This window comes from Musa acuminata, chromosome BXJ3-4, assembly GCF_036884655.1.
Source record: "Musa acuminata AAA Group cultivar baxijiao chromosome BXJ3-4, Cavendish_Baxijiao_AAA, whole genome shotgun sequence".
Lineage (NCBI taxonomy): Eukaryota > Viridiplantae > Streptophyta > Magnoliopsida > Zingiberales > Musaceae > Musa > Musa acuminata.
Window position 1 is genome coordinate 10,144,689 of NC_088352.1, and position 65,312 is coordinate 10,210,000.

Below are 65,312 nucleotides of genomic sequence, written 5' to 3' on the forward strand. Positions count from 1 at the left end.
CAATTTCCATGAAAATAAAATTCTGTAAGACATCAGAAACTTTTGTTTGTGTCATTTGGACATTCATTTTAACAAGTTCTTCTAGATTTTAACTAAATCATCTGATTTGAGGATTGAACTGGTAAAGATTAAGAAAAAAGTTGACTAAAAATGAAGTGAGTGTCCAATATGTTCAATATTCCAGCAGGAAAATTACTTGTTTCTATGTTCCCCATTTTGACAAAGACTTTTGGCCTGTGTTACACACCTATCTATTTCCAGAATTTGGCTGTCAATTGAAGTTAATGGCTGAAATGGAAGGCAATTTCGACAACTATTTAAACCATAGATACAAATATTTAGATAAGCAATCATCAAATACTAAAGAATACTAACTAAATTAAGTTGATTAGCCATTAGCATGTGAAGATTATGACATTCTAAAGAAAATGACTGTTAAGTTTTCATTTCCTGCAGTCACATAAAATGCCCAGAAATGAGTAGAATTCAATCCAACACTGTGATTCTGCACACACATTAAATACATTTGTCAGATTGCCATATCTATCATTTTGCAGAGAACTCCGATGCTTATTAGATTCGAATCAGTGGAAAGATACCAGTAAAGCTCATTATTAATTGTCAAAAGATTCCCAACGAAATGTCTAATCTAACCGCCGAGAGCCAACAGATGTGTACTGAACTTTCTTCTATCGAACAAAGATATGTGTGTACTTAGCTTTTATCACACATCTCCTTTTGGATATATATGCTATTGGATAAAATCACTTTCTGATCAGCTGCCTGAAATCTTCTTCTGCACATTACATTTTGGTGGACTTTATTCCCCTTGTATCCCTGTATTGATCATATGCCTTTGTTGAAGTGCAGTGGACCAATTTCTCAACTAAAAGATTGTTGAATGCTCCAGAAGAGTTTGTGTGCCAAAAACAAGAAGAATCAATAGTAAGGCATACACATGCAAGCATGAAATGTAAAAGGGGTATACCAGATACAGAAGTTGGCATCACCCAATTCACATGATGAGGAATGCTAACCAAGAACCTTGTTTCAGAAGCTTTGATGTTATCATTTTCCAATCACTTGATACCATACCAAGTCATAATTATGCATAAAAAAGGTAATCTTCTGGAGATGCTAAACTGATCTTCTTACACAGGAAGACACCAAGTATCAAATCAAAAGGCTTGTGCAACAGCAGATTGAGAATCTCCCTCCCGGTTGAATAATGCATCACTCTGAACATGAAAACAAGTACACTAACAAGCTTTATGCGTATTCCGACAAAGATCAACACTTGAGATGATACAAATAGTTGAACAAGTGCAAGTGTACTGATAGGTGTAATAGTTTGATGATGTATAATACTGCAAATATTCAAGTTTTCTTCTTTTCGGGATACTATTGCCATGTTTATTCTGAATGACAAATACATGTACCACAATGAGCTTGTTAGTTTTCACTTCAAAGGAGAAGTTTCCCAGAAGATCCAATGTGTCTCCAATCCTCCCCAACAGAACCGCCATTTGCAAGAAACATAGCATACAAAAGACCAGAGAAAAATTAGTTTTTTTCTTTTTGTAAGCTTCACACATCAATTACAGGTCCCAGAGGAAAGCTGAAAGTCTACCACCTTTCAGATGTCACACATCGTGGTAAAGCATCAAGTTTTGGAGATGGACACCATAAACACAAAACATTCACTAGCTTGACATCATAACTTGATCACATGCCTGTAGCGCTTGGCCAGCAAAATACCTGACATCCACATCTGGGTCCTCACTGAGCTCAACCAGACAAGGTCTAATGGTCTTGTCCACCACCTGCCATACATCAGAAATTGGGCAAAATTCAGATCAATGAGAAGAATATGGGCATAGGATGAGTTCAACAAACTAGTACTCACAGATTGGTCAAGTACGGAAATAAGGGACTGCAGAACCTTTGCGACATTGAATTTGATATTGGGCACTCTGTATGAGTTAAGTGATCTCTTGATGAGATGGACAGTTGGCTGCCATAAAAAAATTAGCTACCCTAGACTTCCTTTTTATAAAATGAGGGTTCATATTTACCTGTCCTTGGATGAAGCAATCACTACAGGCAATAGCTTCTGGCATGTGATATCGGCACCCATGACAGGGGCAAGAAGAGAGATTGCACGTAGAACAGTCATACGATACAAATAATGTGGATTATTTATCTTCTCAAGCACCTAGAAAGAAAAGGATGACAATGTGATCAGAATTATAAATTTATTTTTGTAATTTCTAGCCACTATCAATATTTCTTCATCCAACTGATCTGATTGTGAATTCGAATAAACCAAATCAACTTGCCAAAATAATAAAGCCATTGCCAAGTATATCACAGAAGTTTAACTCCTAGGTCAAACAGGCAGATGATCTCACCAACCCAAAATACAGAATAATTGCAACTTACCAAATAACTCTTCTAATAAAACCTCTAGAACTATCTCCACATCTCCAAAGTCGCATCAAAATTACCTTCCATGTTAGCTCATATAAAGGAAAATAAACAAACTTTTATGTTTTGATATATGAATTATAAAATGACAGAATAGAATCTATATGAAAGAAAAGATATATACATTGCCATCCTATGATAGCTCTCCACTTCCAAAAAGACTTTAATGTAGAAATTAGCTAGAAGTCCCAAATGCAGCAAACATAGAAAGGGGTAAAACATAAAAAACTACTTAATTCAATGATTTATTCACATAATACACAAATATATGTTGCAACTTGGAAACTACCAAATCAGAGCTCAAATGTGTCAGCTTGGACATGCATGGACTATATATATCATCATGACACTCAAAACTCCAATAAAGTGAACCTTGCTCCTTTGCAAGTCTGCCACAGCTATAGTAGTAAACTACTATCATCTCATACTTCCCAGCCAAATCTACCATGGTACAGACTTAAAACGGATAGATCTAGTCTGATCACTTGGAATAGCTAAACATATGGTCAATTATTAACTAAAAGGCAAATGAAAAATAAAAATCAATTAAAAACCATCTTCTCTAAAGCCCGCCAATAGTATGACATAAATAATCCATCTAGCCTAAAGCCTTATAGAAAATCATCACTTTTATATTCAATTACTAAGGCATCACTTTTCAGGAAGATTATCACCTGTAAATGCTTCAACATAATCCTCCCGTGATTGATACCAGCAAGTAATTACAAAGAAACAAGAATCTGATTTCTTAGGGCCCCAAAGCAGAAGCAAGAAGGTTGTTGCAGACACAAGGTGGCTTAAAATTGAAAACCAAGCATAGAACATAGTAGATAGACAACTGCCTATAGTGGAAGCAAACCTCTGGAACTATGTGCTGCATTGCCCATTCTGGGCCAAATTCTTCTGCGAGACGTTTCAAGTTAGTAGCAGCTGCCTCTCTAATTGAAAAAACCTGCAGAATAATTGAACATATAGGTAAGTTTTTCTGAACTGCCTTTCTAACTGACTGAAATTAATTTACTTGTCAGAACGATACAAAACAATCAACAGTTATATGCGTCTTTGCAAATCTTATATGAGTGCATTACTAATAAATTTTAGGTATTTTAATACATAAACATAAAAAGTTAAAATGATGAACACAACAAAAACATATATCAGCAAGGTTCTTGTGTTGTACATCCAGAAGAATAATAATTAATGGAAAAAAAAACCATAACACTCTGTGCAAATATAAGTTTCTGCTAGTAGCCACACCATGCAAGACAGGAAGAATTGAATATGGATGCATGACATATCAATCTTTCCAACAATACAGATAACAGAAGGACCACTTTAATTGAATGGTCATGTAATAAACTGTTGTCATTAGAGTGGCTTCTATTGTATCATTGGAGAACACTTATCGGTTCAATCTGAATCTAAAACAAAAAAATACAGCAATCCCTGAAACAAGATGATGTTCAAGCAAAAGGTTAAAGGAGACAGCGGATTATGCATCGAACATTCCTTTCCAAGTACTATGCAGTAGACCTCACATACCTTATCTTCCAACCACTGCATGCACAGAGCACCAAGCTTATCATCGAAAAATCCAACACCTAACTGACTTGCCAACAAAGGAATGTACTCAATTATGGCAAGGCGGACTCGCCAATGTCTATCCTCTGCAAGCTCCACAATTGCCGGTAACAGAGATTGGGACAACAAGTCAATACCAATAACCTGCACAAGAACCCATATTTGACCATAAATTTTAATAGATTAATTCCAGAGAATGATTAATGCCATTAAATAATAAAGTAGTTATCTGATGTAATTATCACCAGGGAAAGTGGAATTGGACTATTAATTAGCGTAGACAACCCAAAAGACATCACATTCAGTGCCACCATTGCAAAAAAAATGCTTACCTGATTTACTTGATCAAGTTTGCTGATTATATTCAGTCGAACATCTGGAAACTCATCTTTTAGCAGGGAAAGGAAAATGGGAAGAAGTTGTTCAATGGTTGCATCCTATAGAATCCATCAAACCTAGGTGAGATTGCTGATACGCCACAATGAATGACAAGGATAATTTTAAATTGTGATATTCAACAAATAACAAGCAAAATATACCAAAGATGGCTCTCTGGTATTTCTACCAGAATGTTGACATAAACATGCAATTATATAGTGAACCTAACTTTCCTACAGAATAATAATGCTTCAGTACAAATAATGCCATAATTTACATTTGCTGGAAGCAGCTTGGTTTAGTTCAGGAGGAAAAAAGACAAACAGGAAGAAATAGAGGCAGATTCATATTCATGAACTAGCATATTCAACTGTTATCATAAGAGTAGTAACCAAGCAGTTGGCTCATGTTGAAAAAGTCCCAAAAATTGTCTCGAAAGGTGTCACTTAGTACTCCATGGTTGACATCAAGACAGATATCACCAAAACAGCAAAAGATCTAGATAGATATATTAGACATAACTCACAACATTAAAAATGACGCATAGGTTATAAATTAACAAATCAAGAATGAAGTCAAATTTTGTCTGTTAATGGCATCATGGAGCATGATGATTCTCTGTAAGCATATAAATAATAAAAAAATCCATAATAGTTCTAGTACCGCATGATCGGTAAAAGATATGTAGAAAATTGTAAGCATCTAGAAAACACAACAATAGCAATAATTTAGATCATGGTTCAAAAGTATCGGTGAGAATTATACAGAACAGAACTAATTAACTGAAAAATAAAATTAAAACATTACTACAAAGCAAACCCGGTCAAATGCAAGGTTAATCTCTTCATAATGTAGAAAAATAACCATTTTGGAGACAAGTATGGCACTAAGTTTGCACAGATGCACCACAATCGCAATGGTAAGGAAGTATCAGGAGAAATGGTAAAATGGTTCTCCAGAACAAGTGAAGCAACAGCACACCATATATGTCACTGTAATTCAACACAGAATACTATGAATTAAGAAGGAAAACTGTTGATATACTAACGAATTTATATAATAATACATGAATACCAGCCAATACTAACAACGAAGAAGAGCATAATGTGAATTTGATTTTATCTGGCCAAGTTAGAAGCAAAAATAAATTTAAAGTGAGAACTAAAATACTTGATAAACTTAAATTTGACATACAACTGAATCTTCCAAGAGAAAGGAACACAAATCACCTATTTTTACAATCCTGTACATAAATGTTACCTTGAGAAATGCACATCCTACGATGACCTTTATACATACCTTTCCCAAGATAGGTGCCATGCCCATGATCACGGAAGCTAAAGCTGAGCGAACATGCTGTGATGAATCTGTCGATAATTCCTGGATATCATCCCACCATTCACAATTAATTTAATAAAAAACAGAGCAATATAGAACAGATGACAAATCCAATATAACTCATCATACAACCACAAGTTGAACAAATCTTGTCAGCATATACCTTTACACATGGGAGAATATGCTGGATTGCAAGTTGTGGACTCAGAATCCGGCAAAATTTTGTCACCTTGCCAGCAGCGGCAATGCGTACTTCAGCTTCGTTGTCACGAAGAAGCCGAACGTATGCAGGCATCAAATCAGCCCTTAGTTAAAAGAAAAAAGAAGAAGATTCAGGTCAAAATGATTAAAAATATTTGAACAGAGAAAACAAATGTGACATCTTAGTACATTAATATGATTTTGTTTGGTACGTAAAACAAATGACAATAAACAATAAAATTATATCAAAATTGTGAAATTTGTATCAAACAATAAAAAACTTGCACAATAATAGTAGCAGTAGAAAACCTTGTAGCTTCAGGGCCAACAGCTTCACAAAGCTCATACAATTGATTTGCAACCATATAGCGGACACGCCAAGATTTATCCTATTCAAAAAATTTAAGCACATGAACCATCAAATTCATACTGAAGGTCATGTACCTTTTAACTGATTCTGGTACATGTGGAATTTTCTGGTAACCATAGAAGACACAAGCATGTACATCTTCCAGAAGAGACACAGCAACATTAAAGCCTTATTTCTATTAGCATACAGTACAACAAGCGTACCTGTGAGAAGTTAACAATTACTGGAAGGATAGAAGCTATACAGTCCTGTGGTTCCAGCAATTTCCCAAGTGCTGCACAACCCTCAACAGCTAATAAGCGCACAGAATCTTGATCTGAATCAGACAAATATTGATGAGACTTCATATTAGAATAATATAAAAGGGATGAAAAAAATGAACAAAAAGGTAAAAGCAAAAATATATGCCGATGGATTGAAATATGTTTAACATAAAAAAATAGCAATTAAAAGAACATTAGATGCCATATGGAGACACGATTATGATAAATAGTTCCACCATAAAAAATAAATAGGCATAACAAAGCAAAATAAATCTGAAGCTCAATAAAAAGATAGCAATTTAAAGAAAGGTGCTCAACTTCATAAAATACATGAATCTTTCACTAGTAGCAGTGAGACATGTCGCAGGTAATGAACCACAATCTTTGTCATACTCCTGGTTCACAGAAAAGTAGTTTTAAAAGCCTAATGCTCTTTCAGGCAGGAAGGATCAATGATGTTTAATTTCTTCCTGATCTAGTTGTGAGCTTCCAGCTAAACAAAGTTGAGGCACCAAATTAGGTCAACAGCACCAATTGCCTATAGGCATTTATGCAAGTATCTATGGAACCACAGTTTTCATCTTGATCTAAAACCATGTGGCAGTACAGGAATTTTCTAGTATTTAGTTGCAAAAACAGTATCAATTTGCAACTATAAAAGCAAATTTGTCTATAAAATGTAACTTGGCAATAATATGACATTCTACCCCTTCCTGCTTAGCACAAGTAATTGGAGACTGTGCATTCTTCTGTTCCTTTTAAAAGCCTTGAAGAAATCAACTCAAAGACACCTTTCGGCTAAAGTTGTTGATGATGGTAAAAGAGAAAATCTGGAGTATTCATAATCTTCTATAACATCATAGCAATATCATCATAAACTAAAGAGCAATATTAGATTAGATGGAAATCACTTTAGACTATAAACTTATCACCTTTGTTCACAACAAAGACAATCAATCTTCACATTCATTTATGGAAGACAATAAGATATAATATACAAATATTTCAATTGCTTTTGGTAGCTTAGGACTTTTAGCAGAACCAAAAGAAGACTGCATCCAATCACTAAAATGTGACCATTAGACTGATTAAAAAAACAATTATTTTGCAAGTACAACCTTATAAAGTGTGAATCTTTCAGAAATGCCCCTCTAACATGTCATTGCACAAATACCACTCCACACCTGAGCACCTTGATAAAGTCCCTCCAATCAGTTTGAATTATGGTAGTGTTAAAAGAGTCATGTTATCATGTCAAATGGCTAAATTGGCCTTTAAACTAATACTCATAGGCCTAATAAATGGCTCCCTGAAGTCACTAACTTCCTCGGGTATAAGGATTTTTTTAAGGGTATTACTGCAAGAATCATAGATTTGAGAGGATGGTTCCAAAAGGTTTTACAGGGTGTTCCAGACATAAAGTGGGCTGTTGTTGTTGTTGTTGTCCTGTTTACAAGTCAAGTGGCAGAGGAAGTGACTTACTCCAAGAATATACCTTATATTAAATGTAATGGAGAACATGGGACATGCAATGACAGTAACAGATAAAACATGTCAACAATTTATTAATGAAATCACATTATGATCAGGTGGTTGATAAGTACAAAAAAAAAAACTCATGCCACACAAATCTTAGTGTGATAGACTAGAGTGTAATAACTTGATACCCACCGTCTTGCGTTAGATCCTCAAACATTGACATAATGTCTGTCTTCAAATGGTGTTGTTCTATGGTAGCTGCAAATTTTCCAAGATTTGATGCAGCAGCCCTTCTAACCATAGGTGTGTCATCTTGGCACATCTGCGCATATATGGACCTTAATTCTGCCTTCAGCTGATCTGGAGAACTTGGGTAAGCAACATGAAAGAGACCACATGAGGAAACTCGAGCAGTGAACCACTCACCAGCCGCTAGTCTCTGAGAAAAAGAAGCACACAGTAAAAGATTAACAAGGAATTAAAAAAAAACCCCATAATCTGACATGTCAAGAGAACCTAAGTGACAAATGTTAGGTGAAAAGCTTGCAAACAGGTTGACAGCAGAGAAAGTTGACACAATCAGTAAAACCTTCATGATTTGGTGGGCAGAAATGCTAATTGGAAGACACATTTATCTAATGTCTTCTATGTCAGGTGGCAGAAAGTTGTCTTTATTGACTCACCTTTATCCTACCAAGCAGATCAAGTCAAATCATGGTGTTATTTTTTGCCTTAAAAAGAAGGGTTAGAACATAATCTTCAATCATAAAAATTCCAAATGGTTCCTTCACAAGAAGTCATTTGTCCAATGTTTGTGAAAGGTGGACTCCAACCAGCCCCTCCTAAAATGTAGCCTCAAATTTACTTGAATGTTGTGAAAAACACTTTAGAAATTTTTCTAACCCGAAATACTACCCATACCAAACAAAGGAAAAAGTGAAAAACAAAATCTTCATAAATATGATGTGCTTCAATCTTTTGTCACAACCTGTCATCATATTTACCCATTGGTATAATCTAATGACCCTACAAGGAAAAGAGAAGAGAACAAAAAAAATCATACATATATTATCAAAAGAAAAGCAATGTGTTGAATTCCTCATTAATGTTAAAAATCTGTTAAAGAGCTGCATCTAATAATAGGTATTCAATTAATAAAGGACATTCAAACCAAGGAACCAATATAAGCAGCCACATTATTGAAAAAACAGTAATCACAAGTCACAACAATAACAATAAACCTTATCTCACCTTCACTAATGGAACAAACCAGTCTACTAAATCACTTTCCTTCATTTGTGCTCCAATTCGACACAATGATTCCACTGCTTTGTCCCTAACACAAGTTTCTTCTACGGTGCACAATGTTTCAAGAGGTGGAAGCAAAACATGAGCATGTTCCACGCCACCAACATATGGAATAAAAACACCCAACTCTTCGGCCATTGCAAGAAGAACTTCATCATCATCATCATTGTTTTCGCTCAAAAATGGAATTAGTTCTTTTCTGGTCCTTTCTTCACCAAGTGCACGTGCAATGGTAGAAAGCCTACGGATAGAGTTTAACCGCAGCTGAATGTCTTCATTCTTCAATTCATCTATCAGTATTGCAATTGGATACAGTGGCTCATCAATTGTAGCCATCCAATTCCAATAGTTACTTCAAGCTGTCACACAGAAAGAAAATAAGAAGATTCAGTACCAATATGAAATCACAAACAATATGTGAATGAACGTAAAATGAAAATTCCTGGGTACAATTCATAGTCCAAACTCCAAGTTAATTTTCTATAAATTTACAAGTTTTAAGGTATATGAGAAGACTGCCTGTCAAATTATACAACATAATCAACACATGGTAGCTTCTTTGTATTGCAACTCCACAATTCACATCAGCATCTGTGAACTACAATGACTCCAAAAAAAGGATGGCAACTCCCTTGTTATTCATATAAAGACCTTGTTCAATCAACTTTTGTGAGGCTCTACCACCGAGTCCCTTTCCTCAAAGTCACCACAGCTAATGTTCCTTATCCTCTCGCCTTGGATTAACAACAAGCTACCACAATATTTCTTCCTATTCCCGCAATAAACTGTCCAAAGAATTGATTTGGAACAAACAAGTTGTTTACAAAAAGATGCTAGGAATAGTGATCCGGGATTGCTTTCACGATACTTGTATTCGGTAAAGTGACCGACTGCAATGTATAACTGAGGAATTTTATTTTCGGCATTTAGACGATAGACAAAGGGAGAAACAAGAAAACGTTTCATGGACTTATCCTGTCAAATGCCATGCAAATGATTGATTCAAGTAGAAGCATCGAATGCAATATCCACCAAATCCAACTCCGTTCCCTATGGATCACGAAACCACCAATCTACTAACCCAACATCTACATCGAACAGGCGCAGTCATTCGAGTCAAAATGCCTAACCCCAAAAGTTCTGAATCATATAGGATGTCCATCACAATCTCCCCATCTAAAACCCGTAGAGTCCTCCCTCGCGGCCTCAACGTCGACCAAAATGTTCTTACTAGGTATCTCGTCCGGAAATATCCTCGATCAAAGACAATGGACGCATACCTTTATCGCTCAAAAGAGTCGCCTCTTTTTTTGGTCCAAACGCCACTTGTTTTCTCCCTTCTCCCTGCAACAAAACGGCGTCGAAGGTGGGAAGGGGGAAGGGGGAAGGGGTGGAGGGAGCGAGATCTGCCGAAGAGGAGGGGAGGGAGATCGCTGGGGGAAGTGGAGCGGGGCAATCGATGGGTTTCTCTTGTTGTTTTGCTTTGGGATTTCGACAGAGTCGCACGTCAACCCACCACTGGAAATTATTTCCTCTCTATTCTTTTCGGGACAAAACCCCCCTCGTACATTCATCCTATTTCCACACTCCATGCTTTGTCCTCACCGAACGTTTTCGACCATGGCTTTTTTTGTGAAATGACATCATTACCCTCTAATTGGTGCATCAAGATTCGTGCACTAGTTAGAAAGTTCTCGAATATTTGGAATGACATCGGTGCCCTCTATATATATAGTGCACGAATCTTGATTCGCTGGGCAACCAATTGCGCAAATCTTGACGCAGTCGCTTAGAATGCAAGGAAAAATCGGATCCGGAATTTTAATCCAACATATTATTATTAGCTGTGTTTTCCTTTTCGCATGAGCAAATGTTGAAGATAGATGGTAATCCCAAAATAATATAATAAAATCTTTTATCATCTTTATATATATATATATATATATGGGATGATATGACGTCATCGATACTTCACGCAATACTGACTTCTGACATCTCATCTATGAGCGATCGACATCTCAATTATCATTTTATAACGCTTGATCATTTTATACTGACTTCACGCAATTATCATTCGACTCACTTTACGGATTTAAGTACACATAAGACTGATTCAAGTAACTATTATTATTCATGCTTTTTTCTAAGTTGATGCCAATGATAGCATCTATGATAAGATGAATTATGTCATCATCATATATATTTAACCATAATCCCGATTCCAGCAATCCTAAATCATAATATAAAAATGCTCCATACTTATATTAACCGTGGAGTAATTTTACCAATATTCTTGTATTGATATACGTAGTATCGTAAGATCTCTGACTTTTTTCTTTATCCAACACGATATCATTTATGTAACATATTTCATTAGTCCCATATCGGAGTGTGTAAAATAAAGATTGATTTATAAAGATCTGATGAATATAATATTATCAACTTCAGTTTAAATATTTTGATCAGGTGAAACAAAGTTGATAGGTCAATTAACCTATCATACTCGAATCATGATAATTTAAGCCCAAACATGAAATAAAATCTCATATATATATATATATATATATATATATATATATATATATAACACAAATATTACAAGTTAATTTAGAAATTAAAAGAAATATATCTTGATATTTGTTTTGCAATCCCTCCGCGGAACGCGTCGTGATTCGGATTCGTCCTAACGTGAAAACTGTGCACTTTCTCACATAATGACACCGACCCACGCCGTGACTCCTTCGGCGCGAACGTGGGCCCCGTTCGCAGATAAGACTACCCCTGATTGGTCCCCCGGCGACACCGGGTGCACTCATACCCCACCATTGTACTCCCCGAAACCGTCGGTGACATAGCATGACGTCCCTCCAAGTATTAACATCGTCCCACAACATCTCTCTCCTTTTAACAGTAATGTCTCCTTTGTGCAAGTGTTCGTGTTAAATTAAAATTAATAGAGATTAATGCGAAAATTACTGAATATGTGTATATACGTATACGCAATTTTAAGATATCATATAGTGTATTCAACGTTCCAAATCCACGGCGATGACCGAGTCCACACAACGAGTAATAACTTGCTACGCGTTTGCTTGTTACCCGTCCTTGTGCACATTGATAGCTTGCGGGACCCAGGTGAACTAATTGCACGGTAGGCGGGTACGCAGTCCGGGGGGTAGGAAGAGCAGTTCTGGCACAAGCTTAATGCGAGGTAAACTGTAGGCTGCGGTCCGGTGGGTCGCACGATACGCTCCCCTGCGACGGATCACGATGCCGCGTATTTGGTGTTTCACGACGCCGTAACGCGGCACGGGCACCGCGGCTGGCTCGGCGCTTTAAATCCGCCACCCAACCCTCGTTCGTCTCTCGCACGCGTCTCACGCGTCTCTTCTGCTGCTCTCTCCCCTTCTTGCTCCCTTCGGCGCCGCCTTACGCTGTGCCGCCGCTGCTGATCTCTTCGAGGTATCTTTTATCTTTCACCGGCCGAAATCATAGTTAGTTTAGAGCTGATCTCCTTGTTTTCGAGTGAAAAATATGATTTTTGAGTGATTGATTGGATTATTTTTGAAAAAACTGGTTGATTTATTGGATTTCTTGAGTTTCCGATGGCTGGTTTCTCTGTCATGTGAATTTTCTGTTGTGCAACTAGTTCTTTTTCGCAAAAATATAACCTTTAAGCGTATGTAATGGGAAAAAGGGAAGAGCTTTATCCGCTAGCTTAGAGAATCTATTTATCTTCTTAGGAATCATGTATCCTTGTGGTTCATTTAAGCTTTTGCCGACTGGTGCTTTTGTTCAAAATTTTGCTTGAGAGAGAATTAATTAGATACTGTTGTTCTCTAACGTTTTTGTAGGTTTGATTTGTTCGACAGGGCGAGACATTCGATCAAAGATCAAATCTTTTTGTCCGAGAGCACACATGGAGGAGGGTGCTGGAGTTCTAAAGGTTATTGTCTCTAAAGGAAAGAGTTTGGCGATCAGGGACTTCACTAGCAGTGATCCTTATGTTGTGGTCAAACTAGGAAAGCAGGTGATTTCCATATTCGTTGTTTTAGTTTACGGTGAGGAGAAGCAATGTGTTAATTCTCTCTCTTGCTTGGCAGTTGGTCTAACTCACATAAGGATAACACGTTAGAAGCATGATCCATAGTTGCAAGAAGTATGGTCATTTTCTCTTCGTGCAATATAAAAGACCATCATGCTTGATCTTTCGTGGTCAATCATCATTCCTTTTGCTTGTTCATTCTTATTTGCAATCAACATATAGTTTTCCCTTCTTCTAGGTGGGAAATCACTTATTTTTAAGGGGTTAGTTCAGTTTATTCTGGTTAAATAACTTGCTCAGTCCTGCCATCAGTTGTTGTGGAAAACAATCAGGTGATCGTGAAGGCAGAAATGCAAGTGATATGCATAATCTAGATGGCACCTATGACCATGTGTACTGATTGTCTCAGAAAGTGTTCTTGTGCATGCTGCCCTTGTATTACATGCTCCATCCTGTGTATCAAGAATCGTGCATCAGAATGATTTTGGAGAGTCAAATGCATATGATCTTTTATGCCTTTGATCATTTTGTGCCACTGCTCCTTTTACAAAAACCTGATCAACTATTGCTTCTCAGATATAAACTCCTTCTTTGGTCCTCTTATTAACATATTGTTTTGATTGGAGAACTTTTTATCTCTGTATTCTTCCTATGTTTGCTTAGTTACTTTTTTCTGGTTTCTTCAGACTGCAAAGACAAAGGTTATCAATTCTTGCCTCAATCCTGTTTGGAATGAAGAGCTATCATTCTCAGTAAAAGAGCCTCTTGGTGTATTAAAACTGGTAAGTCTTTTGTTCAAAATTTATATGTTTGACAGAATTATTCCTTGGATGGCAACTTCTATCACTTATGCTGTGTTGTTAGACTAATTTCTTCCTGCTTTAGATAGCAAATCATTATTTTATGCTTTAGTGAATATTGGATAGTGACCTGTGTTTGAACTTTTCTTCTACCCAAAGAGAAACCCACACTTTGAATAGATGGTTTATCTCATAGGATTGAATGATTCTTAAAGTAACTAATATACTGCAACTTTTTAAGGAGGATTCTAATTTTTGTTGTTGTCAGTTTGAAATGTTCTTTTGCTCCTGTCAGTGTGGTGGGGTTCACTATGGATCTTATTCTCTCATATTTAGTATTGTATGCTTCCACTGACCCCTTTCTGATTTCAAGTTATTTTTAAAGCATGAAATCATGTAAATACGCGCATATGGATTACAGGTTTTGACTTTGTCAATTGTCAAATGTGTCCCGTCTTATCTTCAATAAAGTCAAGGACGTTTATGGTTTTCTGCAAGTTGTTTGAAGAAACTGTTTAAGAAAGTTTCAATTATTCACAGATATGTTATCTGAACAAACTGTTGGCAGGAGCTTTTCAATTTAGGGAACAGTTGGATTGGTCCTTCAACTTGCATCCCGACTTTAGTAAACTGTGATGGAAACCATGACTTATATAGTCATCAACATACTACTCTCCAAGCTTAGATATTAAGAAGCTAAAAGTTGAAATTATGTTATTGAGATTTCCTTTCATCACACGTGTGTTCTCTGATATCTAACAATTTCTGCAGCAAAGTAATTTATCACAATGTTCCATAACAATTATAACAGAGAGGGAGAGAGCAAAATTTTGTTTTTGTTCTGCTTATTATTTGTCAATCAATGTCTCATGAGACTGATTCGATTCATTTCCTTGTACTTGCCTCAGGAAGTTTTTGATCGGGACAGATTTAAGTTTGATGACAAGATGGGCCATGCCTTCCTCAATCTTCAGCCCCTAACCTCTGCTTTGAAGCTAAAAAGAGCACTGCAGCTCACCACCGGTGAGACCAAGTTGAGGAAGGTGGCTCCAGACAGCGATAATTGCCTCTTGGCCGATAGCTTTATTACATACGCGAATGGTGAAATCATAATGGATGTACGTCTGAGGCTTTGTGACGTCGAGTCTGGTGAGGTATTTGTGACAGTTAAGTGGATCGATCACCCGACTACACCAATTCATGTTAGAAAACGTTAGGTTGCTGCTTCATGTCGGAAAATGGTAGGTTGCTGTAAGATGTATGTTGTAACTTGATGCTTTTTGCTATGAAATGGAAGGAATATTCTGTAACAGTAAATATGCTGGTGATCACATTATTTTCTGGAATGTGTTTCTGTGAAGCACACATTAGCTTTGGCAATAGCTCAATAACATTATTGCTACCAAAAGAGTTCAAAAGCATTGCTAGTGTTAGCAAACTGAAAGCTATAGAGCATAATTGCTTTCTTTGTTGAACTTTAAAGGCTCCAAAGCATGTATAGAAATCATGCCTCTCAGTATCTCCAAAACATATACTGTGTTGAATCCACTCAGTCAGGTAGAGACGAGCATTTGTGACAAGTTTTTGCTTGTAGATGATGACATGAATCATAATGGCCTTAATATGATCATGAATTTTTCTCATCATAGTTCACATTCCTTTTTTTCAGCATCGAAGGTGAAATTTTTATGATGTTCATATTTCTTCAGTCATTATTATCCTTTATCTGAAAGGAAAAGAAAAAAAAAGCTAATCATTGAGTTCACTACCAAAGCAATTACAATGTGGTTGTTCTTTCTGCTTGATGCATCTGAGCATGTCTGGATTCAGATTTAAAAATACATGAACAATATTTTTAACTTAATATGCAAAGGTACTATTTTGATGACAGGTATTACTATCACATTTTCTATCTTGTATGAATACAGAAAAAGAAAATTGATGAGTCTTTCTTTTTGCCTTTTTATTTTTAATTAGATAGTGAATAAATTTACAAAGTATCTGATACAAAATATATTAATAATTAATTATTATCCGGCACATAATTATCGTATGAAAGTTATCATGAAAGAGAAAAATCCAAGTCAATCTTCATTGATCTGCCTATGTGGATAAAAGTTTAAGACAAACCATTTGAGGTTGTCTCCCCTTTGCTACCCATGTGAATAAAACCCTAAGAGGGAGATGTTGGGTGGTTACATATTGTTCCCTCTAAAGTTAAGTATAAAAGCTAATTCTTTATATTATGTCAAGTTTTTTTCTTTCTAAGAAAAATATATACTTACTGAGTGATATCGATCACAATCACCAGCTTGATTGTAGAAAGGAACATGTCAAAATGTTATTTTCAATATCGATCTTAACATATATGACGTCTCGAGAGCACGATATTTCCGTCTACTATGAGACATCTTAAAACAGCCTCAATCACCAAACATTTCTATGTTCTTGGATTTGAACCACACTGGGTTGATTAATTTTTTTTAATAGTATCAAATTAATAAAATATTATAATTTATTTAAAACTTGACTGATATCTAATTTTTCATTTATTACTCATTTGATAGATGAATGAGAGGTATTCTAATTGGACTTAAAAACATGTCGGATCCACACATTAGGGTGGACTCCACTATATTTATCTTCCTATGACATAAAAATAGGCATGAAATGGGTTGATGATGACATGGGTGCCATTCACATATATAAGTGCTATCAGAATGCATCAAGATTTGCACAATTTATTGTCTATCATGCCAAGATTCGTGCAATATTAGAGGATACTAATATAATTTTAGGTAAAATTGATCGATAGTATTATACAAAAGAATAGAAATAGTGTTATACTTCACTCATTTAGCTTAACTTAAGAGTTAGAAATCTTAACCTCGCGGACGCAATGCGACGGCTTCTACCTCGGTGGGCGACCACAGCAGCGGCAAGAAAGTTCTCTTCTTTCCGCCGCAAAATCTCAAATTCGACGGCTTGTTCGGAGGGTTTGGCGGCGGCGCGGTGGACCGATGGCAGGAACTCGGAACGACTGAGGAAATCTGGCGCCGGTACGCTTGAGCCACCCGTTGCCATAGCAAAACATCGTGAAAGATTGTTTTTTGTTCTGTTTTTTTTTTTTTTGTGGGTTTTCTGCCTTTGTCTTGCCCTCTTTCGTTCTTCTTCTATTTGCTTGAATATATGGTTGTTTCGCAAGAAAGTTGTATTTTTTCTGCCGCAAAATCTCAAATTGGACGGCTTGTTCGTAGGGTTTGGCGGCGGCGCGGTGGGCCGACGGCAGTAACTCGGAACGACTGAGGCAGTCCACCGCCGATACGCTTCCGCCGCCCCCGCTCCAATCAAAATATCACGAAAGGTTGTTTTTTGTTTTGTAGGATTTCTGCCTTTGTTTGCTCGCTTTATTTCTCCTCCTATTTTCTTGGCTTTGACGATTTGTGCTTACGCCTATACATCGTGAAAGATTGGTTATTTTTGTAAGAGTTCTCTATTTTCTGTCCTCTTTGCTTGTTTTTCTATTTGCTTGAGTGTTATGATTGTTTTTTTTATTTCTATTGTTGCTTTTATGGGTCTCTTGTTTGTTTTTTTCGATGACACCATCTTCTGCATTACTCATTTGTCTTGAAGAATTCTTTTCTTGCTTGTCGCTGTAGTTCCACTCCATGTTTTCCTTCTCTCTTCATTTTCTCCCTTCTTTTTCGTTTCCCTTTTTGGATTGGCTGATTCAAGAAGTAACTACTGTTTCGCTCTGGTTTTTATCTGAGTTTTCTTGATTACCTGCTAGCTATTCTGCTAAAGTATGTACATTTAGTAAATAAGGTGTGCTAAAGTTAGCTTTGCTTCTTTAAAAAAATGTTCTTTTTATTGTCTAGAAGTACTGGATATTGTTATGTAATTTTGTATGAGAGGTGTTCATAAGTATTCCTCTTACCTGCAGTTTTTTCTTTTTCTAAATTTGATAGTTATTGGATCATCACTTAATATCGAGAATAGTATGTACAACACGCTGACAATGCACCGCTGGGAATCCCTGAACCATATGAACTACAAGCTAGCGAAACTTAGGAAGGTTCATGGGAAGCTAGCATTGAAGTTCCTCAAGTGGATCATCCGGCAGCCAGGTTTCAATAGGATGACCCAATTGTTCTGTATCACTATCCATATACTTGTTCGGGCCCGGATGTATGGTCCTGCTAAATCAATACTGAAACATCTTTCCCAGAGGGATGTTGCCTATCACTCCCTTATTCATTGTCTCATGGACACCTATCCTCGTCGCAAGTCCAACGCATTGGTTTTTGACATTTTGATTAAATTTTATATTGAAGAAGGGATGCTCAAGAATGCTAAGAAAACCTTTCAGTTGGTCAATTCCCATGGATTTACGGTCTCTATTTATACATGCAATGCTATACTTGTTGCTCTTGCAAGGGTGGAGGGACTGCCCTCTGCTTTATTATTCTTCAAATGTATGCTGACCGGAAGGAACTGCCCAGATGTGAGCTCATATAACATAGTGCTGAACTCGCTTTGCTTAGCTGGGAAGCTCGGAAAGGCTAATTATATTTTTAATAAGATGGAAGAAGCTGGGGTTATACCAAAGATTGTTACCTATAACACACTGCTATATTGGTTTTGTAAGAAGGGAAGGTTCAAGGCTGCTCTTAAAATATTAGCTTGCATGGACAGGAAGGGTATTGAGGCAGATGTGTACACATATAATGTGATCATTAACAACCTATGTAAAGAAAATAGGAGTGCTAGAGCTTATTTGTTATTAAAACGAATGAGGGAGAGAAAATTATCTCCCACTGAAAGCACATATAACACTCTGATCAATGGATTCTGTAAGGAACATAAGATTATTATTGCTAATTGTATCTTTAAAGAAATGTCGAAGTCTAATATGAAACCAAGTGCTATTACTTACAATACTTTGATTGATGGGTACTGTCGGATTGGAAAAATCCATGAATCTATGAGGATTTTAGATGAAATGGAAGCTGCTGGAGTAACTCCTAATGAGATCACCTATGGTGCTCTTCTGAATGGATATTGCAAGGCTTCAAAGATGGATGCTGCTGTAAATATTCTTGAAAAGATGAGATCTGAAGGTATTGCTCTCAACTGTATAATGTACACAATCTTGATTGATGGGCTTTGCAGAGAGGGCAAGCTCAGTGAAGCCCTGCAGTTACTTAACAGCATGCTTGAAGCTGGGGTTTCTCCAGATGTCATTACATATTCTGCACTTGTTAATGGTTTGTGCAAAATGGGCAAGAAAGATCAAATCAAACAGATTCTATCGAAGATGCACAAAACTGGTGTTCTTCCAAATGCCATATTTTATGAAACAGTCATTCATCACTATTGTAAATGGGGAGATATCACAGAGGCAATGAACTTGTATGCTGATATATATCGTTTGGGCCAAGAAGCCAATTTAATCACTTGTAACACATTGATTTCTGCTCTTTGCCGAAGGGGGAAGGTTGGGGATGCAGAGCAGTTTATGCAACACATGACCAGAATGAATCTATATCCTGACTGTACTAGTTTCAATCTTCTTATAAATGGTTATGGAAATAAAGGTGATGCTCTAGGAGCATTTTCTGTTTTTGATGACATGGTGAAACAAGGTCAGCGACCTAGTCATATTACTTTTGGGAGTTTACTTAAAGGGTTGTGCAGGGGAGGAAACTTACATGAGGCAAAGAAGTTTTTTACTCGAATTCTTGATATTCCTTTTGCTGTTGATCTTCATACTTATAATATTTTACTTCTAGAAATATGTAAATCTGGAAACTTACATGATGCATTGATCTTTTGCGAGAAAATGATTCAGCAAAACATAATGCCTGATAGTTATACATACACAATTCTTCTAAGTGGCTTTTGCCATAAGAAGAAGATTGTTCCTGCAGTTATCCTATTTGAAAGGTTGAGTAATACAAATTTTTGTCCAGACCATGTTGCTTATACATGTTTAGTTAATGGTTTAGTAAAAGAAGGCCAATTAAAGGCTGCTTCATACATCTTTGATGAAATGATGAATAAAAATAGTCTAGATCCTGATATTGTTGCTTTTAATGCAATGCTTGACGGTTACTCAAGAGCAGGGCTGATGCTGCATGTGGATAATTTGGTTCATTTTATGCAGAAAAGGTGTTTACTTCCAAACCTTGTGACATATAACATTCTAATGCATGGATATATCAGAAAGAAACAGCTATTAAGATCATTTAGACTTTACAAAACAATGGTTCAAAAAGGTTTCAGGCCAGACAACTTAACATATCATTCACTAATTTCTGGGCTTTGTGAGTCTGGTATGATTGATATTGGAGCAAAATTTTTGGAAAAGTTAAGATTGGAGGGTATTACTCCTGATGACTTGACTTTTAATATGCTTATCACTAAGTATTCTGACAAAAGTCAGATGAGTGATGCTTTCAAACTTGTGGATTGTATGACAAGGTTGCAGATGTCACCAAGTGCCGAGACCTATGATGCGATTATAAGTGGACTAAACAGAAAAGGTTGTTTTCAGAAGTCCTATATGGTATTGCATGAAATGATGGAGAAAAGAGTCCGTATAAAGCACACACATTATATTGCACTAATCAATGGAAAATGCAGGGTTGGCGATACATGGGGGGCATTTAGGCTGAGGGATGAGATGGAAGCCCTGGGTATAGTGCCTGCTGAAGTTGCTGAGAGCACTATTGTAAGGGGCCTTTGTAAGTGTGGAAAACTTGGAGAAGCAATGCTTGTTTTCAGTCACATGCTTCGCAAAGGTGGAGTGCCAACAACTGCAACATTTACCACTCTTATGCATGGGCTTTGCAAAGAAGCTATGCTTGCTGATGCTTTGTATTTGAAGGATGTCATGGAAAATTGTGGCTTAAAACTGGATATTGTTACATATAATGTACTTATTTCAGGATTTTGCAGCATAGGTTGTCTTTCTGATGCTTGGCGACTGTATGAGGAGATAAAACAGAAGGGCCTCTGGCCTAATATCACAACATATACTATGCTCATTGATGCTGTCCACAAGGAATATAAGATTTTTGAAGCAGACATACTTTTGAAAGATATAGAAACTAGAGGTCTAATTTCTTCACAAGGAAATTCCAAAACTATTTGTGAGGGTTTGGCAAATGCTGTGAGAAGGTTAAATGAATTAAGGCATTGCAGGAGAACTATCTTGAAATAACATTCTTTCTGGAGTTCTCTTAGTACATGGTTCAGGGCTTCAAGCTGCCTTTCATGTTGCAACAGAACTTTAGTGATCATTGTGCCAAGGCAATGCTTCCTGGACTGAAGGATGTTGAACAGGTTTGTAATATTTAAAACTGAGAACTTGGATTTTGCCCCTTTTTGTCATTCTTTTCATTGCCGAACTTTTGCAATGGTGATTGTCTGGTTAACATGAAAGATCTCTTTCTTATCTTCAAATGCACAACACATATTTAAATCTGTTCTCTCTCTCTCTCTCTCTCTTCTCACTAGACATGCCTAGACTGATGTACCTTTGCCTTGTGTTAAAGCATGTTGCATTGAAAATTTCTGTTGCAGATTATCCACTTAAATGGACAATCTACTTCTGGTGGTTTCTTGCTGTTGGCTGGCAGTTTATTGAGTACCAAAGTTGCAAAGTATGATAAGATTGTTCTTGTTTCTTAATTTATTTGTTGTTTGGTTAAGTTTACTTGTCTAAAATTTTCACTTCTATTTTCTCTAGCATGGATTTTTCTCCAGCTGATTGTAAATTTACCAATAGGAGTTCTGAGAGGACAAGTATGAGCTGAAAGATGTTGCCTGTAGGCCTTGTACATTGTATTCTCAAGGAAAGTCATAATCATATATTACTATGGTTAATATAAAGTTCTGAGTTTCCCTATGCTCCCTATTGTGCTCATTGCATATTAGCTAACATGTTTTTACACTTTGTTACTAGATTCTGTGACGATGGTAGTTCTTCGGCGACTATTTCCATGATTGTTGGATACAGAAGATGGATGAACATCTTTTTGTGGATTCGGTCATGCAAAGACATCTTTTTATGACTCCAAATCGTGGTAAAATATTTCATCCCTTTATCTGACTTCTTAAAAAAGATGCTGGATTATGAAAGAATGTGATGAATGAGAATCCTATATTAGTAAGTCGAAGTTGTTATATTGTGCCAACTGCCAACAATGAGTTTCTTGGCGAACTCCATGAGTGTCTTGATTGTGCATTTTTAGTTGACATTTAATTGGTCTATAGATTAGGTCTCTTGTTGACTGGGACAAAGAAAATGGGAAAATATATTGTTTCTTAGCTGCCACTAGGGAATGCCACTGCTTATTTACTTGGTTTTAATATGTTTGTCTTAGGATAGAAACCAAAGGCAATTTAGATTACACAATCTACAAGTAATGTAATGCAGCAACTATATGGAAATATCATGCAAAGGTTTACTTAATCAACTACTTCATGGTCAAACCACTATAGCTAACCACAGCATGGTACAATTATTTTCATCGAAGAAGTGATTTTTGAGTAGTAAAAACAATTTAAGTCTGAAGCATTTACTGAAAATGACTGTCTTTATTTGTGATAAACATTGTATGACAATTTACAGCTACAAATGGAAACTGAGAAAAAAAAGGTGTTCCGTTGAGTCTATCAATTATATGTATAATATATATTGATCCAGTATAGCAAGAAGGAAAATGTGCCAAGTAGATAGTAGGTCATGGTTGACTTGAGTAAACAAACAAAGTTCTGTCTGGCACTAATTTAGGCTTCACATGAAGGCAGAAAGAGAAGTAAAGAAGATAATGCTTTCTTCTTGATTGGCAGAGATAATAGAAAGCAGAGGATCATTGTACATGGAATTTTGTGATGAAAGTAACTTGGAATCCTGTTTACGTGAAGTACAATTCTGTATAATTGCAATGAAAGCCAATTAAGAATTAAAAATATTTTTATGATAGTTCTATTAGCTATGCATCATAAGTGGGAGGAGAGTTGTATTAATATAGGAGACTAATAAACCAAACTTAAGCATTTTGGATATGTGGTCAAAGGCTCCTATACCCAAATTACTGGGACGATTTACGGTAGCGATAATTGGTATCAGATTGGAGCTACTACTAGACGTGTGGCAAGTGGGCTGAAGTATAAAAGCAGTACCTGTGGATGGTGTGAGAGATGCGTCATTGTACGGGTCATCACTGGGTCATAGGCCTCATGTCATTTAGTAGGAACGATTCTGCACTATGTGCCAAGCTCTAATAATGGCATCAAATTTGGGTGAAAGAAATTGTAGTCCAATTAGTCGTGTATCAGAAGTGAGAGGATGGTTGTGATGGTATTTAAGGTTAGATGGGCTCCACTACCAGTAAACAGAATTAAGGGCCAATGGGCCTTTTTGGTCGGGTTATGACAATATTTATGATTTCCAAAGAGAGCAACCATTGTTTTTTTGGCAGACAACAGAACTCTTATCTTGAATAAATCAGTTTGATAGCATCTTCTTTACTAGTTCAAGTTTGAAGTTTCTGAAACAATGCAGCATGTTTGGATGATATTCAGACTGCCGATGAGTCAGAAATATGACTGGATATGTATATGTTAGAATAAAAATGGTGGCTTTCTTTTTAATACAAAATGGTTGGGGTGAAACCTAAAACTTAATTGCTTTAAGAATTAAATTATGCGCCTCATTTGAATAAATTTTGATTTCTTTTTAATTGTTAGTGACCAGCACATCAATCTCTAAAACAAGCATCTTCTAGTGGTGTTTTGCTTTTTTGTCAAATCCTTCACATATTCTGAAAAATGAAATTCCAGTTTGGCAACATGGGAAAATTTACTCATGGTGCCAATTGTGTGGGCAAAACAAATTATTCTATCAGATGTGATGACCAATTTCAACCTAAAGCAACAATGATATAATTTTGTATTCTTTTGGGAGTTCTTTCGAACTGTGAATGCGTAAAGGAAACTTTATGGTCCGTCTAGAGGAAACTAAACAATGTCAAGGTAACAATGAAACTTAATAATATCAGACTAGTCAAGGAGTGATTTTTCTCTCTAAATGAATAGATATGTTCATTATCATATGCTTTGATTCATTATTTAATTTTATTCTGGTACTAGTGCCTTTTTTTGACATGGATCACCATATTATGACATGCAAAAAAGCATAATACTAAACTAATGTTGCTTTTCACTACGCTTGGCTTTAAATGACGGTCAACCTCATATCCCAACTGATGATATTTCTTGTGTTATACATGATTGATAATTAAAATTTTCAATTCTGCAATCCTAATGTTGATTTTTAGCTGATGGTTAAGTCGCAACTAATCATATTTTTCCGGCTTTTAGTTTTTCCATGTTCCACCTACATTGATAACATGATAGCAGTGTATACATCGATCAACATTGGTCAGTGTGGCAAATGAATCTAGGTAAACTCATACCTATAGCATGATGCTTGTGCTAAGATGACATGGAATTCTGTAGACAGGCATGATTTTAGCAGTTGTAACTGCAGGCAAATTCATCTCAATTAGATGTTTTTCTTATTTGATGTCCAATTTATATGACCGTGAACCAAGTCCAAAATCAATGAAACTGTAGCATAATATCTCAATGCTTTAAGCTGGAATTATGCCTCGTGTTAATTATATCCATAGTCACTTTTTTTGCTTTTCTCTATTCTTCAAAATCATGTACCATTTTATGTCAAGTTGTCTTGTTTGTCACATTGTGTAATTTAGGACTTCTTTGAACAATAATTTCAGGTGAACTATGGCACCTACTGAGGACACAGGTTTTCAGCCTGTTTATAACTCAGCTTCATTGCCTGCAGTTTTTATCATTGATCCATCACTGGTTTATAAGTGGTGTAATAGCAGAAGAGTTATGATGCTTATGGAGGTGTGAATTTTCCTGTCGGTCTTGTGTCCTCACAAAAGAAATGCATGCCTCAAGTTGCATGATGCAAGCAAAGCATTTGTTTGAGGTTGTCTCTTATGCAAAGTTTTGGTAAACGTATGACCTCACTGACTTTTGAGCTTTCATTAAATTCTGAAACCAAAATTTTGCTCAAGAATTCTTGGATTATGAGAAACTTCACTTGCCTTATCTATCCTTATACGTGATTCCTTATGTAGGTGTTGCCCATTCAATGGGGGGCGAACAAATGGAACATGCTGCTCTTCCTCAGAAATTTCAAGGTGTGAAAGTGATCATACCGATACACCTAATTTGTTATGTATCGTAAACAGTCTAATCACTAACTGCTGATTTACAATCATGCTATTTATAGTCTTTATCTAGGCTATGTGCATCTACTTTCATCTTTATCTTGATACATATGTACGAAGGAGAGAGAGATTCATGACTCCACCTAGGAATTGTATTTTGTAGATGTCTGTTTCTTCTTTCTACTCCTTGTTTAGTATTTAAGGAAATTATCAAGACTTTCATCTAGAGGTGTGGCTTAGACACATGACTCGGTCTTGTAGGGTTTGGAAAGGATTAATGTACATACTCCTACCTTTGTGAGAAAAGGAGTTGTGTCGGTGTCTCAATTATAAGCAACAGTATTCTGACATCAAGACCTATCCTCTACCTTGTCTACTTTAGACTTGGAGCTATAATTGTACGGACGAGATAAAATGAGAATATTTGCCTTCTGAATTGATTTAAACTTGGTACTAAATCTTGGACTAGCTAATAGGAGAATGAATGTTCAACGTTTGTTGTTAGAAGACCTAATAATCACTGTGTTTGCAGGAAGTTCGATTGGAGAATATGAGATGATCGCAATGGTGGAAGCTGCAGCCTTAAAAGATGATTAGCTCGAGTATACCAACCTCAGATGACTTTGCCGGTAGAGATGGATATCAACATCTTGACTACTCTCTTAGATAAAAGTTAGGGTTGATTGTGGAATCTTATAACTATCCTTATGAATTGTTTACAGTTGACGAATACTTTTGTTGAATGTTCTTATGAGCCTATGTATAGAAAATCCAATAAGGTTGCTGATTGAGATCTTTGGGGGATGGAGTCTGAAGTTTCTAATGAGTTTTGTACTCTGTGACTTTGTTATATAACATATAAACTGTTGTTCTTTATCCACCCCCCCAACAAAAAGTTATCAGAACCCAAGTTGATGACAAATCACAAAATAATTGTCTTTCAAATCCTAATTCTTCAAAATTTAATAGCCCAATGGAAGAATTGCATATATGCACATATATATCTTCAGAATATGTTATTTTCATATTTAGGTGGAGTATGTATTGGCCAAATCCGAAAACTCATGCCTTTGTGGGTAATTAATTCGTCATTACCTGATAGATCAGATCAAGATTTTAAATCCCCTATCCAATACAAATTCGTTATAATCCAAATAATAATAATACTCAATGTCACTAATTAGACCAGTAAATACTGACTGGTAATTTAAAAACAGTAGTAAAATAACAGTGCAGCTAACACCATTAACAAATGATCCATTAGTAAATGGTTCTAACATCAGAACTATTAATTGCTTCGCTGATGAACTTGCAGTATAACCACTGAACCAGTAAATAATAGCAAGAACTTGCATCACAAGTTTGAATTCTAGTACAATGAAAGGAGACAAACCAATGCAGCAATGAGACATGATTCAAGTGCTAAAAATGTTGGAAGTCTGCCTCTATCTTTCCTTAGGAACATCCCATGGTAGATTGGCAAGTTGAGCATTACCAACATCCCACAAAGAAGAAACTGAAGAGCCATTTGATCTTTAAATCCCTCCCTCACCACAGCCATTATCACACTAGCCACCAAACAGAGCAGGTTAAGCATGGCTATCGCGGCCAACACCGAGAACATTGGAGAAGATGATCCAAACTCCATGACCCCTTTCTTCAGTCTCTCCAATGCCTCATGATCAGCAATCTTAGCAGTTATATCAAAACTGGACTTGCCAAGTCCTAGTGATTGCATTGTAGTGTCTAATAAGCTGAAGAAGTATGAGCAAGTTCTTCTCATTAATCTCATTCTTTGCATGTTCCACCAGCTTCGGAATGACTGCTGACACCAAAGGGCCTCTCCTAAGCTGTATGCTTGTGTACCGATGATCACATACACAAAGACCGGGAACCAAGAACTTGAGATCTGCTCACAGAAACTTGTCACAGTCAAATACTAGCCTCCAGCAGTAAAGCATGAAGGTTTAAGTGTTTTCTATGCAACTAGTGTCACATTGAAAAGGTCTGGTCTATTGGAGATTAGATCTACAACAATAAGTTTCAGATGCCTTGTTTTGTTTTATATTTAGTTAAAACAGGGAATGAGTATGTAACTGACATGTAGTATACATTTTCTCAAATTGGAAAATCTGCCTTGAGTAGGATTCTGACCATTATTCTTCACCTGTGACTATTTTTTTGTTGTATATGTATGTAAACAAACATCTCATGAATTTCATATTTAAAAGATTAAAGGTCCCAACAATGAAAAAGAAAAATGTAAGATATGAATAGCAACAGCTAATGTCTTTGGAGTAATAGCAAGAAACTGAAGAAAAAGAGATCTGAATCGACTTTGCGTATGCTAATTCAGTAGCTAAGTCTATAGCCCAAAACTACTCATGTTAACTTAGCAGTTCCTCTCTTAAATGTGAATTAAGAATGAGCTAAATGAAGCCAAGACTTGACTAAGTCATCAGAGTAGATGAACTTGAAATCTGTAAGAGCTAGGCTTGAGAAAGTGGAAAGGAGTACTTACTCTTGGGTACAAAGGAATGCCTTTGAGAAGGCAAAGGGAAGGGATGGTAACATAATATAGAGTTGGCAACGACATAGGAGCCCATAACATGTATGTAGCATAAGACATCTGAAGCCTTAACTCTATCTTTCCATAGCCATAGAGAAAAGGACAATATTTAGAGAGGAAGGTTTGGAAGAGCCCTTCAGACCATCGCTTGTGTTGCACCAATAGCTGTGACAGTGTAGTAGGAGATATGCCTAAGAAGCCTTTCCTTGAAGGATTGTAGTAAATTGATCTCCATCCGTTCATTTGGATTGACAAGCCAGTTACCACATCCTCCACCAAGCACCCATACTTGATACCAATCTGCAAGATGAGAGACCATCACCATAACTGTGTTTGTGTGTATTAGAGAGAGTGGGAGTGTGAGAGAAGGAAAGATTACATCTTTGCCCCAGTTAGTGTTCTGCTCATAGGTACATGATGCAAGATCCTTTGCTCTCTCTTCTAAAAAGCTTGTGCTTTCTTCTGGTTTTCTCATTTTTACTTGGTTACACATATCCCTGAGCATACTACGGTGCTCACTATACTTGCGGCCACACAAACTTTCTCTTCTGTGGAAGCATCCTGTGCCAAGATATATGGAGTCTCCCAGACCTGGCATTTCCACCTTCATTGGAAAACATTTTAAGCATGTAGGTCAGAAAGACAAATGTCGAGAAATGATATTATGTAACTATCTTTACATGGGCATTTCCCAGAAAAATTTTGTTTTGTTTTAACCAAAAAGATGTCAAAAATTGAACCATAGCTAAAGAAATTATTCTTTGAATTAGAAGTTAATAATTCAAAAGGAGAAAAAAAAAGAAGTTGTGTAAAATTTAGTGAATAATTTGTGTTTCTCGTGCCGGTACCTCATTTACAATTGATATATAATCACCATAGATGTTGTTCTTGTCAAGATTGTTGAAGTTCTGTGGAAACTGCACATACCCAATTTGCTGACCGCTTTCTTCATCCAGGAAGAAACACATTGCATTCTTCACTGATTCTGAACTGTTGGAGTACATATCACAGTCCACATTGAGAATAACAGGACTGTTGCTTATCTCGGAGGATACTCTTATCTGCACAAGATTAGGGTAACATTAAGAATATTCATGTATACCTTTTTCTTATGTTAGATAATTGAACATGTTAAGAGAACACATCAGATCATAAATTAAAAGAAATTATAATAAAATAACATATCATCAAACTAGTAGAATATGCTTCTCAATTTTTGCTTGCTTCTAATGTCCACTTCATAGTTTCTCGACAACAACACTTACTGGATTCATTTCTGTGACAGATGACAGAACTGAACAGTAACATCACCAAGGAACTGCCATGAACAACTGTAATTTCAAGCAGCTACATTTCATATTGGTGATCTTTGAACTCTTAACTGCCAGAAGTAGCTACCGATTTCCAGTCTGGTGCAATGTGGAATGAACTTATAATCTGATGATTGAGTCGATTCCATGATTCTAAGTTCATAACCCCAGCCATTCCCATTTTTGGTAGAACAGAGCTGCTAATTCTCCTATGTACTTTCTTATCCAAAAGGAAAAAGAATAAAAATAAGCATCCAACATTGCACTATAACAATTAAGGTGTGTACTTGTACATGCAGATATGAACATTGAAATGGTTGGATAAATATCATAAATTACCAATGCATTTAGTGCTCCAGCTTTGAAATTATGACGATACCGAGGCCTTTTTTCTCGAGATAAATATACAAGTGTTGGTAGGGTATTTCCTTCGATATCTATAGCATTCTGGTCCCTTCCATCAATTAATATCTGAAGAACAAATTTTAAAAATGTCAGCAGTAAGTAAAAAATGTAAAGGCCCGTGCAGAGAAGAGCTTTAAGCTAACACATAAATTTTGCTGCCCTCCACAAAAAGTCCTTGTTCATCTTTAACATCTAGTAAGAGTATAAAAGCCATGTTGAAATTTATCAAGTTCTTAATTCCAACTCATGAAGATTTTTAGCCTCCAGGATACCAGCATGGAATATAGTTACCATCCTTATTCAAGAACAAAAAACAAAAACAAAAGAAAAGAAAAGAAAAAAACTAATTCAGCATGGGACTCTACTTGTTCAAACTGATAAATGGCTACCTGCAACTCGGTAAAAAATCGAACATGGAACTTCTTAGAATTTGCATCAAGAAATAATATGTTGCATGATACTATGGTCTTGGAATCGTGAATAAATATTCTTTAGTCATTTATCAGGGAAAAATGTGCCACCTGCACTATAGCCTGGTGATTTCCAGGTGTAATTTGTGAATTCCATTCAGAAAAGCCCTTGTGTTGCTTGTTAACACTGCTTGCAACCCGACCGAAATCGGTTGCAACTTTAATCCGGTCCTCCATCGCATAGTACATCTCCTAATTCAAAGAAAACAACAGCAAAGTCAAATCGATTTTGTGATAGCATAGGCATATGACGATTTATAGTAAATTCATAGCACAAGCAAAACTGTCACACTCTTCTATCTAAGATGGTAGCACCGCATTGCATCAAATGATCTCTCTTATCATCTGACCACAACAGAGAAAGTTGATTTCAGTAATTTCTCACCAAAAGAACCATGTTTATTCCATCAGCTTTCTTAGCATTAATTGACATGATGGAATTATGAAGTTCCAAAGAAGCTTGACCTTTTACACAAAAATAAATGACAAACATTTCCTCCTCGAGTTTTCGATCAAATCTTGTCCAATAGCATGGTCCCTTGGAACTCATAGATGATATCAAAATATTTCTTGCTGAGTTGTGCTTCTTGATCATTTAATTCAACATGAAAAGGGAAGGAGAATTACAAATTACCTTGATGCGATCCAACTCACTGGCATAGCGAAGATCATGTTGCTCGGGTGACGAGAAGTACGCTGCCGGGGACCTGGGCTCCACATTGAACCTTTTACAGAATGAAATCCAGTGTCTGACAAAATCTGTGGCTTCTAGCAGTGCATAAAATGTCAACTCAGAGGCACCATCATCCGAGACATAGATGCTTAACTTCTCTGGTGGGTAGTCATAGGCCATCACCGAGAGTACTGTGTTCATAACCAGGACTGGTGGCTCGATGGTAGGATCAGCAGTGCAAACAAATATGTCCACAGGTGGCAGCTCATTCCCATATCTAGCTTCAGATGTTGAATACAGGATCAGAAGAAAACATCAAGCACATCTCATTGATTCATGACCCAAACTTAAGTTCTTATGCTTCATCTTCATCCCAAGATAACAATATAGAAAGTAGACAAAAGAACATTTTTCAGAGATTAAGTTAGTAAATAAGCACCCTTTTGTTTTGGTTCTAGCTCAAATCGAACAAGTTCTAGTGACTGCATATGTATAAACACACATGATGTGGCTACATTAATATTGGTTAATAAGCAAGATTAGATAAGTCAATAAACACCCTTTTTTTCTTGAGGAATGAAGAATGTCTTTGTTCTAGCTCAACTTGCACAAGTTCTATCATCACTACACATGGATAAACACTGGTTAATAAGCAAGATTAGATAAGTCAATAAGAACCCTTTTTCTCTTGAGGAATAAAAATGTCTTTGTTCTAGCGCAACCTGTACAAATTCTAGCAAGAACTGCATATACATAAGCACACATCATGTCGATAACATTGGTACTGGTTAATAAGCAAGAATAATTTAGTCAATAAGCACCCTTGCCTCTTGAGGAATAAAAAATGTCTTTGTTCCTACATCAATCTGCACAAGTTGTTGCAATCACTACATATGTACTAACACACATCAAGTGGATGCAGTAATACTGAGTAATAAAAGTATTCCTGCCTAATCTAAATCAGACAAAGAGCAAGAAGAGAAAAACCCTACTTTTGGGAGAGCCGCTCCTTGAAGGTTCGGTGGTAGATAGGGCACCACCGGAAGGATTGGGTGAGAACCCAGTAGAACCCAAAGCAAAGCTCGGCCACCAGCATCCCCATCCAAGCCCACCTCCCCTTCTCCCCGATCTCCGGTATGTTCGTAGCTCTGTACACCCATGTCAAACACACCCCACCACACACCGACGCAGCATACAGCTTGTACCATGTTCTCCCCCTCCTCACCCTGGTCTCAAACAGCCGTCCCTCCCCTTCTCCCCCCATCTCTCTCTCTCTCTCTCACTCTCTCTCTCTTGGGTGATAGAGTCCGTCCAATGAGCACTGAAGCTAACAGCTGAGTCCAAACGAAGGAATTTTCGCTTCCATTGGTTTAGGGGATAGCGTTGACTGGTGTTTTGGCACACACAGTTCTCGGTCATACTCTCTGCCTCCATCGATTCTGCCTAAAATATGCATTAACGAGAGACTCGTGCATGGATAAGTTTTTCTTGTTCTTGTAGCGAAATTGGTCATTAAAATAGTCGACAATGGGGAGAAAGGGTGTGCCGTGGAGACTCGCTCTTCAAGGTGTGGTGTTTGTGTTGTCTTGATGGCTTGCATTGCTTCGATGGGTTGCCTTCGCGTCGATCCCGAGCTCGGAGTTTGCTGCTGTTATTATGACTCGGGCTTGATAGGCTAATTGGCCAATCAACTTCGTTTGGTTTAAATCACTGACCAAAATGGTCAAGCTGAAGTTGATAGTAGTACACTCATCAGACCCTTATAAACTTTCGATGTGGGACTTCGATGTGGGACTAATCAGGAGTGTTACAATAACCCCCGGCTCCACACCGTGACGAGTCCTCTGACTCCGTCTACGGGTAGCCCTTTCCTACTCGAGCTCCGGGTAGCCCTTTCCTACTCGAGCTCCCTCACCATGCCCAAATGCTAGGTCGGCTCTGATACCAAATATTATGACTCGGGCCTGATAGGCTAATTGGCCTGACCAAAATGCTTAAGCTGAAGTTGATAATAGTACACTCATCAGACCCTTATAAGCCAATCTTAATCTTGCCCACTTTCGATGTGGGACTAATCAGGGGTGTTACAATTAGGGAAACCTACTGCTCTCGACCCGGGTCTGATGAGCTAACTGGCCAATAACTCCATTTTGGTCCAAATGCTTTTATTTTGATTCTTTAAATGTTGAAAGTTTTATACTTTGAAAAATATGTATCAATTCTTTAAATGTCAATTTTTTTTGTATTAAAGTAATCAGTTAAAGTTTTCATAATATTCTTTGACCCATGATTAAGGTTTTTATTGTAGAATTAAATATGTTAAAAAGGTATATGTTTTATATGATATATTTTATGTATTATAGTTTATCTTTAATCTTATCTGGATTAAAATCTTGTTAGACTAGAATATATTATCTAAAATCCTTTTGATATTCTTTGATCTGAAATTTAAAATATATTATTCTGAATGATTTAAAATATAACTAGAATATGTTGAAATTTTATGTGTTGAAAACATAATTTTTATTTGAATTTAGAAAGCTATTTCCTTGTGTTAAAACTTATCTCCTAGTCCCTCTTTTAATGTCTTATGATTTCTATTTCTTTGTATTAAAGCTTTTCTCCTCATCTATCTTTTAATGCATTATTATGTTTTCATTTATGTTGTTAATGGGTATATGCTATGACTAGTCCATGGGCCAAGGCTGGGCCAGTTTTATGTAATGTATGCTCAATCATGTATAATGCACATGACCAGTAGATGGACTGGCTCGATCTAGCCCAATATTATTATTGAACTTGAGCCCAAATATTGATTGAATTAAACTAGACTTGATTAGTCTAGATCAATTCAGGGTGATTCCGAATTGATTGACTTATTCAAGTTAGTTTAACCTAAATTGAACTTAATCTAGTCTAAATTATACTAGTCTAGGGTGGTTCCAGACCAGTTAAATAAGGATTAGAGATCAGTTCAGTTAGGCTCTAGTAAATCGAGTTCAATTGAATCGATTAAACTAGAGTTCAAGTCAATTGAGGGTTAATTTATATTATTTGATATTGATGATTTTTGAAAGAGATGTTTTAAATATGTTATTTCATCCCGAAATGGATATGACCAGTGTGAGATTATATTCCTGCCGAGAGCAGGTAGGGCGATTCCCTTCGGGGATTAGCGGGCCGTCAGACGTGGCGGTTGGACGGTTCCTCCATCCGCTGTTGGGAGGAACGTGTCCCCACTTTGGCGGGTGTGGGACACCACTCCATCCGTTGTTGGGAGTGTGATATGAGTTTGCCTCCATCCGCTGTTGGGAGAACACAAACTCATCCCGTAGGATAAAGCCTCTCCATCCGCTGTTGGGGGAGTGCTCATTCGGGTACTTGATATACGCCAATGGGATGATTGATTGAATTTCAATCATGTATTTATTTTGATTTGACTTTTGAGGTTCCTACTCAGCATTGCTGAATTTTCTTTGTTTTTGATTTTCAGAGCAGCCTCCCTCTAGTACTAAATCGGATTCTAGTGGAGAGCGAACCTTCCTCTACCGCTAGGTAGAGCCACTTGGATGACTCTTGAAGTTAACTTTTCTATTTGTAATTTGATGAATAAATGAATTGTAATAAATGGTTATAGATGATGAATAAAGTGATGTTTATTTATTTGGCCTGTGTGAAAAAAAAAAAAAAATCCAGGATGTGACAATTTTTATGGTATCAGAGCATGGTCTAGGGCCTGTAGGTGTATTAGATCCCTTGATTTAGTGGTTTTATCACTCGAGGTGCTCATGGTCGCAATGCTACTAGTGTACGCACTCGGAGAGGTGTTCATACAAATAATAAGTTGGAAACTCTTTGACAATTGATCAGATATATAGAAATTGTGTTATTACTATTAAAGGTCATGATTTGCTAGTATATCTTATTATACTAGAATTTCAAGATTTGGATGCTATCTTGGGTATGGACTGACTTTCAACATTCTATGCAAGTGTCGATTGTTTCTGGAAGACTATTACTTTTTCACCCTTAGATCAACCATCTTTCAAGTTCATTGGGATTCAGGAAATATTCCCTTATATTATTTCAGCTTTGAGTGCCACCCAATTATTACTCAAAGGATGTCAGGGATACTTGAGCTTTATTTTTTGAGAAGAATCTAATAAGCCAGTATTAAAGGACATCCCCATTGTACGGGATTTTTCAGATGTTTTTCCCGAAAATCTACTTGCACTACTACCAAATAGATAGATTGAATTTACAATTGATCTTCTACCTGGCATTGCACCTATTTTTAAACCTCCGTATAGAATGTCACCAATTGAGTTGGAGGAGTTAAAGAAACAGATCCAAGAGCATTTGGACAAGGGTTTTATTCGATCCAGTGTATCACCTTGGGGTGCCCCTATCTTATTTGTGAAGAAGAAAGATGTATCTATGCGACTATGCATCGATTATAGACAACTCAATCAAGTGACCATAAAGAATACATATCCCCCTTCCCCGAATAGATGACCTATTTGATCAACTTCAAGGTACTCAGGTATACTCGAAAATTGATTTAAGATTTGGGTATCATCAACTGAAGATAAGAGAAGGAGACGTACAAAAAAAAAAAAAAAAAATTGCTTTTAGAACAAGATATGGTCATTATGAATTCTTAGTAATGCCTTTTGGACTCACAAATGCACCGACTGCCTTCATGGATCTTATGAATAGGGTGTTCCACCCTTATCTTGATAAATTTGTAATTGCGTTCATTGATGATATCTTGATCTACTCTGAAAGCATAGCAGAGCATGAACACCATCTTAAGATAGTTTTGGAAGTCCAAAGGCAAGAGAGACTATATGCCAAACTAAGCAAGAGCAACTTCTAGCTCAACGAAATTATGTTTCTTGGTCATGTAATTTCAAGTGCTGGTATATCTGTTGACCCTTATAAGATTAAAGCCGTGATAAAATGGAAGCAACCTTCTAATGTTTCAGAGATTAGAAGCTTTTTAGGTTTGGTTGGATACTATAGAAGATTCGTAGAAGACTTTTCAAAAATAGTAGCACCATTGACCAGATTGACACAAAAGAATATAAAGTTCATGTGGGATGATAAATGTCAACAAAGTTTTCAAGAATTGAAGAAAGAATTAACCAGTGCTCCTATATTGGTGATTCCTTTGGGGGGAGAAGGTTTTGTAGTATATAGCGACGCCTCACTACAAGGGCTTGGTTGCGTTCTAATGCAAAACGAGAGGGTAGTTGCTTATGCATCGAGGCAATTAAAGCCTCGTGAGAAGAACTATCCTACTCATGACTTAGAGTTAGCAGCTATCATTTCTGCACTAAAAATTTGGAGGCATTATCTCTATGGACAGACTTTTAAAATCTTCACGGATCATAAGAGTCTCAAATATATTTTCACACAGAAAGATTTAAATATGAGACAAAGAAGGTGGTTGGACTTTCTAAAGGATTATAATTTTAATATCAACTACCATCCTGGGAAAGCTAATGTAGTTGCTGATGCCTTAAGCAGAAATACCTATAGTCTTGTAGCCTATATGAATATTCAAAGAAATTCTATGATGACGGAGTTGGCAGACTTAAAACTTAAACTTTTATCGGAGACAAATAAAGGTTTTCTTGCGTGTCTGATGGCACAATCATATTTGGTGGAAAAGGTTAAAGAAAGTCAGAAGGAAGATACATATCTTCAAATGATAGTTAATGACATAGCTCAAGGATCTAGACCTGAATTCCTCCAAGCCGAAGATGGTTCTATTACATTCCATAATCGACTTTGTGTTCCCGAAAGCCATCCAGTAAAGATGCAATTATTGGATGAGGCACATAGATCAAAATTTAACATCCATCCCGGGACTACTAAGATGTATCGAGATTTATGCCAAAACTATTGGTGGCGTGGTATGAAGAGAGATATAGCAAAGTTTGTCTCTAAATGTCTGATATGTCAACAGGTGAAGATAGAACATCAAGTACCTGCGGGAAAGTTGCAAAGGATTTCAATTCTTGAATGGAAGTGGGAGCAAGTCACTATGGATTTTGTGACAGGATTACCCAAGACTGTGAAAGGATATGACGGAATTTGGGTAATAGTAGACAGACTTACTAAATCTGCTCACTTCCTTCCTATTAACAAAAAGTATTCATTGGATAAACTAGCAAGCTTATATATTAAGGAAATTATTCGATATCATGGGGTGCCAGTTAGCATTATCTCATATAGAGATCCAAGATTCACCTCTAAATTTTGGGGAAGTCTATAAAAAATCTTTGGGCACGCAGTTAAAGTTTAGTACAGCTTTTCACCCCCAAACTGATGGCCAATCTGAAAGGACAATACAAACTCTTGAAGACCTCTTAAGAGCATGTGCTTTGGACTTTGGTGGGAGTTGAGATATGCACTTGCATCTAATTGAGTTTTCTTATAATAATAGTTATCACTCTAGCATACAGATGGCTCCATTTGAAGCTCTTTATGGAAGAAAGTGCAGATCACTTGTATATTGGGATGAGGTAGGAGAACAGAAGCTTTTGGGGCCTCAATTAATTCAAAAAGATGCTGATAATATTCGAATTATACGTCAAAGATTATTAACCGCTTAAAGTCATCTCATAAGTTATGCAGATCGAAGGCGAAGAGATCTAGAGTTCGAAATTGATGAGCATGTCTTCTTAAAGGTGTCGCCAACCAAGGTAGTTATGAGGTGTGGTCAAAGGGGGAAGTTAGCCCCAAGATTTATTGGCCATTTGAGATCTTACAAAAGGTTGGGCCTGTAGCATACAGATTGGCATTGCCCCCGGCTTTGGCTAGCATTCATAATGTATTCCACGTGTCAATGCTTCGAAGATATATCTGGGATCCATCACATGTCATATCTTACCAACCTCTATAATTACGAGATGATGCCACTTTTAGAGAACAACCAACCCAGATCTTGGAAAGAAAAGAACATGTTCTAACGAACAAAATTATACCTTTGGTAAAGATTTGTTGGCAACACCATTCAGACCAAGAGGCAACATGGGAAAGAGAAGAAGATATACGAGAGCAGTATCCTCATCTATTCTATTAAGGTAAGCTAAATTTGGGGACCAAATTTTCTATAGGAGGGGAGAAATGTAATCACATCAAATATTTAAGTTAGGAATTGATTTTCTTTCCTTACTTGTTATTATAATTTAAGGAAATCTTAATCTACTTCCTTGTTTGTTGATATGAATTAAGGAAATAACTAGTAAGTATTCCAAATATGATGATATCATATTTGTTAGTATATTAAATGGAAATAATTTATATTAAATAAATACGAAAATTAAAATTTATTTCCCTTAATAGAGGCTCACCTCCTCCTATTTAAAGGGGAGGGATCTCTCTCCTTCGTTCCTCACCTAGTCGAGCCCTCTCACCCTGCCCTAATGCTAGGTCAGCTCTGATACCAAATATAATGACCCGAGCCTGATGGGCTAACTAGCCTATCAACTTCGTTTGGTCTAAACCACTGACCAAAGTGCTTAAGCTGAAGTTGATAGTAGTACACTCATTAGACCCTTATAAGCCATTCTTAGTCTTGCCCACTTTCGATGTGGGACTAATCAGGGATGTTACAGCTGTAGATCCGCAGGTAGATTTGGCTGGCGTTTAAGTCGACGGCGACGACGACACGGAAATCTATAACATAGGAAATACGAGAGGAAAGTCAGCGGCGGAGAAAGATTGCGGCTTTCTTTTGTCTTTTAAAAGGAGTTTTTTTCCTGAAAATCTAAAAAGAAAAATTTTTCCTCAATTTTTATTAGTTTTCTGTCAACCAAACATTGAGGGAAAAATTTATGGTCATTGGAGTTTGTTGTGATCATATGCCCAAAGAGTTTTACCATGACATGATCATATTCTAGAGCAAGATTTTTTTTTCGAAAATTAAAACCTTATTAGTAACAAAACAAAAGATACAAATAATATAAATAATAATAATAATAATAATAATAATTAGATTAATTAATCATAATTACAAAGAGATAAATTAATATTTGAATTGGTTTATAGGACTCTGATGAATCTACTATCATTAACTAGAATATATTTTGGATGAGTTAATTATATATTACCTCTTATACTTAAACTTTATTACTATCATGATTCTGATACTTCAAAATTTTATATTGGACTTCTAATAGTTTTAAAAGTGAAACAAATGATCTTATTTGTCTTGCATTGATGAAAACATAACACGTGACACAGTATTAAATTGATGCAAAAATAATGGATAAAAAAATAATTTTAGCATTGCTTATATTTCCAAACACGTGATATATTAAAATTATATTTTTTCGATAAAATCATTAGAAACAAAAGGGATGTTGAAATTATCATTTTGCCTATCACTTTCACATCAATCTAGCATGTGATATCATATATTGTATTTTTCGTCAATACAACTATCGGTATTAAGATAAATAAAATTATTTATTTTATTTTTAAAACTATAAGGATCCCAATATTTTTTTTTAATGTACCGAGATCACGAAGTTAATAAAATCAAAGTTTAAGGGATAATATGTAATTAAGCCATTTTAGATGAATGATTCAAACCAATAAAACCGATGGATCAATACCGCATGAATCGAGTTAATGAGAATTATGATTCCCTTCTTCTAGCTTTAAATCAATATAACAAGTCTTAAGCAAGCTTTTGTAGTATTTTCAAGCATATTTACCATTTACCTATTCTATTTAAATCAAGATATTGACAAAAGAAGATTGACCTTAGCATCAACAGAATTATCCAAAACATCTAATTTATTACAGGATTCTCTACAGAGTGGAAAAAAGAGGAGGAGAAAGCATTACATCTGAAAGCAGTAGGATCACCAGGGATTTGGTAGATCTGGGAGAAATAAATCATACATAGGTGAAAGTTCTGTTCAGAAATACATATGCGACACATGAGATGATAATTGTCTACTTTTCATCTCATTGGAACAATTTGCTTTATTTGGAATGCAAATAGATTCCACATATACAGTGTATCATCCTTTGATACTCAAAGATCTTGATGCTGTTTTATGAGAATAGAATCAGATGAGTTCAACCCTTCGTCCTATCCCACTGGATTAAAGGAGAAGGCTTTTGCCCGCTTCAACTTCCTCAAATCTTGCACCACAATTGCAAGGACTTGCTACTGTAACCTTAAATACTCTTTTTAAGGAAAAAAAAAAACACATTTTGTTGAAGCCACATATTTGCTGCATTGGATGACCTGCTGCAATACAAAAGCAGGACAAAACTGCAGTGCAGCTTGAAGTAGTTGCCTAGACCAGTGGCATCTTTAGGCACCACTGATATGAAGACAATTCAGTGGGTGAGTGAGACCACTGTGATCCCTGACCTTATGGAGTTCAGATTCTAATTTCTTGACCACTTTTGTTCCCTCAGTGTCAGCTATAGGCACTTCTATGTTGAAGCGTCCTTGCTTCCGGAGTGTGGCATATTCCTGGATTAATGCTTGTTGCTTGATGTAGTTGTAGAGCTGTTGGTGGAAAGGATGGTCCAAGGAGTAGCAGTCATCAGCTCCAGCAGACGAAATCCGAGATGACCCATTACTTTCTCTTCGGCAGAAGTGGGGAAGAGAATCATAATCCATTATCTGCAGATTAGAACCTCAAAAAACTGTAAGCATGTTTGTTTAAAAGGTGAAAACCAAGAGATAAACAGTTGTGACACAAGCATAGAACAAAGTCAGACCCACATCCCATCCAATCCCAAAACGAAGCAACGAAGAAGAAAAGAAGATAATTTATTTGAAAAATACTCCCCTGCAAACTAAAAATTGAATGGCCAAACTTAGAAAGAAAAATATCATGATTTGTTGCTAAGACCTCTACAAATTTAATATCTGATGAAGCTAAATTTTCAACTTGGAATGGAAAATCGAACAGCTTTTCATGACATATAAACATCATCAGACAATAAATTTAAACAAGGCAAAGCTGCAACGCCAGACAGATAAAACCATATCAGCTGTGAAAATGAATGCAAATTCCTTAATTCTTCATGAAAATGGAAAAGCGACACTAACTTAAATACTCTTACAGATTGGAAGATGTAAATGTTAGATTGGAAAAGCAACCACAGACTGGTCTCTGTGATATGTATACTATGTTTGAGAAAGTACAGTTATATGTTCATACCAAATATTCTAGTTGTTACACAGTAATATAGTCTCATGTTTAAATGATTGAAGATTCTTCTGCTGCTTAGAAAAACAACTGGAGCTTCTCACCTTCAACAACTCATCTCTGCCACAACCTTGCAGTATTTGTATTTTCCTTCTTGTCCTTTCTTGTAAAAGAGGCTTCACAACCTGGCAAAGCAAAGACACACCAAGCACCATTTTTATAATAATTAGAACACACACCACTTGAGATAGGAATCAACATCTTGATAACAATAAATATCCAACTGGAAGTAACCATCTACCTTCCAACATGCTGAGAATACATATGGAGCGTTAACTACATAATACGTTTGTGTCTTCTCCGGATAGTTTAGGTCATCAATAGTTGTTATGATGGTCATTAACTGCACCCATAAACAAAACAAAGAAGGAACTTCAACATATCTATCAAAGGTATTAGCGTGAGAGGCATTACACATGCAGCAAACTTAAAGATTAACATTTGACTTGGGACGAAAGACTAAAAACTTCATTTTCATGCACGAAAAACAAACCATGAAAGAAGAGTTTAAAAAAAGGAAACAAAGATCACAAATACATTGCAGTTATTGAATTTTCTGTTTTTTTAATTAAATATGATGTTGGTGCCAGCTGTTAGAAAAAGCTTGTGATTTCTATTTATATAATCACCTGATATCTAGCAAAATAAGCAAGCATTTTCTTTACATAAATAATGAGGAACGGATTAGCAGCATCTGATGTGATGTGTTGTACCAAAAACCTGACCGCCTGTGTATTTGATTCATTCAAGACCATTCTTCCCAGAAAGAAAATTAAGCACTCCCCATGAGCAACCAATTTTTCATTTGAGCAGCAAGTCTCAGAACAACTACCACATTTGGATAAAAGGGATGCAGATAATCTAAAGAAATCAACCAACATTAAACTCTTTTGTCGTACGTAATCTAAATGAATGTGAAATTGCATAAGACAGTCTCATCAATGAGTAGCCAATAAATTTAATATCCAGTTAACCCCAAAACTTTCACTTTGCAGATTTCATTGCGTCATGGTTGGTTTGTAAAATTTCCAACTACTTTTTAATCTTTATTTTTCACCTTCCTGTGCAAATTGCAACCATCTCCAAATAATATCGATGATAGTATTTTGTATTTATTATAAAAATGCACCAGCTAAAGCTATGCATTTTATTTTTCAAGCACCAACTTTATTCATGAGATGTTGTACAAGGAAAGTCGAGCGGAATGTTGCTAAGCCATTCTCTTGGCGAAAGACAAAAGGGAGCTTTAGATTAGTTAGCATATAATTAGGTCAAGCCATAGTCAAGTTAGGACCTATATTTAAAATGATTGCAAGGCTACTTTAACCTCTCTTACCGCCAAAAACAGACCTTAAAATATGATTTCTGTCAAGTAAAAAATTGACAGTAACACTTTCTGTTATGTAAAACTTGAAAGCTTCAGATAAAATTTAAACAAAACTGTTTATGAGAACAACGACAATAAAGTTTGTTATTTTGTTGGGGAAAATTCAAAGTATTTAAGTACATTTAAGCTTGAAAAGCAAAGAATTTACCTTGATATGGCTCAATGCTGAAAGCTTCAGACCAGTCATATCCAAGACTTTAACACATTTTCCAATATGCCGCCCGTACTTCTTTGTTACATTAGGCTACCAGAGGAACAAATAAAAGAAAACGAAACTAAGAATTTGCATGTGCTTGAAGAATGTACATTATAAGAATTGAAATTGACACTCACCAATATCACACGATCTCGATACTCATTAATTTGAATGTGTGACTGCACATATTGATTCACCTAACATGAAAAAAATACACATTTAATCAGATGTTGGACAAAGGGATCGTAATAATTGCCATAGAATTCTGCAAATTCTCTGGTAAATGCATCTGCAAGATTAACCAAGTGCTGTTATCAACTTGCTAGCTGGCATTGCCACAAAGGAAAAGCAGAAAATCTTGCTTGTATTTAAAACATGGATTGATAGAATTATGCTGCACAAACATTCACATGGGGTTTCATGTGCATAAGATTGGTTGAACTAGTGTCCAAATCTGAACATGTCAACAGGAACCATTTTTGCTTTCAATGTTGTTGAAGTAATGGTTTTGGCAAATATTCCAATTTGTTTCTGGAGAGGACAACAAATCTCTTAGTATGATTTTTTATCTTCTTTTTTCAGGTCCCTATTTAATTTACCTGTAATCTGAAAAAATATGCTGAGATTTCTGTGGATGTTTAAGGGATCTTTTTGTTTCTATTTTTCCAATATAGCATGGTAGGCATAAGTCATGTACATCTGGTAAATCAGAAAAAAGAAATCCAATGTAAAGTTTAGTTGTCCCCACCAATCTATCATTCTTTTGCATCTGTGCCTCTGTGAAAACCCAAAGACTAGATAATAAGGTTCATCAAGTATCAAAGAACACATAAGTTTCTATAACTGGCTAAGCATCAGCATAAATCAACACAAGAAACAAAATGAGCATCAAGACATGAAAATCAGATCATTTATTTCACAAGAATGTTGATTAAACAGAAAAAAGATGATGGCATATCAACAAGAACAGAGTTGTCATAAGTTACCGATGCTTTGTCTAATGTGCTGAGTCCAACACCTATTGCAAAAACAGGAAGGCCCTGTAACAAAGAGAAAAGTATTAAATTACATTATCAAACAATAGTCTACTTTTATAAAAATGGGTTATTATTTGTAGGAGCTAAATGAGACAAAAGTATCATAGGCATTTCTGGAAAACAATCAGTAAAACAAAATTAATTTCCATTTGACATCAACACTTTAATGTATGGGCATATAAATTAACCAATTTGAAAAGGTTAGTTGATTCAGATCTGTGGTATGAGGAGAGGTAGAAGAAGACATAATACTTCATTAGAAACAGAACCAATGAAATTTGACAGTTCTTAGATTGACTAATGATGTTGCCCTCAACAGAGCTTGATAGCAAGAAGGGACCCATTTGGCCAACCCTAAGCAGCTGGTCAAAAACACACTGTATTTCATATATAAAGATGCCACTTTCTCAATCTTATATATTGTCTCCATACCATTCTAGCTCATATGATCCGCAAGAGTAAAGCAGGGAAAGTAAATATGGACATCCGACATTTATCCACAGACAATGTCGGAAAGTCTCTGTATAATTTGATATGAACAAGGGCAGGAAATTCCCAAGTATTATTTCTCTAAAGTATTGTTCCACAAATTGAATGTTGCATACAATGCAACTGATATGGGACCTGGCAGATTTCTACTTTTCAATTGTATTCCAATGCATGTTGCTGTCTACAAGTGTCCTTGGAGCAATCGGCTAACCAACCGTGCATTAGGATCATGGCTATGTCCACGCATAAGCTGACACAACAACCAAATATACCGGTCAATATATTGTATTTTCCAAACAAAGATAATTATGTAAGCAAAGGACAACCTCCACAATCAATTTTAATTACCACTGCTTCATCTAAATACAAGGTGAAGGAGAAGGTATAATATGGAAAAGATATTGTATTTGCAGTTTGCAGCACATTGCTACTTATATGCACAAATTAAGTAATAAGTGCATGGGTTGGAAGGGTTGACCAAAAAGTATGTGGCATAGAATAGCATGATAATAGCAACACTAAAGTTAGTACACATAAAAGAAGATAATACCTCCTTAGAGTATCCTGATAATCCTACAAGTTGCGAGTCACGGACTGCTCTATATAAATCTGCTGGAATTATTGGTTTCTACATTCAGAAAAGATCCATGTTAGTACATAGCATATTTAGATTCAGCAATGTTAGCATGCTATATCCCTGATAACATGATTAGCTTTACAATTTTATGTCTCTCTTTGTAATGAAACAAACAAAGACTAGCATTTCAACTCCAGAGTTTACATTCTGAAATCTATGTGAATAAGCATACATAGACACATCGTTGTTCATCATTTTGTTGTCAACTTCGCTTTTCCTTTATTTCATTCTGTAACTTTTAAATAAAACCAAGTAAAATTTTCTTTTACAGATTCAAAGACATTTTTTGTGTCTGATTTAACATCAAAGCTTGGTGGCTAACTCACAGCAGAATTGTAATAAACAAATGCTTAAAATAAATAGGATGTAAAATACAGATCAAAGAACCAAGAAGTACTACATGCTAGATATAGCTGACAGACTAGCTAAAGTTTCATCATAAAACAATATTTTTTAATCGAAGAAACAAATTCTGTGTTAGAGGGGGACTCACTTTCAAGATATCATCAATGTGGTTTTGTATCCTCCAATTTAAGCAATCCACCAGCTGTGATGAAGACAGTTTATATATTTTTTTAAGAATAAACATAAAAGGAAGAGCAATACAAGAATGTGACATGGACAAACCATCTTGTATGCTTTAGGAACACACCAGTCTCTAGCTTTAAGATAGCGCATCATGGTTGCTGTTGGATATCCCTGGTGCATATTCTGCAGATGAAACAAGGCAGATATGAATATAACATCCATATAATCAACCCATTGAGCTAAAAAAATTGGGTGGCTCAGAGCACAAGGCTCTTCTATTGTGGGGTCATAATCAACTCAAGAAGCTTTTTTCTTAATCAATAGTAGAGGGAATTGTCTCTAATTTGAGAAATTCCATATGAAACAATAATAATTTATAATATTTGTTGGTTCAAGCTTTAAAAGAGCCAAACCAAAAAGCAGCCCATCAGCACCAATACATCTAGACAATCACAAAACTTGAAGTTTAAGGGTGGAATACCACTCCATTGCCACATAGATTATTAGACTCATAAAAAACACACAACCACTTCTTTCTTTAAGTCACAGGCGTCCAGGCATACTAATGCAAGATACTAGTTTCCAATCTAAAGTCCATCATTGTTTATTAATGAGAATCTTAGTAACTAATTAATGAACAAGATATCAGGTCCTTTCCCAGTGCCATGAGTATGATGCGTTTCAAGGTTAGAGAGAAGAAAATGTTGAAATAAAAAGAGTGAAAAAAAAATTAAGCATCAGCTGGAGCTGCCTCACCAACTCCACAAACATTTAATGCATAGGTTGATTTCAGAAACAGTGATGTCAAAGATATTGTCATTTTCAATAAAATACTGTAATTACCAATTAATGAAGCACGCACAAAATTACCAAGTAAATCAAGCACAAGGTAAGAAGATAATATGATTATCAAATATTGGTAGTCTACTAATTCATTATGTTTTTTGACAAAAGAACAGATGATCATACATTTTTTTAATACTTTTGGAGAATAGACAAAGATATGATTAAATCTATTCCAAAGCCCAAAGAAAATACATAAAGCTAGTTGACAAAAACAGATGCAAATTATATCAATTTTGAAAAAAAATCCATAGCAGAGAGATAAGACTTTTTGAAGAGTATAGTAGCTCTATATATAAACTAGGAGAAATGAACTCTAATCTGCCAACAAGTTGAAACACATGAAACCTAGACTACTGTTCCTAAGAAGGGGATCTGATAATTTCTGACACCAACTATTGTCTCAGACTCTTATCTAACTGATGAATTCAGAATCACCTGGCATATTAAGAGGCTTAGTGAAATAGAAATCCAGTCCCATGATGCCAATTCATGAATTAGATTGACCATCATTTGGTACAAAATTTTTCCTAGGGTTAACAGAGTCTGATTTCAAGCTCATCCACGAAATGTTGCAAAAGAAGATTCGTGAAAAGGTCTAACCATTTAAGATGAAAGTACACAAATTATTGAGCTTACACTAAACTAGAAGCAAGGTGCATACCAAAACAGCCAAATTAACCACCATGCTGTTAAGATCTCGGTGTAAATTGATGAACCTTCCAATCCGAGCATACATCCTTCCAACATCCTCGGATAACAAACTTTCAGAAACTCGTTATCGGAAGCACAAATTCCTATCCAACTATGAATTTAGGGACTCGAAAATCGTCCTTGCAAAGATCCAACCAATGGTCAACTTACTATGCATATCACCAGACACACGGCAATTCTAGCAGAGAACACGAAAGATAGTACAAAATGCTTTCTTTCTATAATAACATTGATGTCACCAAACCTATAAATTCCAGAGGACATGTTTCAAGAATGCATTCATGCAGAACATCAAGACCCAAGTGTAGCTCCCACAACCAAATCCAAGGACCCAACTTTGCCACAGAGAAAAACCAGACTTTTAACGGAGTCAACAATTCAAAGCAACCATCGGAAAGCCTATCCAGATCTCGAAAGTCCAAGAGACTTGTACCTGAAATGTGGCCTTCAGCTGCTCATCCACTGCAAATAATTCAACCAATAACAAAAAAATCAGTAAAAGGAAAAATAAAAACAGCATAAAAATCCGACCTTCGAAAACTAAGAACCGCGGAGACACGAAGCGACCGACCTTTGTCCAAGAGGGCGGAGAACTGCTTGATGGCGTCCTGGCAAGCGACCGCCATTACTCTCCTCGGGTAAGGAATCGGGGTGGGGATAGTCAGGGTTTGGGGATAGGATTTGAGGAGGAGGAAGAGGGTGTACTCGGATCGACGTCGTCTTCTCTCCCTCTCACAGGCGTCGACTCGAAAGCTCGTCGGCTTTGTCGTTCCTCGTCGCTTTCTGTGACCTCAGGTTCTTTAAAAAGGGAGGAGAGTAAAACTTGGAATTCCAAATTGGAAGCGGGAGGGGGAAATGGTTTGTTTGAAACTACCACTACTACTTCTAATCATATTAATTATAATTATTTTATTAATATTAATATTATTATTATTATTTCTATAATATATATATATATATATATATATATATTCTTTGTTTTGAAATTTTTTTTAATTTTTTTCTTCATTTTTATATTTTTCATTTGATACCCTCTTATACAGTGATGACTTTGACTTGACCTTCTATTTATTAACTCTCATCTATGAATCGATCCATAAGATATATCCTTAAAAATATAATTATTAGGTATAATTTGACATTATATTTTTTATCTCAAACAAAACATATAAGTTTGAAAATACAACAAAAAAATATTTAAAAGGTACACCGTATTAATTGATTCATATGGTGTGTATGCGAGTTGGTGGAGGATTACGTCAATGTATTACAAGACTTAAGAGGTATCAAATGAAATATATAAAAATATTTTTTTTTTCAAAAAATTGAGAAGAAATTATTTAGAAATATATATATATATATATATATATATATATATATATATCAATTTAGAAGATTTGATATAAAAATTATTTGACTTCTATAAATATCCCTTGAGATTTGAGATAGAAAGAAAAAAAAATCTATGTTGGTGATATTAAATCATTGAAACATTATAATTTTTGTTTGTTTTTACTGAATTTATTGATATTTTAGCCATTGATGGGACCTAATGGAGATATAATGCCAAGTAAAGTAGAAAAAGAAGAAGAAGAAGAAAAAGGAGATAATGTCAATTTAGAATTTAATTCCGTCGCATCCAATCCGAGTAGATACCACCTAACATTTGAAGATGTGAATCTTAGCCTTCGATTCATATCAATATCTCATGTTTTGACATTTATGTAGCGTCCACGTAATGCTTATGTGACATTTACGTGTCATATATTTGGACATGTCAACTACCATTTTAACGACATGCCAACAACCACTGATCAACATTAAAGTATAGTTTGACCTCCATTGGGTTTTGGTCTATTATTTCTTGCAAATGTTGTCTAGAGAGAGAGAGAGAGAGAGAGAGAGAGAGAGAGAGAGAGAGAGAGAGAGAGGATAATTGACATATTAAAAGTGGCAAAACTAATTTTTTTTTTCTTTTTTTTATATGGGTCATAAATATTTGTCATAAATATTCATAGAATAGTTGATGCCAACTCATTTCTTAGATTGATTTGGAGAAATTAACATAAAATAGATCGCATTAACATTAACTTAGACACTCATCTCTTCTTTACATTGAAATAGATATTGTTTGTAATTATTAATTAACGAGGGTAAAATAGCTCATCAATAAAGAAATATGCGTGATTGATGTCAACTGATAACACCATCGAGATTGAATACGACTGATAGAAATTATATGTTTTTGAGTCATTATATATTATTACTTGTGCTTAATGAGCCAATGCATCAACTTTTATATACATACATACATACTTACTTATATAAGCAACTTTGACGAATGTAAGTTTCTTAAAAAACCTAATTCATAGTTATTATTATTTAATAATAAAATCACAACTAGCAATTTCATCTTACCATAAGTTAAATTCTATGGTAAACTTAATAAAAATAACTAACTTATCCTTACATTTTTTATCTTTTATTATTACATAATTGTTCAAAGTTTTTTAACTCTATTGTTATATTTTAAATATCTATAAAATATACTTGTGTGATTACGAGTTTTTTTTTATAAAATAAATTACTAGTAGGTTGTATTATGATCTTTTTATTTTCTGATCTTTTGAATAATGTTTATTGGATCGGTTTAGTTCAATCAGATAAATATTTATTTATTATTTATTTATTATTAAGAGTCCAAGTCCTAGTAAACTTTAGGTGGAACTCTATAAATAGTGATGTAACCATTTCTTTTCGGCAGACAATAAAATATTATTCAATCTTTTGACTAATCTTAGGAGGTCGATCCCCTCGAAGTGATCACTCATTTTTTTCTCTTTCTTCTATGATAAAACTCTATGGTCTTATCATTTGGTATCATAGTAGCGATCCTCAATGCCCTCGCTGTAATTATCATCATCTCTTAAAAAAAAGGGGGAGGGGGGGGGAGAAAAAAAGAAAGGTCGGTAGCCACACACCCTAGTTTCCCCTCTCCACCACCGCAACTCCCCGGCCAGCGACGATCGTCACACGCATCCCAGTTGCGATCTTCGCTGCCTCCTTCTCCACCGTCGTTGCTACTTCCCGGTCGCTCAACCACCGCCGTCGCTACTCCCCGGCCATCAACATTCCCTCCTTGCTACCCCATCTCGCTTGAGCGAGAAGGGCCACAACCACTATTTCCCAGCTAGCGGACCACCCCCTCGTCGCTTCTACCATCGGTGATGCCGCCCCTAACCACACCACCATCGCTACCTCCCCTTGGGTTGCTGCTTCAGCCACCGCAACTTCCCAGCCAACGACAACCGTCACCCCCCTCCCAACTGCAATCCTCGCTGCCTCCCCTTGGGTCACAGCCGTAGTTGCTCAACCACCGCAGTTTCCCGGGCTGTAGCCACGCACCCTTATTTCCCCTCTCCACCATCGCAACTCCCCAACCAATGATCACCGTCGCCCGCATCCCAACCGCAACCCTCACTGCCTCCTTCTCCACCACCGCCATTGCTCCTCGGCCAGCAACCTTCCCTCCTCGCATCCATGCATGCCCTGCCTCAACCCCAGTAGCGCATGCACTATCGATTCCTCTTCTCAACCCTAGCTGCTTCAACGCCACCTCCCTCCTCGCAGTGATAGAAACAGGGCAGCAACTCTTCCTCCTTGCAACGATCGCAGCATTTCTCTCGGCGTCTACTTCCTCGACAAATTCGCATCGATAGTGCTAATGCCCTTGACCAGACATCAGAAACAAGAACTGAGGATTACAGATTTACAGTCTTACGCAATGGCCACCGATAACTCAGTGAAAGCACAAATGGAAGCATTAGAAATCAGAATTGAGAACCGATTGCAAGAAACACTTAATGGTTTCAAAAATAGCCTACTGGAGATCCTCAGCAAATTTTAACAAGATGGGAACTCAAGTTCTATGTTGAACAGATTTAGAGATATAAGAAAAAAACCCCAAGATTATGACACAAACTATCCATACATTAAAGTAGAATTTCTAAGATAGGAAGATGAGGATCCGACTAGTTGGATCTCTAGGGCAGAAAATTATTTTTGCTTTCACAGGACCCTAGAAAAATCCAAGGTAGAAATAGCCTCAATCCAGTTAGACAGAGATGCAGTTCAGTGGTATGATTGGTATGAAACTTATCATAGAGTTCCTTCGTGGGAGTAGTTCAAGAGAGGGCTTCTTATTTGTTTTGGCCCATATGAATACGAGAATGTTGATGGACAGCTTGCCAAATTTGTCAGACTTCTATAGTATTGGAATATCAGAACAGGTTTGAAAGATTATCAAATCAAGTCAGAGATTAGTCTAAATGACAACTAGTGGGCACATTTATTGAATGACTTAGTCCAGATATTTGGTGTGAAGTCAAAGCTCATCAATCCCGCACTATGATCGCTGCGATATCATTTGCATGTTTATATGAGGAAAAAATCAGTAGGAAAATTCGTCGGAATAGAAGTGACAACAAACAGATGATCAGCAAGCCACCCGCCCTTAACACTCGAAGACTAGCCCGAGAAGAACTCAAGGAAAGATCAGTGAAGGGTTTGTGATGGCACTGTGATAAAAAGTGGAGTAGGGAGCACTGATGTAAATAAGGGCAACTTCTTATGATTGAACCAATTGAGGCAGAACCGGAAGCTAACAATGTAGACTCCGATCATGAAAGTATGGATTCTGATGACGATGTTGGACCTATCATACATACAGTGCATGCATTAGCCGACTACTCTAACCCATAAACTATGAAAGTTGGAGGAACTTTGAAACATCAACATGTTACAGTTTTGATTAATAGTGGTAGCATTAACAATTTTATGAATAGTAAGGTTGCCGAGCCTACCATATTGAAGACTATAACAAATTTGAAGTAAAGGTCATCGATGGATGGGTTTTAACTTGTAATAGCAAGTGCTCAAAGATTAAACTAATTTTACAGGGCGAAGAGTTACTCGTGGACTTTTTTTTGCTACCCTTGGAAGACTTTGAAGTGGTGCTCGGAATTGAATGACCATCAACCTTGGGTGATGTTTAGTGAAATTTTTCTAAACTACTCATGAAGTTTTTTATTAATGGAAAGCAGGTGATCCTAAAGGGAAGACGTGGAAGTAAAGTCACAACTGCCACTAGCCATCGGATGGAGAGGGTTTTTCAGAAGACTACAATACCAAAAGGCTAGCCTATTGCTTACACTATCAAAAAGTGGATACCGTACTTACTCGATTAACGAGTTGTGATGTGTCGTAAATATCCTGTGACTAAAATGCTGAATGAGGAATTCCCTGAGTTTGACGTTGCTTAGCCTTGAAGACAAGGCTGATTGGAAGATGGAGGAATTGTTAGGATCCTTTTTATTTTCTGAGCTTTTGAATAATATTTATTGAGTCTGTTTAGTTCAGTTAGAATCGGATAGAAGTTTATTTAATATTTATTTATTATTAAGAGTCGAAGTCTAACAATTTCTTTTCGGCAGACATTGAAATATTATTTATTCTTTTGACTAACCCCGGGAGGCCGATCCCCTCGAAGTGATCATCTATTTTCTCCTATTTCTTCTACGATAAAACCTTAGGGTTGTTAATTTACGTATGAATATTACTATATAACTTAGGCAAGCCAATCCCCTCGAAATGATCATCTATTTTCTCCTATTTCTTCTACGATAAAACCTTAGGGTCTTATCAGATTGTTAATTTACATATGAATATTACTGTATAACTTAGGCAAAACTAACGATTAAATAAGTTCATCTCATATTCATTTAAAATAAACTTAGAATCCAAAGTGACCTTATTTATCATATCAAGGTTTGCCATATTATATTTGTTACATATTTGATATCTTGATTGGTCAATCAGAATATATATATATATATATATATATATTCTTTTTAGACATTTATGTTTTTTCATTATAAGAGTGAAAGAGAAAAATAATTATTATATTCAGAACTCTCTTTTTCTCTCTCTAATATATGATTGGCCTATGACATTCTCTTTTATTAAATTATAAAAATAGTATCCACATGCTTCATCTTTCTAACCTAACGTGTATTATAATTTATTTTCAAACAAATTATTAAACATACGATCTGACCAATTGATCTATTAATGTAATCAATGATCCAATAAATGCGATTTGATTTTGAAGAGAGAGAGAGAGAGAGAGAGAGAGAGAGAGAGAGAAGATTTCATATCAAGAAAGTGGTAACGCATTGTGCATCATAAGAACTATTGACATGACATCAACCTTACAATCGATTCGGACAACCATCGTTCGTTTAACATCAATTGGGAGATAAGATAAGCGATCGATGCCTAAAGCCTGACTTGTTTGACCTCGCACCGAAAGGAAGCATCATTTAACTGTCCTCTTCCCAAGAATATGTTCCATTCATGTGTGCCATGATGCATCGTGTTTGGCATTAAAGTGCACAAACGCATGTGAATCTACTAATCCTTTTTGTTTTTTTTTTATTTAAAATTGATATCTTTATTATATAATATAATTAAGAAAAAAAAACATTATTATCAAACTTGAATTACACCGAATATAGTATAATCGAATCAAATCATTGATCGATCCGATTGAAATATTAGATTAAAAATGATAAATAATAGTATAAAAGATGTTAGCTAGCTTAGCCAATAACAGTCTAACCTTTGATATGAGATTCGCGAATGATCCATCCATCCATCGATTCTATTAGTGATTCAATGATATAAATTATAATGTTGTTATTATTATGGACTCGAAGCTCGAAATCATATCTCTAAAGCTATTGCGATCGTGTTGATACCATCTAAATCTTTATCGAGTGTGATTGATGGATCGCTCCACAACTATGTCCATGATGACTTGATGTCACAATGTTAGGCACAATAGTACCTTTTGGAATATATAAGAGTAGGTAAGGTAGTAGTCGTCAATTGTTTGTGCTGAACACAGCAAGGCTCTGAGTCAGCTCAAGTGCACAACACATCAGCACTGGATTATGACCCTTCTTTGAGAATGACTTGACCCCCACTTTTTGGGGAATAGTTTATGGCCATCCATCCCTCTTGGCCTCAAATCTTTTGAGGTTCAATGTGACATGCGATGTTTGATGGAAATAAAATATCATATATAGCGGTCCATAGACTTTTTTTTCTTTTGTGATACCCAAAGAAATATACTCTCTCTTCAGCTACAAGTCTCATTCTTGATAGCTAATATAATTATTAATAATTCTCTCTCATAAAAACACAAAAAAAAGAAACTAAAAGATTCTAGGAGTTTATACCATATAATTTTTCAACGATTAAAAAACTTGCACTAGTAGATTTTCAAGGGATTTTTTGTTTGTCTCTCATTGTCGGTATCTTTTTATGTATGTATGTATGTATGTCTCTTAATCTTCAACTCATATCAATAATTGTTAATAATAAAAATACTCTCAGTATTCAAACAATTATAATAATTAAAACTAATAAAAATATGATTGTTTCTAAGTGATATTAATGCCAACTAGTGTAGTGTTGATCATAATAATCAAAGATGAGATGGTCAACTAGCACTAGGAATGATGTTAAATCTTATTTTACTTGAATTGATTAACTAGTGTAGTGCATGCATCCCAACCTCATCCTAATACCTATCTTTGTTTAAATGGATTGGATAGAGGTAGATTGTATTTTATGACAGTCAATTAGATTGTGGCAGGTCACTAGCAATTTTAATGTAAATATAAACCAATCTTATTTATCTTATCAAATCATAAGATTGACTTGAGTGGATTAGATTGAGTTAATTTAAGCATAGTTATAGAGACATGCAATTAGATGAGGATTATAGTGACTCTACAACAAATATAAAGTGTGGAAATAATTTGATGGTAGCTTTGTGGTCTAAACTAACTCAACAAAAAGGATGCACTCACTCTTTGCTAAAGTCTTTATTTTGAACTCATAAAATATATATTTAAAATTTATAAACCCTCGACGCGTGATTTTTTTTTTCTTCAAAATAAATTTTGCGATGATCTAATAAGGTCTTATCATCGGCAAGACTAGCCGATATTTTGATTTATATAATACGTTGTATTCTTGTATTTGTTCCACCAATATAAAAATTTTGTTTTTGAATTAAGAGGATATCAAAATGTCAACATCTTTGAAGGTAGAGTGGTTGATGAGGAATTTAAAAATCCAACAATTTTTTTTAGTGTACATATAATAAAATACATGTATAATTTATCAAAGAGTGGCATGCACAATAATGCAGGTGATGAGAGTAACTTGTCATCCGATGCAACTGTACGAGACTGTAGAAGGTAAGAGGACAAGATGATAAAGAAGAGAGAGAGAGAGAGAGAGAGAGAGAGAGAGAGAGAGAGAAGAGAGAATGACAGGAGGACAGCAAGAGATGCTTCACAATTAGCATGTGAAGCAAGAGGAGGTGTAAAGCTTGGCGGCTGCCTATGCCCTGTCGAACAAATTAAATCAAACAGTTGTTCTATGCTGAGACATGAAGTTGTGGGAATCACGAAAGGAAGCGATTCTGCAAAGACTAAATGATTGGGGAGAGAGAGAGAGAGAGAGAGAGAGAGAGGGAGGGAGAGAGAGGGAGGGGAAGAATATATAACTTTTGGAATTTGATGAGCGAAGAAATTTGAGACAAATTCCTCAGTGGTGTTATATAATATTAGCAAAAGAAGAAAAAGCTGTGATAAAAGCTAAATGTGTTTCAACTTTACCAACATATGGTATGTTATCACAATTGCTTCTACTTAATTATTTAGTTGCTAAAATTTTGTTGACCCCATGAAACTGGTGGGGCTCCATCCAACTCATCATGTCATCATCAGATCATAGTAAAATATTTTCTTTTGTCATCATTCAGATTAAAAATTATTATTTTTTAATTACTCAATTGTTGTTGTTCCTAACTTTATTTTTATTGTATTTTATTCTCAATTTGGATATGCTTTAAATTTAATATCAAAGAATCTACCTCAATCTTTTTGAAAGTTTACAATATCAAATAGACCAGTTTAACTCCCATCATCCAACTCAACTGGATGACCTAAACCAACCATCACTCTCTCTCTCTCTCTCTCTCTCTATACATATATATATATATATATATATATATATATATATATATATATATATATATATATATATATATATATATATAATCTACAGAGGATGGCAGAGGAGTCATGGTTACTTTTAGAACTGCATGGTGTGAGAGATGGTAGCATGCATGCATGTGGAGACTACCAAGGCAGACCAGAAGGGCTGTCTGTCTTCAGCCTGTCAACTTTGACTCCTTTTGAGATGTCCAAAGAAACTGGCTGAAACTTGTTGTTGGGGCTGCAGCATCATTAAAGGAGACGAATGAGTCACAGTCAACTTGAAGCTCTCCCTTCTTTTCTCTATGTAAGGTGGATGTCATACTAATGGATTGTGGACAAGTAGCCTCATCTTCTTCCTCCCTGTATGCTCAAGATGAACTAAACAAAAAGCTTATGAGAAAGGATCACACCTCATTCACTGCTGGAATTGCCCTTCAAGACATTGACTGTAAGGCTAAGCCTCCACTGGGAGCCTTTGTTTTTGACTCTCATGGCTGCCCACATGTATTGGGTCCCACAGGAAGGAATAAAGGTGTGTTTGGTTTGGAATTTTCTAATGTGATGACGACCTTCCCTGCACATGTCTGTGGGGGCCAGTGGCTTATCTTCTCTGTCACTGCAAACAGTACAAGATCTACTTCATGGGTGACTGAAGACCAGAAGCCATCTCCAAGACACAGGTGGTAGGGCATTGTTGATGAAGTGCAAGTGATGACATTTTGATTCAGCCACAATAAAATATGTTCTAACATCTCAAAAGAACCTTCCACTTTGTTCTTCTCACTTAGAAATTGATTAGCTCATTAACAGAGACTTCAATACAAAGCTGCTTTGCAAGTTACCATTGGAACCATAACTATCTTGATGGTGTCTCTGATAATAGGGCCAGCATGCAGGTCTGAAACATCCTGATGCATGTATTCCACATATAAACAGTTGTAACATTTACTGAAACCATTCACAAAAACTCATTACCTTACATCGTTCTTTCAAGTCTCAAGGAAACATGACATTATGGAACACATTGAACTTTTGGTTGATACATGATGCAGATGCTTGAAGGAGGCAAACTATGTGTGTGCCTCTCTGGGTTCCACAAGGCTACTGCCAAGCATATTTGTTGCAGTGCATGGAAGAGACTTACATGACATGTATACCCACTCTTCACTGTCATAAAAAAATCCAGTCCTCAGGACATGATGCAGGAAACTTCTGCCAGGTCATGTGGCATGCTTTGATGCCATCACCCATGAATTGATCAGTAACAGGCCAGAGAGACTTGCAACATGATCTTGGTTCATTGATGAAGGGATTCTGAATAGGGCGCATGAAATCTTATGACCATCATTCACAGTTCAAGTTAGCCAATTAGTAAAAAAAGATTGATGGATCTGAATAAAACACAAATTGTTCTCTCTGTGCTGTGACTCATGCTACAATTGAAATGTGCGTTTGCTGATAAGTCACCTTCAGGAACCTGGAATCTGTTCAGCTTGATAAAAGCCTCCCATGGCTTCATCGAGTAGTTCCCTGCTTCCAAAGCTGTCAAATGTAGTTTTAGCACAGACAACATAAACTTAGTCATTTGATTTTTGGCATAGGCCTCTTCTAAGAAATGCTCAAACTTGGACTATGGTAGAGGATTAGACTTCTAATAAAAAGTATTTCTATAATTATGCAAGACCTCATATCAATTTTTCCATAACCGGAGTACCATGGATAATTAATGATTGTCTAACCTGTCTGCTAAGTTCAGTTCATCCTTGAAAGCAAAAAAAAGAAATGCTTCATATTGTCAACATGAAGTTGATATCCAACTCCAGGAATCAAGAAATAGGATCTCAATACAGAGTTGTTTGGCCATTCAGAAGAAACATATCCTACTGCCTCCAAATCATTTCCATATTGGTAGTGTATTCTTGGAAATATCTCTTATCAGAAAAGTGCTAAACAATCTTACACAACTACGACATGCTTGGTAGTTCATATATGTTCCATCTACAATTTGAAGCATAGTTAGTGCAATTAACATAAATGAGAAAAAAGGATGCAACATAAATTATTAATTGACAATATAACAGCCAACCTGACATGCAATAATCAAATTATGTTCCGACAAAAAACATCACCTTATTGTTTGAGATAATGCAATTTAGGTTGATAAATCATCCTAAAACGTTTTGTGGATTGCATCCTTTTCAGAGTTGAAGTGTTTTCCCTATCAGATCCCATTGGGCAATCCTGCATGTAGCTTTGTTCTGAAATTCAACTTTGTGGGCTGCACAGTCTAGCAGTTGAGTTCATTAATATCTGACATTGTTCAAAAGAATTGATGCTTTGTGGTATAATAACTTCTGCAAAATTAAGCCTCAAACTGAAGATTTGAAAGTCCCACGTGCAATATATACCATCATATTTATTTACCTGTGGGACTTCTTTTCTGCTTATTTTTCACAGAAAAGACTAAATCAAATAGTAAGGTCAACTAATTATAAAATAAAATATAAAATCATGACATAAGATAAAATCAACTTGCCCATCGGGGCCAAGATTGCAGCTTCTTGCAAACGACAGCATCGGGGGCAGAGTAAGCTTCGGATATGTCCATCGACGACGAAGGAAGCTTCGGACCTGTCCCTCGACGACGGAGGGAGTTGCGCACGAAGGCAGCAACGACGGACGAAGCTTCAAACTGTAGATGCTATGGACGACAACGTCGAGGGCAGAGGAAGATGCTATGGACGACAACGTCGAGGGCAGAAGATGCTATGGACGACAACGTCGAGGGCAGAGGAAGCTTCGGATGTGTTTGTTGGCGGTGGAGGAAACTTCAGACCTATCACTCGATGGTGGAGAGAACTGCACACGAAAGCAGCGGTGAGTTGAGCGATGAGGATCTAGGGTTTCACTTTCACTAGTTTAGGGGAAGGGGAAGGGGGGGGTTACCATGAGATTCAATCGAACCAACTAAGTTACTGTTCAATTAAACCAGAGTTCCCAATTTGGTTTGATTTGCTGGCATTAGATCGGGCACTCGCACGAGGCGCCTGACGCCTGGGCTCAAGCAAGCACCTAGGCGACGCTTTAGTGAAGCGCGTTGCCCAGACATCGTGCGAGGTGCTCGGGCCTTGCTGCGCCATACCCAGACACCTATTAAAAACACTTATCCAAAGATGCCACTACAATTATTTTAAGTAAATCTTTTAGAAAAAATATAATGGCACACTTAGTTTCAACAGCCAAATCCAAAAAACTTGTAGCAATTGCTTTATTGTTGCCACCCAGAAAGAAACATGGCAAATTCTGACAAAGTAGCCACCAAAAAAATTTTCTTTAGCAGAAATGTTAGAAAAAATATAATGGCACACTTAGCAACATCTATATTTTGTCTTGTAAACGTTTGACATTTAATTTTTTGTTGATATTAAAAGCCACTTATGAATTGACAGATACAAGTTAGGATATCATAATTGCTGATTAAAACAACATGGCAAAATATATTTAGAGAGAAAGGTTGATATCATATTCTGAAAAAGTTTTATGCTGCCTTCAGTTATCCAATGCACTGTCCTTTCTTCAGGTTTAATCTAAAATCATTTTAAAAAGATGATAAAAGAGTGAATATAAATATAGCAATGAAACTCAATTTAGCTAAGAGGCACCTTAGACATATGTACAATATGGAAATTCAACTTTAAAATTTAAAAAGAAACAGCTCTGAGGCTTTACTCTGATATGAAACAATATATGTTAAAACTACTGATTTAAAAACGATAAAACATTAATGGAAAAGAAACTTTGATAGATACAATAACACCCAAGTTCAAGAAAACCATAAACCACTTCTCGTTGCATATTAATTTTCTACTCTATCCAATATTTGCTTCATATTGAAGTGCCCTACTCTATTTCATCATATAACTCGAATCAAATGTTCAAGGTTTTCTATCAAGAGGAGCACTCTAATAAAAAGAGTCTGTTCTGTTTTTATCCCATGGAACATACAAAACAGAAGTCAGATAAGACCAATCTAATCCGACTGATGAAATTTGATGAGTTTATTACATCTTCCCATGGTCTAACTTAAAACCCAAACTGAAGTTGTGCCCATCTACTTAGTCTTGAGGACATAACAAATCTGCATGCACATATGCATGTATGTCTATGAAGTAAAGATGTAAATATGCTATGTGAAACCAGAAATATAGATAATCACTTGTCAATTGCATAGAAAATAAGCTTTTGGGAAGATACGTTCAAACTGACACATTTGCAGAGAGAGTAACAACATCATCCAAACATCAGCCAGAAAGGAGTATGCATCAACCACATTTGTTAATAAAGATCTACATAGAAAAGAAAGCAGTGTATCTTTTAGTGCAACGAAAGCAGTGTAGCAGGCATCCTACTGCAATATCAGGCAAAGGAAGAAAAACTCTGTTTATTTACCTGGTGGTCTCTATCAAGCTCACCACTATAGTCTTGTTTAAACCTGAGTCAAGATGTCATAAATAGAAACCTAACATATAGTATGTTCAATCTTTAACTCAGTGTCAGCCTCCAAGATGCTCAGCCACATAAAGCCTAATGACTAAGAAAATTGTTTGGGATTTAATCCACAGTTCAATTGCACAAGAATCATTACTAATATAGAAAACCAATTATAAAATTTTATTTGGACAAAAAGAACATCTCAAAAGATAACAGGTGTTCATTAATAATCATCACAGATGAGGACATCTCAGCTTTTTCTAAATATAGATTTGCAACTGAAACAGTCAACTAGGACGTAAAAAGAAATACAATCAGAATAACAACTTGTATAGAAAATCACTGATCCTTCTAGGATGAGCTTAGAAACTCTACAACTCGCCATAATACAACAAATTGAAGTTAAGAATATGGCACTAGAAGAAATCAAATTCCAGATAGTTATCTGAACCTTTTCCGGATGTGGCGTTGGACTTCTGGCTTGTTGATGCCACAGTCCCCATGAACCTCTCAATTGAGACATGTTTCGGGACCTCAGGAGGGCTTGCACATCTAATCAAGGCCCAATTGACACCCTCAAAGAATGGGTGTTGCTTTATCTCTGTAGCGCCACGCTTATAAGCAAGCCGGTGCTGTGGCTCCTTCACTAGCAATCCCCTTATAAGATCTCTAGCAGCAAAACTCACAACTGGAGACTCTGGAAACCTCAAGGGCTGACCAATCACATTGAACAGTGTAGCTCGGTTCCCAGACCCCTTAAAGGGAGTCTTTCCAAATAAAAGCTCATACAGGAAGATACCAAAGGTCCACCAGTCCACAGCACTGCCATGGCCCTCCCCCTTGATGATCTCAGGAGCCAAGTATTCATGAGTACCAACAAATGACATGGACCTGGCATCAGTAGGCTCTGCAATGAGCTCAGGCAATGGGCTAATCTGATTTCCAATCTCAAGCTTCTGCTTCCGCTCCTTCTTGGACTTGGAGGAGAATAGTCGTGGGGAGAAGCACGTAGTTGGGGCCACACAGGAAGGCTGGATGCAGGATGGTTCAACGCAAGCAGGTTGGACACAGTAGGCAGGGTTGTTTCTTCTAAAGGAATCAGAGTCAGGATTGGAAGACTTAATAAGGGTGGGACTGACAGTACAGCGAAGGGAGAGGTCAAAGTCTGAAAGCATGATGTGACCATCTTCTCGAACGAGGACATTCTCTGGCTTCAGGTCACGATAGATGATGCCAAGCATATGTAGGTATTCCAAAGCAAGGAGGACCTCTGCTATGTAGAACCTTCAATTGTGGAAAGCAAATGCAAATAGTCATAAATCATAAGCATAAACACGATAGTGGAAATTTTAAAGATTTAATGTGATGCTTTTTCTGATGCACTTGCATTCTCCAGAAATTCCTGAAAAAATATGTTGATAAGTAATTTCTAGGTACCTATTTGTATATAAAGCAAGGCATCATTATCATAATTCTACTGTTTGGCATGTTAAAGAACATACGAGAAATCCATAAAATCCCATTAAGATTAAAAGAAAGGACATTATTCGATCACCTTAGATCCTAAGAGCTCTTACCATCGCACACTAGATATTAGTATGTTGCTAATATTAAGCAATGACCCCTATACAAACTCAATAACAGTTTGGTCATCAGAGTTCAAGATGGCAATAGATCACTCAAGTGCCTTGATGTAGCTAAGATGTGAGACAAGAATTCTCACAAGATGTATATTGAATAGTTTAATATATATACCCTAAGAAAAGGGTTTATATGGTGATGAGAGGTGCTAAATTGTGTATTCCTTTGTTAACCCTCATTTAATATATGGTTATTTCCAGATAAAACAACTTTATTTACAAGTTTATAATTAATATTAATATCAAATAGTTGGTTGTATACCTAAACATAAATACATAATAGCCTTGTGCCCTTAGCACTTCATAAGACTAAAAAGATTTTGCTCCTGGACAAAACCTAGTCTAGTACAATAGCTTTGTGACTGCAGAGGTGTGATTGTTATTCATATATTACATGCAAGGTATATTTAGTTAGATATACCAGAACCTACATAACTAAACTAATTGACCTCACCATCCAGATCAGAGATGTAACTTGACTGGAAACTAGTTAAATCAAGTAGGCCCAAAATCAGCCCATTTAATTCCTAAACTGAAGAGTGGTATAGTAGCAAGGCATATTTCTGTTTTAACTCAGACAGTTAAAGAAATAATGTTCTTTCCTTAATACTTCTTTCGATGATTCTAATATCTACTTGAAAGTTTATTTTTACTACTCACGACCTCAAAGTACCGATTTGTCCAAGTTCCAGAATACTTTGTAGCAATGCAAAAAAATGATCACAAAATTCATTCTTACTTGAGACCAAGTCCATATACTAAATACCTAATAGACAAGTATTTTATACTGTAAGTGATTTTTTATTCCTGAAAAGTATATGCTTTAATCTTAACACTAACTGTTTTTCTTGGTTAATCACAAATCATCTTCAAAATACAGATACACTTAAATAGATAATTCCAAGAGAAACTGAGATCACATTCTGTTCAGCATCAACTTTATCGCTTATTAGTATTTTTGATGGCATATTTTTATCACCTACCTTAAGGACAAGCCTAAAATAATGGAAACTTTAGATGTGATGCGTGTGAACCATGCATCTTTTCAACAAGCAGGGCAGGGCTGTGTGCATATACAGCCCTTCCTAAATCCTACAACGGCAAAAGCCTCATGCACTGGCCTGCCCAATATGTATATGATCCAAAATATGCAGTTCAAAATAAGATATTTAAAGTTAGATTAATTGCAAATATAAATTTTTGAGAGCACGGGATGGTATAATGATGAGGTTGCTCCTTTGCCACCTAGCAGGCCACTCCTAAACAATCTCTTTAGATAATGGAGGTAAAGTTCCATTCGTTGAACCTGCCCAGGCCCCACACAGGCCAAAGCCTTACGCACTAGGTTTGCCCCCCCTTCACTGAACTTACCAACAGGGGTTGTAGCTAAATAATAAAAGGGAAATAGTAACACTTCGATGATAATTTTCTAAATGTAACACATTGAACATGTGAATAACTTATAGCTTTATGGTTTTACACCTACTATTCATTTGTCAATTATCTGTCAATACACAATGAAAGCCAAACAGCAAAAAGAGAAGCAAAATACCAATAATAAAAAACATGGTTAACCACAACAAGAACATTAAAACACAAAAGAAAATTCTGAATCATCAAATTGAGCAGTTTAATAAACCATACATATATATGGTGCATAAATAATAAGATCAAGGTTCCTACTTGACTGCTTGTTCTGAAAAATATTTTCCAGGTTGCCTCTGCCGAAGGGTGTGCAGATCTCCTCCAGGACAATATTCCATCACCAAACAAGAGAATTTTTCTGACTCAAAGTGGGTATATAACGTTGGAAGAAATGGGTGATCAAGGCATTGCAATATCTCCCTTTCCATCTGAGCTCTAAGAAGTTTTCTACGACTAGCTAGAGATATTTTGTCCATCACCTTCATAGCAAAATAGCATTTCGTCCCAGCCAACTCTGACAAGTAAACAGTGCCTATATCTCCAGAGCCCAATCTCTTAAGCAGTCTGAAATGGCCTAAACCAAGAACCCCATCTCTAGCACGGATCACCTGAATTGCTTCCCATCTTGAGTCGTTTGCTTTGTGAGGCTTGTTAATGGTGCTGCTTATGTTGCTACCACTGCTTTCATCACTGACATCACTACTTGCACTGGCCCTGCAAGTACTATTCTTTCCACTCTCAACCTGGCTATTAACCTTAGCACTTCCGCTAGTCCTTGTAAAACTGTTGGTGCCCTCACTAAGTTCAGCAGAAACTGAGTTATATTTCATATTTCCCTTCTCTGAGTTTTCCTTTTCTGTACCCCTAATTGCTTCCAAGCTTATAGTCCTATTCAACTGAAGTAGCTCTATGGATCCATCTTGTATATTTAACTGCTTCAGATTGTCAGAGAATGCATCAAAGTCACTGGTCCCTGAATGTTTGGTTGTCTTTGCAGATATCCCATCAAACAAAGGTTCGACAGGTCCGTTATGAACGTGATCTGATTTTTGACATTCTAAGACCTCAGTAGTTCTTTGCATTGGTGTGTCCTCCTGAACCAACTTTGGCAATCTGCTTGGTGTGTTAGGTCCTGGTCTACTTGGCTTAGGCATCTGTAAAGGTGAAGGTTGTCGAGAAGATGGCTCAACATCCTGGCCACCAGGCATTTTATGTTGCTCTTCAAATAAGGGTTTGGGAATTGTACTAGATGTCACTAATCCAGAGACAGGACAGTGTCTAGTTGTAGACCAACATAACATGAAGTTTGCTCCATATATCTGGAATAAATCTCCACCATCCACCTTGTAGCTTGAGCGAAAGATATCTAGTGTGCCATTGGAGAACTGTGTGCCTTCAACAAAAAATAGATCATCCGAAATTGTTGGTAAGCACAATGATAGAACCATGTAGCAAAGAAAACAGAGTTGCAATTTTATGGTAAAAGGAAAATATACACTAGTCCCAATTCATAGTAATCAAAAATAAAATATTTACTACAAGAAGGAAAAACAACCAAGAAAATGGTGAGCATGAACATCAT

General features: G+C 36.3%; 6 protein-coding genes across 17 annotated transcripts in view; 2 read left to right on the forward strand and 4 right to left on the reverse strand.

Moving 5' to 3' along the window:
• Window positions 1-1,555: 1,555 nt before the first annotated feature.
• On the reverse strand, window positions 1,556-10,956 carry LOC135636886 (serine/threonine-protein phosphatase 2A 65 kDa regulatory subunit A beta isoform). 2 transcript variants are annotated; one of them, XM_065149014.1, is made up of 13 exons: window positions 10,686-10,956; window positions 9,349-9,764; window positions 8,290-8,536; window positions 6,559-6,671; window positions 6,295-6,374; window positions 5,948-6,089; window positions 5,746-5,826; window positions 4,401-4,505; window positions 4,030-4,212; window positions 3,347-3,439; window positions 2,076-2,215; window positions 1,907-1,973; window positions 1,556-1,823 (listed from the first exon to the last, which is right to left on the reverse strand). In XM_065149014.1, exons 2-13 carry the CDS (start codon window positions 9,739-9,741, stop codon window positions 1,704-1,706), a joined length of 1,764 nt encoding a protein of 587 aa, XP_065005086.1. In that variant the 5' UTR covers window positions 9,742-9,764; window positions 10,686-10,956; the 3' UTR covers window positions 1,556-1,703. The 2 variants fall into 2 exon arrangements, with proteins under 2 accessions (XP_065005086.1, XP_065005085.1); XM_065149013.1 differs by having other exon boundaries at window positions 1,907-1,991; window positions 10,686-10,955.
• Window positions 10,957-12,694: 1,738 nt separating this feature from the next.
• LOC135635445 (protein C2-DOMAIN ABA-RELATED 11-like) lies at window positions 12,695-15,567 on the forward strand. 2 transcript variants are annotated; one of them, XM_065146511.1, is made up of 4 exons: window positions 12,695-12,867; window positions 13,260-13,435; window positions 14,137-14,232; window positions 15,159-15,567. In XM_065146511.1, exons 2-4 carry the CDS (start codon window positions 13,325-13,327, stop codon window positions 15,465-15,467), a joined length of 516 nt encoding a protein of 171 aa, XP_065002583.1. In that variant the 5' UTR covers window positions 12,695-12,867; window positions 13,260-13,324; the 3' UTR covers window positions 15,468-15,567. The 2 variants fall into 2 exon arrangements, with proteins under 2 accessions (XP_065002583.1, XP_065002582.1); XM_065146510.1 differs by having other exon boundaries at window positions 13,278-13,435.
• A 1,542-nt stretch (window positions 15,568-17,109) lies between these two features.
• On the forward strand, window positions 17,110-26,317 carry LOC103981322 (pentatricopeptide repeat-containing protein At5g55840). Of its 5 annotated transcripts, none has more exons than XM_065145260.1 (8): window positions 17,169-17,309; window positions 17,508-17,614; window positions 18,194-21,597; window positions 21,838-21,917; window positions 22,004-22,340; window positions 25,062-25,311; window positions 25,434-25,496; window positions 26,059-26,317. In XM_065145260.1, exon 3 carries the CDS (start codon window positions 18,251-18,253, stop codon window positions 21,473-21,475), a length of 3,225 nt encoding a protein of 1,074 aa, XP_065001332.1. In that variant the 5' UTR covers window positions 17,169-17,309; window positions 17,508-17,614; window positions 18,194-18,250; the 3' UTR covers window positions 21,476-21,597; window positions 21,838-21,917; window positions 22,004-22,340; window positions 25,062-25,311; window positions 25,434-25,496; window positions 26,059-26,317. The 5 variants fall into 5 exon arrangements, 4 of the variants coding, with proteins under 4 accessions (XP_065001330.1, XP_065001331.1, XP_065001332.1 ...); XM_009398008.3 differs by having other exon boundaries at window positions 18,219-21,597; XM_065145258.1 differs by lacking the exon at window positions 17,508-17,614 and having other exon boundaries at window positions 17,110-17,309; window positions 18,219-21,597.
• Window positions 26,318-26,746: 429 nt separating this feature from the next.
• LOC103981325 (cellulose synthase-like protein E6) lies at window positions 26,747-32,232 on the reverse strand. The gene is made up of 8 exons (XM_009398016.3): window positions 31,946-32,232; window positions 30,915-31,230; window positions 30,332-30,472; window positions 29,745-29,876; window positions 28,944-29,156; window positions 28,475-28,699; window positions 28,048-28,395; window positions 26,747-27,435 (listed from the first exon to the last, which is right to left on the reverse strand). Exons 1-8 carry the CDS (start codon window positions 32,215-32,217, stop codon window positions 26,896-26,898), a joined length of 2,187 nt encoding a protein of 728 aa, XP_009396291.2. The 5' UTR covers window positions 32,218-32,232; the 3' UTR covers window positions 26,747-26,895.
• Window positions 32,233-39,749: 7,517 nt separating this feature from the next.
• Window positions 39,750-47,832, reverse strand: LOC135583483 (phosphatidylinositol/phosphatidylcholine transfer protein SFH1-like). 3 transcript variants are annotated; one of them, XM_065149392.1, is made up of 11 exons: window positions 47,609-47,831; window positions 47,471-47,499; window positions 45,580-45,663; window positions 45,446-45,499; window positions 44,866-44,943; window positions 43,776-43,829; window positions 42,927-42,986; window positions 42,742-42,837; window positions 41,448-41,549; window positions 41,251-41,331; window positions 39,750-40,614 (listed from the first exon to the last, which is right to left on the reverse strand). In XM_065149392.1, the coding sequence occupies exons 1-11, from the start codon at window positions 47,661-47,663 to the stop codon at window positions 40,297-40,299; spliced, it is 1,011 nt and encodes a 336-aa protein (XP_065005464.1). In that variant the 5' UTR covers window positions 47,664-47,831; the 3' UTR covers window positions 39,750-40,296. The 3 variants fall into 3 exon arrangements, with proteins under 3 accessions (XP_065005464.1, XP_065005466.1, XP_065005465.1); XM_065149394.1 differs by lacking the exon at window positions 44,866-44,943 and having other exon boundaries at window positions 47,609-47,832; XM_065149393.1 differs by lacking the exons at window positions 47,471-47,499; window positions 47,609-47,831 and adding an exon at window positions 46,988-47,339.
• Window positions 47,833-57,157: 9,325 nt separating this feature from the next.
• Window positions 57,158-65,312, reverse strand: part of LOC103981327 (serine/threonine-protein kinase D6PK) — an 8,998-nt gene continuing 843 nt past the window's right edge. For 2 of the 4 annotated variants that reach the window (XM_065149063.1, XM_065149064.1), the window contains exons 3-6: window positions 63,989-65,123; window positions 61,117-61,949; window positions 59,121-59,305; window positions 57,158-59,033 (exon numbers count right to left, since the gene is read on the reverse strand). In XM_065149063.1, coding sequence (XP_065005135.1) covers window positions 59,259-59,305; window positions 61,117-61,949; window positions 63,989-65,031 — 1,923 coding nt within the window. In that variant the 5' untranslated portion in view covers window positions 65,032-65,123 and the 3' untranslated portion in view covers window positions 57,158-59,033; window positions 59,121-59,258. Of the gene's footprint in view, window positions 59,034-59,120; window positions 59,306-60,824; window positions 61,950-63,988; window positions 65,124-65,312 lie in introns of those variants that run through there. The other 2 variants (XM_065149062.1, XM_009398018.3) reach the window with 2 other exon arrangements.

Coding starts and splice junctions, on each gene's coding strand:
- LOC103981325 (XM_009398016.3), bottom strand. CDS start 32,217: ATGGGGGGAGAAGGGGAGGGACGGCTGTTTGAGACCAGGGTGAGGAGG. Junction 29,157..29,744: donor CTGGAGCACTAAATGCATTG/GTAATTTATGAT, acceptor AATCTTGTGCAG/ATAAGAGTATCCTCCGAGAT. Junction 27,436..28,047: donor GCATTCCTTTGTACCCAAGA/GTAAGTACTCCT, acceptor TTCTGTGAGCAG/ATCTCAAGTTCTTGGTTCCC.
- LOC135583483 (XM_065149392.1), bottom strand. CDS start 47,663: ATGGCGGTCGCTTGCCAGGACGCCATCAAGCAGTTCTCCGCCCTCTTG. Junction 42,987..43,775: donor GCACATTAGACAAAGCATCG/GTAACTTATGAC, acceptor TTTTCATGTTAG/GTGAATCAATATGTGCAGTC. Junction 41,332..41,447: donor TATTCTCAGCATGTTGGAAG/GTAGATGGTTAC, acceptor TTGCTTTGCCAG/GTTGTGAAGCCTCTTTTACA.
- LOC135635445 (XM_065146511.1), top strand. CDS start 13,325: ATGGAGGAGGGTGCTGGAGTTCTAAAGGTTATTGTCTCTAAAGGAAAG. Junction 13,436..14,136: donor TGGTCAAACTAGGAAAGCAG/GTGATTTCCATA, acceptor TGGTTTCTTCAG/ACTGCAAAGACAAAGGTTAT. Junction 14,233..15,158: donor CTCTTGGTGTATTAAAACTG/GTAAGTCTTTTG, acceptor TACTTGCCTCAG/GAAGTTTTTGATCGGGACAG.
- LOC135636886 (XM_065149013.1), bottom strand. CDS start 9,741: ATGGCTACAATTGATGAGCCACTGTATCCAATTGCAATACTGATAGAT. Junction 6,375..6,558: donor TAATTGTTAACTTCTCACAG/GTACGCTTGTTG, acceptor TTTTTTGAATAG/GATAAATCTTGGCGTGTCCG. Junction 5,827..5,947: donor ATATTCTCCCATGTGTAAAG/GTATATGCTGAC, acceptor GATGATATCCAG/GAATTATCGACAGATTCATC.
- LOC103981322 (XM_065145258.1), top strand. CDS start 17,150: ATGCGACGGCTTCTACCTCGGTGGGCGACCACAGCAGCGGCAAGAAAG. Junction 17,310..18,218: donor ACTGAGGAAATCTGGCGCCG/GTACGCTTGAGC, acceptor TAAATTTGATAG/TTATTGGATCATCACTTAAT.